This window comes from Artibeus jamaicensis, unplaced genomic scaffold (assembly GCF_021234435.1).
Source record: "Artibeus jamaicensis isolate MK-2021 breed Jamaican fruit bat unplaced genomic scaffold, CSHL_Jam_final contig_233, whole genome shotgun sequence".
In the NCBI taxonomy this organism is placed as follows: domain Eukaryota; kingdom Metazoa; phylum Chordata; class Mammalia; order Chiroptera; family Phyllostomidae; genus Artibeus; species Artibeus jamaicensis.
The window spans coordinates 23,681,593-23,753,681 of NW_026521486.1; the positions used below are offsets into that span (position 1 = coordinate 23,681,593).

The 72,089-nt window shown below is 35.6% G+C and overlaps 2 protein-coding genes across 10 annotated transcripts; both read right to left on the reverse strand.

Moving 5' to 3' along the window:
- Positions 1 to 19,905: 19,905 nt before the first annotated feature.
- On the reverse strand, positions 19,906 to 45,917 carry LOC119065743 (NKG2-D type II integral membrane protein-like). Of its 8 annotated transcripts, XM_053661449.1 has the most exons (11): positions 45,463 to 45,916; positions 45,219 to 45,384; positions 39,554 to 39,715; positions 32,690 to 32,790; positions 31,484 to 31,587; positions 30,054 to 30,161; positions 26,804 to 26,896; positions 26,316 to 26,351; positions 25,335 to 25,486; positions 24,916 to 25,019; positions 19,907 to 20,291 (listed from the first exon to the last, which is right to left on the reverse strand). In XM_053661449.1, exons 6-11 carry the CDS (start codon positions 30,157 to 30,159, stop codon positions 20,174 to 20,176), a joined length of 609 nt encoding a protein of 202 aa, XP_053517424.1. In that variant the 5' UTR covers positions 30,160 to 30,161; positions 31,484 to 31,587; positions 32,690 to 32,790; positions 39,554 to 39,715; positions 45,219 to 45,384; positions 45,463 to 45,916; the 3' UTR covers positions 19,907 to 20,173. The 8 variants fall into 8 exon arrangements, with proteins under 8 accessions (XP_053517428.1, XP_053517429.1, XP_053517430.1 ...); XM_053661453.1 differs by lacking the exon at positions 31,484 to 31,587 and having other exon boundaries at positions 19,906 to 20,291; positions 45,463 to 45,917; XM_053661454.1 differs by lacking the exons at positions 31,484 to 31,587; positions 32,690 to 32,790 and having other exon boundaries at positions 19,906 to 20,291; positions 45,463 to 45,917.
- A 12,859-nt stretch (positions 45,918 to 58,776) lies between these two features.
- Positions 58,777 to 68,799, reverse strand: LOC119065726 (NKG2-A/NKG2-B type II integral membrane protein-like). Of its 2 annotated transcripts, XM_053662087.1 has the most exons (7): positions 68,710 to 68,799; positions 66,930 to 67,007; positions 66,307 to 66,405; positions 65,526 to 65,579; positions 64,580 to 64,731; positions 59,820 to 59,923; positions 58,777 to 59,603 (listed from the first exon to the last, which is right to left on the reverse strand). In XM_053662087.1, exons 1-7 carry the CDS (start codon positions 68,732 to 68,734, stop codon positions 59,474 to 59,476), a joined length of 642 nt encoding a protein of 213 aa, XP_053518062.1. In that variant the 5' UTR covers positions 68,735 to 68,799; the 3' UTR covers positions 58,777 to 59,473. The 2 variants fall into 2 exon arrangements, with proteins under 2 accessions (XP_053518062.1, XP_037023757.2); XM_037167862.2 differs by lacking the exon at positions 59,820 to 59,923.
- Between the last annotated feature and the right edge of the window lie 3,290 nt (positions 68,800 to 72,089).

The following is a 72,089-nucleotide window of genomic DNA, read 5'->3' on the forward strand; positions in this document are numbered from 1 at the left end:
AAATCTCTGCTTTTAAATAGGGTCCTTTTCTCCTCTTTTTTTGTGAATATCACTTAATACACTACTCCCCCTTTATTATTCAAAACCATACCACAATATTTTATGTCAAAATAACAACATAATTAACTAGTGTCTTAATGTTCTGATATCTAGCTACTCACAATTTCTGTTACATTAAAAAATGATAAGGAAGCTGTCACAGCCAAGGAGCTTAAAGACACAGAATGACTAAATGTAATGGATAGGAGGATGGATAGAAAAAGGACATTAGGTGAATATTAGGAAGGTCTGAATGGAACTCATTCTTTGTTTAGCAATAGTATATCAAGACCAGTTCACCCTCTGACAAATGTACCACTTACATAACTGCTGTTACATAACTGTTAGCAATAAGGGAAACTGGACGTACAGGGCATGTGCAAACTCTGTGCCACCATTATAATTTATTGCAAATTTTAAAATATTCAGAAATGAAACATTTACTTACAAAATAGGTAGTCGGAGCTTCTTTTGAATGTTACTATGAAAATCAAGATAATAAATACACATAGCAAAAAGAAAACTCTAGAAGGAAATAGCTAAAAAAGCAGAATTACTCATATTATTTTTTAAAGATTTCATTTATTTCTTATTAGAGAGAGGGAAAAGGAGGGAGAAAGAGAGGGAGAGAAGCATTAATGTGTGGTTGTCTTTTATGCATCCCTCACTGGGGACCTGGCCCACAATGCAGGCACATGCCCCACTGGGAATCAACCTGGCAACTGTTTAGTTCCTAGGCCAGTGCTCAATCCACTGAGCCACACTAGCTGGGGCAGAATTACTCATAACAACTGTCACTAAATATGTGCACATGAAAACAAATTTAAATCAGTAAATCCTCACTTTATTTAATCAACAAGGTAATTTTGAGCAATAATCTTTAGCTAATAAAACAAATAGACACTTTATTTACTATGCATGATATGTGTGAGATAAGATTAACACAGGCTGCTTCTGCAGCTAAACTAATTTTGATGAAATCAGTAGGTTTTTTTAATTCTTGCATATGGATAACACGAGCCAAATAGTATTCACAGGGGAGATATAATGAATTTTCAAAAAATAAATTATTATAACATACAAAATCTTCTAGATGGTAGGAAGAAGAGGAATAATTTCTATTTCTTTTACTAATAATAGAATGACCTTGATGTCATTTTATATGAAAAATTTTTGAATATATAAAATTTAAAATTTATTCATAGTGAAAAAATAATACAACAGACTGGGGGAAATGCTTGTATCAAGTATAATGAAAGGTTAATATCGGTAATACCTGAAGAATTCTCTCAAACTTAATGAGGGAAAAACATCAAGATTTAGTACATACGTTGAGAGAGAATTTAAGTAGATGAGTAATAAATAGCATTACTAGAGGGTCGAAGGTCAGTGGAGCTAGTTGAGTTTCCCTTGTCAGCCAAGGGGGAAGTTCTCAGGTCCCAGGTTACAGGTGAGAACTGGGTGGGAGAAGCAGGCACATGTGCCAGAGTTGTCAAAACAGTGGCAGGGGGCAGTAATGGACTAAAGAGGTTTATCAGTCCAGCCTGTGGAGAAAAGGGACTGAAAGGGAGGTGGACCCACCAGAAGCATGCAAAAGTTTGGGAAGTTGATTGGTCATTTTGAGAAGGCACCTGGGCCATCACACACACAAGCTAATATAATCCCAGGGGAACAAAGAAACACCCTCTTCTTCTCTTCCTCATGACCTAGACTCATGTGGTGCCAGCTGCTCTCTCCATGTGGCCCATGGCCCCCAGGAAGGAATCTCTCTCCCTCTCTCTGGTTGACCTCGTGATGCCTTCACTTGTGCGCAGACATGCTCTTTCCTTGGGAGTACACAACCCTGCAGTCCTAGCAGTTGCATGGCCCAGGTGTGTGCTGGCTCCACACCCAGGTCCCAAGAAGAAGCTGGAAATGAACAGCAGAGGGGAACAAGCTACGCTACGTGGATGGGGCCTACAACTGCTGAGTAGTGCTTGTGGGTTTCAAAGGGCTCTGCTTTCAGCTGGTGCAGGAACTCTACTGCCTTTTCTTTGGATTTGCATAGGAGATGAGCTATGAGCCTGGGAGTTCTCCATTCTCCCAGATCACACAGCACCTGAATAAAACCTCTTTCCTTTCCCACCAGCATCTGCCTCACAAGTTTGGATTTTATGGTGGCAGGCAGCCAAACTTTTTGTTTGGTAACATTAGTACAAAAGTATGGAATCAAAGATACATTTTGAGTTACCATTGATTTATATCTTTTGTTATCTTGAAAAAACTGGAAATTAACTCCATATGTATAACTTTAAAAATAACTTTATGTATTTCAGGTTTGATCTCTAAAATATATAAAGAACTCACATACTCCACTCAAGGAAAACAAATAATCCAATTAAAAAATAGGCAAAGAACCTGAAGAGATACTTCTTCAAAGGGGACATACAGAGGGCCCAGACACATATGAAAGAATGCTCAGCATCACTAGCCATCTGAGAAACACAAATTAAAACCACTATGAGATACCACTTCATAGCAGTCAGAACGGCCATCATAAATCAACAAGGAGTAAGTGGTGGCAAGGTTGTGGAGAAATGGGAACCCTAGTATATCGTTGGTGGGAATGTAGGCAGGAGCAGCCACTGTGGAAAACAGTATGGAATTTCCTCAAAAAGTTAAAAATGGAACTGCTTTTTGACCTAGTAATTCCCCTGCTGGGATTATATCCTAAGAATCTTGAAACATCAATCCAAAGAACCTATGCACCACAATGTTCAGAACAGCACAATTTACAATAGCCAAGTGCTGGAAGACACCTAAGTGCTCATCAGTAAATGAGTGGATCAAATATCTATGATACATTTATGCAATGGAATACTATACAGCAGAGAGAAAGAAGGAGCTCCCACCCTTCACAACAGCATGGATGGAACTGGAGAGCATTATGCAAGTGAAATAAGCCAGGCAATGAAAGAAAAATACCATATGATCTCACCTATAAGTGGAACCTGATTAACAAAACAAACAAGCGAGCAAAATAGAACCAGAGACATTGAAATTAAGAACAAAGTGACAGTAACCAGAGGGGAAGGGTATAATGGGGGAAAGAAGGGGAAGGGCCATCAAGAAATACATATAAAGGACACATGGAGAAAGCCAAAGGAAGGTAAGATTGAGGGTGGGAGGTTGTGCCGAATGGGGTGGGGTTAAGAGGTGGTGGGAAAATGGAGACAAATGTACTCGAACAAAATAAAAAAATAAAAATAAGTAAAAGTTTATTCAATTTTCTTCTGTTTTTCCAAACAGTACCACAGCCATTTTATAATATTTTTTATATTTGATTCAGAGATTTTGTAATTTTACTACTTATTTTTCAAAACCCTGGGATGATTTCCATCACTGAATTTATCATTTTAAAGTCATAAGGTGATGTTAGGACCTACATTTATTTCATCAATTTTAAAATGTTCTGTATAGTGAAGGGGCAGAAGGAAGTATTGTGATTTGTGCGGTTTTTGTAAAGGTTTTATTTATTTATTTTTAGAGGGAGGAGAAGGGAAAGAGAAAGAGAGGGAAAGAAATATCAATGTGTGGTTGCCTCTTGCATGTCCCCTACTGGGAGCCTGGCCCACAACCCAGGCATGTGCCCTGACTGGGTATCAAACCCGTGACCCTTTGGTTCACAGCCCGTACTCAATATACTGAGCCACACCAGCCATGGCTGTGCTTTTTTTTAAAGAGGAAAATGAGATTAGATTAATGTTTGTCATTTTTTTTAAACCAGGGATCAAAGTTGATTGGGCATCTTTAGTTGCAGTTCTTAATTGGGAACTTACGACATGCCTAAATTTTTTATTAAAAAATGGGGCATTCCTAATTTCAGGGGAAAAGGGGAAGGGTTTACAGGAACAAGTACAAAGAACACATGGACAAAAACTAAGCAGGGTGGAAATGGGAGGGATGTGGGGAGCCCTGGGGGTGGGTGGGCTGGGATGGAAGTAAAAGGCAGAAAACTGTACTTAAACAACAATTAAAATAAATTAAAAAAAATAGGACATTCCTTTCCTGATCAGATGTTGGTCTCTCTTGTGTGTTTATGTTTCTAACAACTGTTCAAGAAATGATGAATTCTTGAAATTTGAACTGAAGAAATTTTCTAAAAATATTACAGAACAATATAATTCTCCTTCTTCTTGAGTGTTTGAATACAATATCTGAAGCAAGGAATGTTTATTATTTCTGAAGTTTCTTATTCATTATAGGTATTAAGATAAATTTATTAAAATCATACATTATTTATTATATTTATAATACACATTATATTATTTGTAATTATATTCAGGTGTAATTGATATATAACATCATATTAGTTTTAGGTTTATAAAACAATGAATCTATATTTGTATATATCGAGAAATGATCACCACAATAATTCTAATTAATATCCAGCTTTAAGGATTTTGAGAGAGGTGTATTCTGAGTCCATCATATTAAGTTTAAAACAATTAAAAGGAAGGGGTGTGACTTAAAATAAAACTTACTTATATAAATAAGTACTATGCACAAAGAAATCCTGATTTCTTTCTCATTGGTGAGCAGATACTCACTGAGCATCTGTCATGACATTACATCATTGAGGATTTGCAAACATTAGTGATGCTTTGGTGATATGCGAAAGTGCAAAAAAGACATGCCATTTCTGTCTGAAAACATACTTTCTAATAAAGATAATAAAAGCAACAAAATTAATTTATGTAAAAATATAATGTGACTATAAAAATACACATATGGGCCTTGTGTATAAATATTTTCTGACCTCTTAAACCCTTTCTATTCCTTCTGGAGAAAGTTATGATGTTTTGCAAACAGCCTGAATTCCAGTCATTTGAGAACCACCACCAACACCTCAAAATGACAAGGACCAGAGGGAGCAGGGGAGGGGAATAATGGGGGAAAGAAGAGGAAGGAGCGAGGCAGAGAATACACATAGAGGACTCAGTGGGAGGGCTGGCTGTGGCCGGGGTGAGGGTCAGGGGAGAGCAATGGGGAAAATGTCAGGACAGCTATAACTGAACAACAACAAAATAACTTTTAAAAAAGGAAAAGAAATTACATTTCTTAAGTGAGAATACCACCGAGGCCTAATCAACTGACCTTCTAAGCAAATAAGATAATGGGTTAACTTACACCGCTGAGCATGTGTTAAGTCCTTCCTGTGTACCCACCACAAGGGGAGAAGATGCTGAGACCACACTGCAACTTGTGGTGAGAAACAGTCTTCTTGGCAGGATGCTCACTTCGAGTGGTGACATGAAAACTAGGCAATATACCGTTTAGTTGTCTGGAAATGAAAGCATAAGATGGGTGCTTATGACAAAATTAAACTCTTGTAGCCTAGACTATTCTGTAAATGTGTTTGAATTAATAAAAGATGTGTCAAAAGACAAATTCTAAAAGTCATATGAGCAATGAAGTAAATTAAAGGCTCTGAAGGAAAAAGAGCTGAGTCTGGGTATGCATGGAACATACTGAAGCTGAAGTGACATGCTGAGCGATAAAACAGTAAAAAAAATTGCTTTTGTACTATAATAAATACGTACTACAAGAAATCACCATTTAGTCAGAACCTGAAATATTGATTCAGAACATCCAGCTAAAAGTACAGTGTGCTGGGTGAGGCACGCACAGTGCCGACTGCAGCAGCAGGATGAGCACATGAGGGAAGCCCGTGAATATGGATGTGCACCTCGTTGGGACAGGAGGAAAAGCAGGCCCCCATCCTGGCTGCTAATACTGCCTGGCACAATTTCATGAACTGGTAATGGAGAAATAATTTCTGGGCCCCCTCTCAGATGATCTTTCAGTAATTCTGAAAATAAGCAATTCCACTAAGGAGTAATTTCTTTCACAAAGAAAGGCTTTCATTATGTTAACATAGCCCATGCTGCAAGCCCGTGAATACCCATCTATCATATAATGGAACAGAAAAGTTTTTCCCTTATGGTGTTTTCTTAGAATTTGTAAAGAATCAGTCATATAAATAGTAAAATTTTTCAGAAGTGCTTTGAAGTAAATCACATGCATGACTTACTAATCAGATGACTTCAAATTTCCATTAGCATCATGGTTATTTTTCTTTGATTATTTAATTTCTTGCACTTAACCTTCTTTTTCCTATCATAAGGGTAATGCACACACTCATAAAAAGGAAATTGCCATTAACAATACCTACATCTTGCATGCAAATGGATTTTGTGTTTACTTCAGTACTTTAAATGTCAAAGAATCATAGAACATTGTAGATGTCACAGAATTTGAACCCTGCTTGTCCCAAGTGCCTATGGAGATAGACCCTGGTATCAGATAGCACTTTCCCAAAGGAAAAAGGCTCACTAGTTGCTCATCAGGATAGAACTCAGATCTCCCACCACAGCTTCCTTCAAGAAATCACCTAATAGAAGTTGGTATAATTCTAATAACTTATTATTTCTTACTTTATCACTATTACATTCATTTGTACACATGGGAATAAAAATGCGTGTTTTTTAAACTCTGCAATTCTTAAATTACCCTCTTGGAGAACAAGAGAATAACCAGTAAAAGTAAAAGTTTACAACCAGTAAAAGTTTACAATGTTTCTTCTGTGGTTTTAAACAATCTCCTGGATCCTTTCTATACTGTGCTATATTTTTCTATTTTTGTACACAGACACAACAACACCATAGCACAACAAAATATGTAAATAAATAAATATAAAATTATTGGCTTTTTTATGAAGACTGTTTCCTATCTACTCTTTGAGTTAGTAGCTATTTATGTCTGTGTGGCAAGCATATTGTTTTGCAATGGACATCATAGTTGGATAAGGATAAGGCACAATGTCTGTCATTTAATTGTTCATAATCTATTGAAGGTATAGATTTAAGCTTATGATTTTAATAAATATGTAATTTGCAGTGATACACACAATTACTGATTATCATGGAAGATAAACTCATAGATGATAATTTCACAATAGATTGCCAATGTCAACTGTAAGAAAATGGGTTTGGGGAGGGTATCCTTGATTAGGTGATTTTGGGGGAGTGTTTTAAAAATATATTAGATATCAAGGTGAGTGGGGTCAAAACAGAACAAGAACTGAAGATAGAAATGTCAAAGGCATAGAAGAAAGAAACAAGAATGTCAATAAAGACAGTTATAAGTAGACTGCTTACAGTCTACTAGTGTTGGTTTGTTAAATGGGATTATTAGGATGGAGCCTAGAACAGTCTAGAATGACAAGAAATGGGTGAGACAAGAAAAAGAAGAAAGATTAACAAACTAAGTTATGTTGCTTGAATAGTACATGTGGTTAGTAGAAACCCTTTGAGAATTTTTTTAAAAGATTTTATATATTTATCTTTAGAGGGGAAGGGAAGGAGAAAGGAAGAGAAATATCAATGTATGGTTGCCTCTCATGCATCCCCTACTGGGAACTGGTCTGCAACCCGGACATGTGCCCTGACTGGGAATTGAATTGTGATCCTTCGGTTCAGAGGCCCACATTCAATCCACTGAGCTACACCAGCCAGGGCCCTTTGAGAAGTTTTAAGCAAGGGTTGACAAGGTCAGATTTCCTCATTTTGGGTAGGCATTTTGACCAGCTCAAAGGACAATAAATTTATCTGATGTTGGGTTAATATCCAAAATTGTGAAGAACTTACAAAACTCAACACCAAAAAACAAACAAACCAATCAAAAAATGGGCAAAGGACCCAAACAGACACTTCTCCAAAGAGGACATACTGATGTTCAATAAACACATGAAAAGATGCTCAATGTCACGAATCCTATGAGAAATACAAATAAAGACCACAATGACGTGTCACCTCACACCTGTCAAAATGACTGTCTTCAATAAATCAACAAACAAGTGCTGGCGAGGACGTGGGGAAGGGGGGACCCTTCTGCACTGTTGCTGGGCATGCAGACTAGCACAGCCTCTGTGGAAAGCAGTGTGGAAGTACCTCAAAAAATTAAAAATGGATCTTCCTTTTGACTTAGCAATTCCACTTCTGGGTATATAGAGAGGAACCCAAAACATTCATTTAAAGGAACATAAGCACCCTTATATTCATTGCAGCATTATTTACAATTGCCAAAATATGGAAGCAGCCGAAATATCCATTAGTAGGAGTGATAAAACAACTATGGGACATTTACACAATGGAATAATAGTACTCAGCCACAAAAAGAAGAAAGTTTTACCTTTTGTGATGGTGTTGATGGACATGGAGAACGTTATGCAAAGTGAAATAAACCAGTCAGACAAAGACAAATACCATATGATTTCACTCATACGTGGATTCTAGTGAATAAAAGAACTAACAAGCAATATAGAGACAGACTCATAGATAGAGAGCAGAATGACATTTAATGGGGGGGATTGAGTTGGGGGAGGAGGGACTGGACAAGAAGGAGAAAGGACTCGTGGACATGGACAACAGTGTTGTGATTACATGGGTGATAAGGGTATAAGGAGAGAAAATGGGAATGGGAAAAATACAATAAAAAATACACAGCATTACAAGGCTTGTGATCTAAAAGTTTCTGAAGTCTAAAAAGAAAATATGTCCAGAGCAGTTTCCTTGTAAGCTTCAATCTGCTTTTCACTGGGTAAAACCTGTAGAAAGTTGTTTATATACTCTCATTGCTTCATGTGAAACCAGTGTGGGTTTTGCAAAATTTTCAGCAGGTGTTACAATCCTTCAGTACACTCTTCTCATTGTGTACTGAAGAAACATGACTTTAGATGTGATAAAACTTGCAATTTAAAAAAAGACACTTCTCCAAGGAGGACATACAGAAGGCCCCGAGACCTATGAAAGGATGCTCAGCATCACTAGCCATCAGAGAGATGGAAATTAAAACCACTGTGAGATACCACTGCACACTGGTCAGAATGGCCCTCATAAACAAATCAACAAACAACAAGTGTTGTAGAGGATGTGAGAAAAGGGAACCCCTAGTGCCCTAGAGACACGTGTTCATGAACTAAAGGGGGGAATGGTGGGGGAGCGGTGTTCAGGGTGGAGAGGAACGGAGGGGGGAAATAGAACAAATGTAATGGCATAATCAATAAAATAAAAAATATATATTAAAAAAAGTGTACAACTCAACACAACTTCATGTGTACACTGCTCGTGTGCCCATTGCCGCAAGCAAAGTGTTTTTCTGTTCCCATTTATCCCCCTTGCCCACCTCCACCTCCACTCCCTTTCTGTGTGGCTAACACCATACTCTTGTCTGTGTCTATGTGATATACATGTTTTTGCCTAATCCCTGCACCTCCAGTACCCATGAGGTAGGAAATCCCTGCTCTCATGGATTTGAGCAGGGATGGGAAAATTCGGAGATTGTTTAACCTACCATCACCTGTCGTCAGTATAATCAACCTCAATTTCATTTGGGGTCTAATCTTTAGATATTTGAATTTCATGTTTCTTGTTCTTCCCATCATAACAACTAATATTCACTGAATATTTGCTAAATTTTAGTCAAAAATACTATCTGTTGTAGTTATATTACTCTTATCTCCTCCATCATTCTTTCATGTTTTTTCTTTATACCATTTTAGCGCATTACCATCATTTAAAAAAGTTTTTATGAGTTAGACATGAACTCATGTTCAATATACTATGTTTAATGATAACTCCTTTTGATAATTTTTACTGTTGTTCAGATACAGTTGTCTCCATTTTCCCGCCACCACTTTACTCTGCCCCACCCATGACCACCTCCCACACTGGATCCTACTGCTTTTCTATTCAAAGTGGAAACCCTATGTCTAAATATTTCATTTTTCCTCATGGAAGAGGGCCTCTTGCAGATTTTGCTAGCCTGGCATGGGATAATATTGGTTCTGATTGCAAATCTTAGTATAGCTGAATTTTTTGGGTATATCCATTCTCTGCCAAGTGAAACATGGAAGCAGGCTTGAGATAACAAGAACTCACTAGGCACTTCCCTTATATAACACCCAAAAAGGCTAATTTCTTAAGTAAAAGGAAGCCAGTGGAGTTAGAAGAAGGTTGGGTTACAACTAACTCTTACCTGAGGAGATTCTCAACACTCTTTTTATATTTTAGTGAATTCACACAGCATCAAGAATATCATGTTCTGAATCAAAAACATACCAACTTGAATTGTGAATTCTAAGTTATAATTTCTACTTCTGTTTGGTTTCTATATCATTGTTTGACTTTGTGCTTATACTACAACATAAATAGTTACTTATATCATGCAGTTCATTTCTCATACTTTAACCATATGGCTGTGTTTTAGGCAGTCTCAGTGGTGCCACGTGCTATGATTGTGTGAAAGTGATCATTTCAATTCACTGAGTGACAGCGAGTTCTGTGGTCCTCCAAAATAGATTCTAAATATCCTGCCTGTACCACATCCTCTGCCTGTTCTGGCCAGTCTCCTCTCTGCATGAAGAAACATGAAAAGGAACACAGCTGAAAAAGCAAAAACAATACAAGAAATACTTACTTTTCACAAACTTTCTCAGAAATTTTATTTACAATTTCCACAAATCCCTCTCAAAAATTTTGTCTCCTCTTTCTCCACTTCTCTGACAGGAACTGGGTTCCCTTGAACCTTTCCCATGCCAAAGACCACTAAGCCAACATTATGAGCAACACTGAGTTCTGAGCTTTTCTGTGCCAATCACACGTCCTCCTGAACACATAAATCCAAGTTAGCCATTGAAAGGCATGTGCATACCTCTCTTTTTATTTTTAGAGTGATTTTTCTACTGTACTTATTCTTTTTACATTTTTTATAATGGACAACCTGACAATCAGACCAACAAATAAATGTATTGTCTTAAAATACAAAGCAATTATTCTACCTGTTGAGGAAAAACATGGCCTGGTTTGGTTGGAAGGTGAGGGTTAGCTTACACATTAATGAATGAAGTATTTAAAAATTAATAAAATCTTTTTCCAATTTGAATAGGTAGAGTAAAGCAAGTACAAAGAATGTAAAATCCTGTCACTTGTCATGGTTTTTGATGGATTCCACATGGAGAATTGAGGCATAGAAAAAGAGCGATATCAAGCAGGGAAAGATCAGCGATGTAAAATTGTATCCATAAGCCAGCAAGATGCCACAGACATGCTGCTAACACGACTCTTAGTGACGCTGGCGAGAGCAGCTGTACTATTAGCAGAGGCACGGTCCAAAGTGGAGGGGATGAAGGAAACAAAAATATGCAGGAATAGTGATGGGGGAAATCGACAGCTATTTTAAAATATAACTCAGTGCGTAGGGAGTGACTCGTTATTTTAGAAATATAGCACAGCAATCAGGGGACTGTTTTCACAGCCCAGGTGTTTAACAGCCCAGTGATTTGCCTTGTTTCTTCTAGCTTATCAACTACATACCAGAGATAATGAAACACTCTGCTTTCTGCTTCTGTAAATTGTCTCCTGCTTTAGTCTGAAGGACAGGCCTCCCCCGCTCTATCCACCCACTCTATAAAATAACTGCTTTCCCTTTGTTCAAGGCCCAGACTTTGGAAATTAACTCCTCTGGGTCCACGCGCATAAAATAAACTTCCACTCTGTACACCCGAAAGCGACTGAGTTGTTTTCTGTAACAATAGGAGTTAGTGAATTTATGTTATTCTTTCAAAATTTTCAAAAGGGAAGTGTGGGAAGGAAATATTTTTCTAGCTAGAAAAGAATAGCCCTGATTTCTTTCTTCAGCGTTGTGTAGTTTTCTGTATACAGGTGTTTTACCTCCTTAGTTAGGTTTATTCCCAGATATTTTATTTTTCTTTTTGCTATATAAAATGGGATTTTTTTCTTGATTTCTGCTTCTGCTGTTTCATTGTTGGTATACAAAAATGCCTTTGATTTCTGGATATTGACTTTGTATCCCACTGTTTTGCCAAATTCATTTATTAGGTCAAGCAGTTTTTTGGTAGAGTCTATAGGATTTTCCATGTACACTATCATGTCATCTACAAACAATGACAGTTTTGTTTCCTCCTTTTCGATTTGGATGCCTTTTATTTCCTTTTCTTGTCTGATCAAGGAAGACACAAATAAATGGAAACATATACCTTGTTCATGGATTGGAAGAATTAACATCATCGAAATGTTCATACTACCCAAAACAATTTACAGATTCGATGCAATACCTATTAAAGTACCAATGGCATATTTCACAGACATAGAACAAACACTTCAAAACTTTATATGGAACCATAAATGACCCCGAATAGCAGCTGCACTTTTGAGAAAGAAGAACAAAGTAGGAGGGATCACAATACCTGATACCAAACTGTATTACAAGGCCACTGTAATCAAAACAGCCTGGTACTGGCATAAAAACAGGCACATAGACTAATGGAACAGACCAGAGAGCTCAGAAATAAACCCAAGTTTCTATGGGCAATTAATATTCAACAAAGGGAGCAGTAACATAAAATAGAGTAAAAATAGCCTCTTCAACAAATGATGTTGGGAGAACTGGACAGCTACGTGCAAAAAAATGAAACTTGAGCACCAACTTACACCGTACACCAAAATAAATTCAAGGTGGATAAAAGACAAATATAAGCTGTGACACCATTAAAATCCTAGAGGAGAACATTGGCAGGAAAATCTCAGCTATTTCACACAGCAACATTTTTACTGATATGTCCCCTAGAGCAAGGGACATAAAGGAAAGAACAAATAAATGGGATCTCATCAAAATAAAAAGCTTCTGCATGGCTAAAGAAAACAGTATTAAATTAAAAAGACAACCAACTGTATGGGAAAACATATTTGCCAATGATACCTCAGACAAAGGTTTAATCTCCTAAATATACAAAGAACTCACACAACTCCACTCTAAGAAGACAAGCAACCCAATTAAAAAATGGGCAAAGGGCTAGAACAGACACTTCTCCAAGGAGGACATACAGAGGATGCAGAGACACATGAAAAGATGCTCAATATCGCTAGCTAACAGAGAGATGCAAATTAAAACCACAATGAGATACCACTTTACACCGGTCAGAATGGCCATCATAAACAAAGCAACAAACAATAAATGTTGGAGAAGTTGTGGGGAAAAGGGGACCCTAGTTCACTGTTGGTGGGATTGAGACTGGTACAACCATTATGGAAAACAGTATGGAATTTTCTAAGAAAACTAAAAATGAATATGCCTTTTGACCCAGCAATTCCACTGCTGGGGTTATATCCTAAGAACCCTGAAACACCAATCCAAAAGAACCTATGTACCCCAATGTTCATAGAAGCACAATTTATAATAGTCAAGAGTTGGAAGTAACCTAGGTGCCCATCAATAAATGAATGGATCCAAAAACTATGGTACATTTACATAATGGAATTCTATGCAGCAGAGAGAAAGAAGGAGCTACTATCCTTTGCAACAACATGAATGGAACTGGAAAGCATTATGCTGAGTGAAATAGGCCAGGCATTGAAAGACAAATACCATATGATCTCACCTTTAACAGGAAGCTAAACAATAAAACAACAAGCAAGCAAAATATAACCAAAGACTCTGAAATAGAGAACAGGCTGGTAGGGACCAGAGGGGCGAGGGGAGGGAATTTCAGGAAAAAAGGGGAAGGATTCATAGGAACAAGTATAAAGGACACATGGACAAAAACTAAGGGGGGTGAAAATGGGAGAGAGGTGGGGAGCACTGTGGGGGTGGACTGGGATGGGAGTAAAAGACAGAAAACTGTACTTGAACAATAATTAAATTTAAAAAAATTAAAAAAAAGAATACCCCTGTATAAGGAAAAGGGAGGCAGCTTATTTGTTCACTTTCTTGTCTCATTTGAATCTTTTTTAGATTAGAAAGATGTAAAATGGCTTTTACAATAAATCAAAGGGGTTAGACTAAGTAGGAGGACTAGGTAATATACTGGAACTTGAAAGAACTTTATAAATGTAATCTAAGATAAATAATAAAATACTGGTAAATTTTAGTGTTGTAAGTAAATTCCAAAATTTTAGAAATGGTTGCTTCTAGGTTGTGATGTTACTATTGATATTTTTATACGTTTTCCTATTTTTCAGAGTTTCTACAAAAGGCATTTATATATTTTTGAATAAAAAGTAAAGTTTTAAAATAGAGTAGTTTGAATTTAAACTAAGGTATTGTTTTCTCCATAATGTTTTCATAGGAATAACCTCTTTCATGGACAGGTCTAAAAAATACTTAAAATTTATATAACAAAATTTTAAAAAGAAAACAAGAAATGAAATAAATACAAGAACAGTTAAGAAGTTAATATACTGCATATATGATAGGCTCATTACAATAAATATCAACAACTGTAAGACTCCCAGTGGGTAAAACTATGTCAGCAAATTATTCACAGAAGAAATTTAGTTAGTAGGTTTATTAAGAGTTTAAATTCAAGTAGATGAAGAAAATGTAAATATATAAATTGAAACCTCTGTGAAGAATGTTTGCCTAAAAGTGTCGGACTTGACAGTAACAATTTGATGACACACTATATTGCAATATTTGTTATCAGAGAAAAATGGAAATTACCTGGTGTTTCAAGAAGAACAGGAAAAACATTGTGACATATACATGAGAGTGCACATCGTGCAGCCAACTTAAAAATGTTTATTAAGAATGTAACAACACACCTGGCTGGTGTAGCTCAGTGGATTGAGCACGGGCCTGCAAACCAGAGGATCGTGGTTTGATTCCCAGTCAGGGCACATGCCTGGGTTGCAGGCCAGTTCCCAGCAGGGGACCCATGAGAGGCAACCATACATTGATATTTCTCTCCCTCTCTCCTTCCCTTCCCCTCTAAAGATGAATTTTTAAAAAATGTAATGACACAGTAAAGGTAATAAAGCAAAATGATGAGGATGTGCTTCTGAGTGAAACCATGACTGATTGGCTTTTAATTTATAGTAAATAATTTCTTAAATTTTCAAATTTTATAATAGTATTATATGTAACTTTTAAATATTTTAATTAAAATGAGTATATTTCAATCTTGCATTTTATATTAAAATTAATATCAAGACCATTACCTCCAAAACAGCTTTATATAATTAATTGGCAGATGTGCAAAATAACTCAGCCAGGTAAGGCTTATAGGTACTTGCTGGAGTTTGATTATGAAAAACAGGACATTTTGTAAAGCCTATAATTTGCACAGTCTAACCACTCTGCTGTACACCTGAAGCTAATACAAAATAATATTAGATGTGAGCTGTGGTTGGAAAAATTTAAAAATGGCAAATAAGCACACAGAAGCTAATGTTGAACCAATTTGCTACTGACCTCTGTCTAACAGGCTGCTGTGCACCGCCACCCTCATGGAAGTTAATTTCGGTGGTTTTGTGGATCACCTGCTTGGTGCTCCTCATGCCTGTTGGAACCTTAGCCAAAAAATGTGAGTCTTTATGTAAGGAAAAGAAGTCACCTTGTGAGTTGCTGGTAGAAAGAAAGGAATCTTCAAGATCTTTCATTTGTATTTGCTAATGTCATTTCCTCAGCATCATTCAGTTGTGCAGTTGGTATTGTCTCTGTACTGGAGGACGTTTTAACAGACACATCAAGTAACTAACCACATGCTTATCGAACTTTTCTGGCTTTACCCTGAGGCTCTTTCCTACTGACTCATGCACCTGAAATAATAGGTCTTTCTTTTGTTGCCTGTTAACCTTAATCTGTTACTTAGATTTACACTAGGATTCCTTAAGAGAAATCTCCCTCAGGTTTTTTGTAATCAGAACCAATTTCCCTTAATCTGGGCTCTGATGTATATTTTGTTAGTTTTTTTGTCAGACTTGTATTATTATTAGTTTTGTCCATGTATGTCTCTCTCCAACTATACTGTGCCAATCAGATGTCATCAATAATGTAATTTTCTTATCTGTATCACGTGACAAGTGAAGTGTTCTCTGCAATAGCAAATTTGTCTTAGTGAAAAGGTGACAAACCAAACTGATATTTGTGATTTGGTCTTCAGTAAGTAACGGGGCAACATTCAGGAAATCTCACTTCCAGTCAGGAACCAGACCTGAAGGGGTTGATTTTAAACATTCCAGGTAATTTAGGAACAAAGTTCCACTTTCTAAGAGTTAGAAAAAAGCTGTGTCTGTTTATTTGTATGCATATACAATAATGAATTAATTATATTACACCCATATGCAGTGTTAGACATGCAGAAACATTTTTACTAACTATCCTTTTATATTCGAAAGTGGTTGATAATGCTGCTATATTAAGATTGTCTATTAGAGTTACAGTGTCATAAGTTACACCTTAGCCCTGCTGATACCAGTTACAGGGCGGCAATTTAAAAGGGTGAACCTACTTATCATATAATTTCTGTATGGCTTTTCAGTTCTTTTTCACAACTTGAAAACTTATTTCTGTATATAATTACATTAGTAGGAGATATTTAGACTCACTCTAATTTTTCATGTAGGTTGGAAATGTCAGCCTTGTGAAGACAACTGGAAGCACCATGGGGAAACTCGCTCTTTTGTTTCTACACAGAAGAGTCGTTGGATAGACTGTAAACCTCATTGTTCTAGTTGGGGTTCAAATTTTCTTAAATTAAATACTGACACGGAGATGGTAAAAACAAGTATTTTTAAATTTTAGTAAGTTTCTCTGGGAGTTAATTCTTGGGCTCCAGGCTTTCTCTCTTCTGAGATGACTGTTTCAGCACAGGGAAATTTATATAATACAAATTATGTTTTGCTATTTCCTTCCTTGAAACTCCCCCTCAGGACCTAGTACAGAGCCTCCCCGGGCCATAACTCATGCAAGTTTTATTCGTGTCTGACCTCTTGTCTATCTCTGCAGCCTCCTCAGTTACCATTCACGTTTTATCACTCACACTTCCTCCCCCACTAACTGTAACATACTCTCCTTATGTACTTCTTACAGCATAATTTAGTCTTCCCCTCACAACTTTACTGCCTTCTTCCTAACATTTTGTATCCTTACCCTAATAAGTGCATATTGACTTTGCTGGTTTATCCTAAAACCATAGTAATATGAAAAAGTTTATCTTGATCACCTGGTCCTATAGGAGTTCCTGACAAATATTGTCACTTTACATTGTACTCCTCCCCTTTCTGCAGCAATTGCTTACTAAATTGATTTGCATCTTTCTTAAATTCTTAGGTAATAAGTCTATCTACTGCCTTTCAAAACTCAATATGCAGTACAATGTTCAGAGTATTTTAAGGACTCCACACTGGTTGTTTGGTAAATAAGGAAATTATTGATTACTAATGAGTTGTCAAAATAACAAGAGCATTTTTATTATAGTGCTGTAACTCCAAATAGAGATACAATGTTTAACAGGTAAGTAAATGTTTAACAGGTACATAGAAGTTTTAACTTCTATGTACACAGACAACTAACCAAAAGGATCAGATTTTTTTCTGTTTTCATTCTACCCAGGATTGTGTAAAAACACTGTCAGAGATGCTAAGTTCTGAGCATCTCGAAAAGCTTTGGATCCATTTATACAACAGCAGCCAACTGAAGTGGGAGTGGCTAGAGGGCTCAGCTATTATCTTAGACAAAGGAAGTGCCTTTTTGCTATTTTAAAACACCAGCCCCAGAATAGCAATAGTAATTAATTCTCCAGTGTGCATATGAGTAGACATTAAATTCTATGATGTTAGGTCTTCTATTACATCTGATCCTGATTACTCCAACTCGGAACTCATCACATATTTAACCCTTAGACATGCATAACCATAACCTTTTTGTACAGAGGCTAATGATTTATATTGTAGTATAAACCAGGTAACTTTCTAAGTATAAACTTAATTTTCATTTCTCTGAACCATAAACATTTACTACATGATGTACAAAGACACTTTTGATATGGTGTGAAATCAAAACTATTTTTAAAGTAACATAGAAATGCGATTTTTCTCTTTTCAGTCTCCTTTTTATGAACAAATGGAAAAGTATCCCTAAAGCTTTATGATATATATCAAAACAGATTAAAGACTGAAGCAGATTAAAAAGTTTTTTCTATCATGCTGGACAATTAAAGACTTGCTAAATTATAAAGCAATGTCATTGTTGGCACTACTTCTGATTTAGAAAACATTATTCTTCTATAAACATAAAATATATTTGTATTTTTCTTATGGTTACATATAAACAAATGAATCTTCTTAAATATATCAGAATTGTTCTTAATTTGACATTTTGATAAATATACCCAAATAACAAAATTTCTTTGAGTCTTTTGGTAATTTTTAAGTGTTAAGAGGAGTGGGAACACAAGTTTTAAAAAATTCTCTGATAATAAGTACAGCACTGATTTTATTTTTTAAATGCTAATATAGAGAGGGTATTCAGTTCAACCTAGTTATTTTAAGATAAATTTAGAAAGTCCCATTTTTGTCAAGGACACATAGATAATAATCAAGACTAATTGCATTTTTAGCATGTTTATTTCATTTAGTTTTGAATAAAACAAATGCTCTCCTGCTGAAACTTAGAAGCTTTTTCCTTTATTAAACAAGCCCCTGCTGTAAGTTTTTTTTCATTAAATTCCAGATTCCTGAAAACTTTGAGTCAGTCATTTTCTGTCAGTTTTATGGTTGACTAGTGGAGCAATGTTAAGGAGTTCTTCTATTTTGCTTCTTTAACAGTTGATAGAACAAATATTTTTATTTATATACTAATAAATCTGCCAAAGAAATGTATGCTTCTTTATATTTTAATAATGCATATTGACTTTTTATAATAGAATTGATATGTGAAATAAATTTAATTTCAAGTGGAAATTCTTTCCTCTTCTGGGCTCCAAATAAAAAAGGTGACCCTTCCTCTAACCATTGCAAACAGGTACCAAATAGTCAGTTTTTTATGGTAATTGCAAAGAATGTGGTTATTGTATATGTAAGAAGACAGTATGTGGAGATGAAATAATTCATATGTGGGTTATAAAACTGAAAACAACACATGAAAAAACAAGAAAACAAATAAAAACAAAACTCATAGATGTAAACAATAGATAAATTTCTGTAAACATACAATCTCCGAAAACTGAATCAAGAAGAAACAGATCATCTGAACAGACTGAAGACAATCAATGAAACTGGAGCGGTAACCTATAAAACATCTAATGATTCACGTTTAAAGTCCACCAAATGCTTCAAAGCTTTAAATAAAGTTGAGTCACTATATGTGGCTTTACATGGAACACAGGTTCTTGATATTTCTCTGAAGTCTTTTCTCTGTTTCATTATAATAACATATGACCCACAGTAGGCAGAGAATAAATGTGACCTGGAGAGAATGAGCTTCTTCACAAATCTGGAAAGTGTGGGATTGGAAATTGTTGTAAAGATCAAGAGAATTTAAGCACTTTTCATGACTGAAGCAGTAGTCATGGGAGACTCCCCCAACTGCTGCACATATGTGGATACTATTCCAATTGCCAAGGATGCTGTTACCCCAATGACGTGCTCAAATTTCTACTCATTCTACAAGTTTTAACTCAGATCCCTTTTTGCCCCCAGAAGTCTTGGAAGGCCTCCTTAAACTCAATTCTTATTTCCTTTTTTTGCAGCAGTCAGTGCCAGGGTCTTATTATAAGGAATAACTCAATTTCTGTCAAATTTCTCATGTGCTATAGAAAATTAGTAGCGGCATTTTGAAAACTTGAGGGTGTTTTTGTTGATTTTTTAACTTTAGAAAAACTTCAAAAATAGCAAATGTAATAAACCTTCATATGCTTTTTACTTAACTTTAAGCATATTTAATTTTTAAATGCATTGTGTTTTAAAAGTTTTAAAAGCCTTGCTAGTTTAATATTTGCGAATAATAACATTATAGTTCAAAATTTAGTTCAATGGTAGGTATTATCAACAATTTATTAAACTTAAGAATGAATTTGTTCACCATTCAATTACTTGAAAATTATACAAAACATGTTATAGAAGATAAAGTCTTTAATTGTTAGACCTTATTTGCTGCTGATTAGGGTTTACGGCATGTCAGATAAAAATACATCAATATTGGTGAAATTTTCTTCTAGATGTTTTCTTCATGGTGAACACTCAGAAAATGGCATTTTTGCTTTTGAATTCTTTATATTTTATAAACAATAAAGTCTTCACACAATCCTCCGCATGCAGATGTATGTGTTTGGAGTCAAACAGTCTTCTGTGTAACCTTTAAAATTGGAGCCGTAAACCGCACAGGTTCCATTCTCCATTTTAACCAAGGTTAGTCTAGATTAGAGAGAAGGACAAATTACACTTATGACTTCATTAATGCAGAAGGATCAAAGATGAACAATATTTATTTAAATATAGGCAATGAAATAATATTATCTCAGAAGATATAAGGACTATGCTTGGACTTTCTTAATTTATAAATTAGCAAAACATGGCTAACAGATAATAAAAGTAAAAATGCATTCTATTATAAATCATGTACATTCTGATACAAATCATAATGTATTCTACTATAAATCATAAGAAATAATTTATATTTCTTACACATTGGAAATAAGTCAATTTAGAGAGTCACATAAAGACTCTATATGTGTACATGTAAGAATATCTTTATATGCATAATCACATGAAATGAAAATTTTAGAAAGTTTTTAAAACAATTAATTAGGTTAAAAATAAATTCAGAATTCATTATGTTTTGTGAAAAATATACGATATTCTTCAACTACATGCAGTTTTACTTGGTAAGAACACTTTTTAAATAAAAAATATGTATATGTGTGTGTGTTTGAGAACTATTCTGTCTGTAAAGAAACAACTAGCTAATATGAGAGAACGAAATCAAGAGATTTTTAGAAATAGCTCTAGTTGGAGTAGGATCAAGGGTGGGAAGTAGGGGTGGTTGGGGTGGGGGGTAGTGTTGGGGGAAAGTGGAGATAACTGTACATGAACTGCAATTAAAAAAGGAACTAGAGAAAGATGAATTAACCCTCAGCAAAAATATAGTAGTTAAAGAACACAGCAGAAATTGATGAAATGGAAAATTGAAAAATGAATGGTAAATAAGCACAGAAAAGATGCTCAAATCAGTAGTCATTAAGAATATGCTAATTCAAACCACAAGAAATACCACTATACACACTAGAATGGCTAAATTTAAGAGATTGATGGTAATGCACATTGAGCAAGATGTTGAGCAACTGGAAATCTCATGCACTGCTAGTGAGATTGCAAAATTGCATAGTCCTTTGGATAACAGTTTGGGAGACTCTTAAAAAGTTAAACAAATACTTATTATATGATCCATCTATTGCACTCCCTGGTATTTATGTTAGAAAAGGAGAGCTTATGTTCATTCAAAGTGTTGCACACATATATTCATGACAAGTAGCTTTTAAAAAAATCATTTTTATTTTTCAATTATGGTTGATATACACTATTATATTAGTTTCAGCTGTGCACCCCAGTGAGTAGACTTATAGAACTTGCTACATGAATCTTGATAAATCTTGTACCCTTCTGACACCATACAGTTATTAGAATATTATTGACGATATTCCCTATGCTGTGTTTTACATCCCCATGACTATTCTGTACAAACCAAACTGTATTTCTTAGTCCTCTCACCATTTTCACCTGCGCCTCCTAACCCCACTCTCATATGGTAACTCTCAATGTGTTCTGTGTACCTACGAGCCTATTTCCATTTGGCTTGTTTATTTTGTTTTTTTTTTGATGCAATTGTTGATAGATATGTATTTATTGACATTTTATTGTTCATTTTTAAATCATTTTTTGAAGAAGACCTTTATTATTTCATAAAATACTGGTGTGATGGTGATGAAGTACTTTAGCTTTTCCTTCTCTGGAAACCTCTTTATTTCTTCTTTGATTTTAATGGTAGCTGTGCTGGGTAGAGTAATCTTGGTTGTAGGTTGTTGCTTTCATCACTGTGAATATTTCTTGCCAATCCCTTCTGGCCTGCCAAGTTGCTTTTGAGAAATCTGACAGTGTTATGGGAGCTTTCCTGTAGGTAATTAACTGCTTTTTTTTCTTGCTGCTTTTAAGATTTTTCTCTTTAACAATTGGCCATTCAATTATTGTTTAGTTATGATGTATCATGGTATGAGCCTCTTTGGGTTTATCTTGTTTGGGACTCTCTGTGCTTCCTGAACTCGTATGTCTGTTTCCTTCACCAGTTTAAGGAAGTTTTCTGCCATTATTTTTTCAAATAGGTTTTCAATTTTTGCTCTCTGTCTTTTCTTTTCAGCAGAACCATGATGCAAATATTGGTACACTTGAAGTTGCCCAAGAGACTCCTTACACTATCTTCATTGTTTTTTATTCTTTTTTTTTTTTTTGCTGTTCTGATTGTTTTTTGCTTCCTTATATTCCAGATGACTTCATCTCAGCTTCATCTACACTACTGTTGATTTCCTTGTAACTTAACCTTCATTTCATTTAGCATATTTTTTATTTCTGATTCTTTTTTATGGTTTCTATGTGCTTTTTCATTCTCCTGAAGTTCTCACTAAATTACTTGAGTATCCTTATAACCATTGTTTTGAACCTTGTATCTGGTAGTTTGTTTGCCTCAAGTCCATTTAGTTTCCTTCTGAGAATTTTTCTCCCATTTGTTCTGGGGATCCATTCTCCTGCCACTGCATTTTGGCTGCTTCCTGTGTGTTTGTTTCTGTGTATTTCAGTGTATTAAGTTAGAGCTGCTATGTGTCCTTTACTTGGTAGAGTGGTACTGTGTAGTAGTAGGCTTCCCATAGAGCTTAGAGGTGCAGCCTCCCCAGTCACCTATTTGTGGGCTGTGTGCACTGTCCTTTGGTAGCTAAGACTTGATTCTCAATGGAAGGGATTGAACTCCTGGCCTATTAGCTAAGAGGATGGGCTGTGACTACAGCAGAGGAACTGTTGTGCTGGAGCCAATCTTACAGAGCAGGACTTGCTTCAGAGATGCTTATATGCTCATCAAGTTTGCCTTAAGTGTGCGGTTCATGGTGGTAGTATGGGTGTAATGCCATGTGATCAGTTTTCCAGGTGTGTACTGGCTATGGGGTCCCCCAGAAGGTGCAAGGTCAGCCACCACCTATGCCCTGCCTGGGACCACCTGCATGAGCTACAGAGGGTTCTTCAGATGGCTGATATGTGTGCTGGGCTTGAAGGAGGTCAGGGAAGTCTGTACTATGAACCAAAGCCAGCTGCTACTAGTACCAGAATTGGAGCTGCTTAGCAAGAGTCACAGGTAATGCTGAGGCCAGATGCTGCTTGTTTTAGAATTTTTGCAAAGTCCCTGAGAGATTTTAGGAAAGTCAGAAGCATGAGCCAAGACAGGCCATTCATATGGAAAAGTTACTAGAAATAGCATTGGTGGGCTCACAGGTTTGTTGGAGAGGAGTCTCAGGCAGGGAGACTCAGGAGTCTAGGGCAGGGAAAACAGCATGAGCTGTTTGATGAGGCTGATGAGGACTCAGACATGGTGCTTGGCCGCTGGCTCTGTCAGGAGAGGGCTCAGCATGAAAACAAAAGCCTCTGTCAGCACTTCTGTCTGGGAGGAAGCTGCTACCCCATGCCCTTCCTATGCCAGGCAATTCAACTCTTCTCTCTATGTATCTGGTGCTTTTCAAACTACTGACCTGGCTCTGGAACTCAGAGGGAGTGAGTCAGAATAAGTCTGTGCATGGGTCATTTAAGAGCAAAGCCTGGGAATCCAGCGGTCCTCTCTCTCACTCAGCTACAAGCTCTGCAGGCTTTTACAGCTGGAAGTTTAAGGGACTTCTCTTTCTGTTACTGGAAACTTGGGCTAGAGAGGCCTGGTGTGGATCTGGGACCCCTAGCTTCTGAGGGGGAACCTCCACAGCTGTGATATCCTTCCTGATTTTTATCTGAAACTCATAGGTGTGGGATCAGCCCATTCTGTATTCTGCCCCTCCTACCAGCCTGGATGTGGCTTCTTCTTTAAATCCCTAGTGGCATGACTTCCATTCAGACAGATTTTAGTGGTTCTGACTAATGGTTGTTCTACAATTTAGTTGTAATTTTGATTTGGTTGTTGGAGCATATGAGTACCATGTTTTACTCTGCCACCATCTTGACCAGAAGACTTCTGAAGTAGCTTTATTTTTAATAGTCCAAAATTGGGGAACTACCCAAATATCCATCAATATATGAAAGACTAAACATACTGAGCAACACCTATAAATGGAAAAGCTCTCAGGCGTAAAAAGAAATAAGCTCTTTAAACATGCTATGAAGTGGTTAATCTCAAAATAATATACTAAGGAAAAGAGCCAGACATAATAACAGTACATACTGCAGAACTCCATTTATGTTATATTCTGTAATTACAAACTAATCTATAGTGAAGAAAGCACATCCTTGACTAGAAATAGAAAGAGGCAGGTAGAAGAATGTGAAGGAGGTCTTATAAAAGTGCAAAAAGAACATTTTGAGGGTGATAAATATGTTAATTATCTTGATGGTGTTAATGGTTTTATTTGATGAATCAATTCATTTGTCAAAATTGTACACTTTAAAATGTGCACTTTATTGGATGCCAATTATATCTCGACAACTCTGGTAATCACTTCATAAAAGAATGGATGTGACACTTCTCTGCTTTAGACCCCTCATCAGTCCCATAAGTGAGGTATTAGACCAGCCTTGCACAGTACTTAGCACATAGCAGCCAACTAATGGAACTCAGTGTTATGGGTACGTGCTGCTCTGCTCCACACAGTACTGAATCTAGCCCCTCAGAGTTTTTGGCTGACTCTGTTATCATGTGGGGATGTCCTGGTATTGTGCGAAGGAAACTGTGATAGTTTCATGATCACAGCAATAGCTTAGAGACGGATCCACAAGGAGACACCTCTTAGTAGAGACTTACTGATTGGGAGAGAGAATGGAGCCATCTTCCCACTGCCAGGATCCATCTGCTGGATTTTGTACGAGTCCCATCCAATGATAGGACTTCACCAGTTTAAGGAAATCCTGTTTGAAATCACAAATAAAGTCAGTTCTCAGAATTTCACTGAAGACAAAACCATAATCATTTAATTATTTCCCCAGAACTTTGCAAAATGCATTCTGTCCTCTGGCATAATTCCAATTTAAACAACATACATATAATCCCTGAAATTTTTGTCTTTTCTTATTTTTACTGCTTTGTTGTTTTTAATGCAAAAAGATTTGGGGTTCATATATCTAATCCTGGTGTCTCTACGTGATATTTCAGGTTCATGTTCCGGAGAATTTCTAAATATGTTAGACCTACATATAGGAAGATGAATTAAAACAATACTTAACCTGTTCTTCTTTGCTATATATCTTCAGGAGACTGGAATTTTGGGACATACAAGAAGCTTGGCTCTGAAGCCAACTTTTTCTCTCACTAAAAAATTGGTAGCAGTTGTTTCTATAACATATCCAGTTTTGAGGACATGGGCCACAGTAAGTTTCTAGAAAGGAAGATTGTATTATTAATTCTCCACATGTCTGAATATTATAGTAGATTTTCTCTACACAGGCTAAATATTTTTAAAGGTTTTATTTATTTATTTTTAGAGAGAGAAGAAAGGAAAGACAAAGAGAGGGAGAGAAACATCAACCTGTAATTGCCTCTTGCGCGCCCCCTACTGGCCCACAACCCAGGCAATGTACCCTCACAGGGAATCAAATTGGCCACCCTTTGGTTTGCAAGCTAACACTCAATCCCTTGATCCACACCAGCCAGGGATAAATATCTTTTTTTATTTTAACTCTAAAATGCCAAATATTAAGCCATTATGGTCATACCTAATGACCTAACTCTACATATTTATAGATAGATAAATATGTCAAAATTGTGTTTACTTTTTGCAAGTCTCCCTTACTGTAAGAAAATTAAATTAAATTAAAAAACCTATGGTGAATTGTGGACAAGAATTATTTCCCTATATGTTTTGTTTTTAATTAAATTTATTGGGGTGACATTGGTTAATAAGATTATATAAATTTCAAGTGCACATTTCTATGACACGTGATTTGTCTTATGCACTTTTTCGGTATCAGCATTGATACCTGCTTAACTCTATGTACACAGATACATGCAATTTGTGCTTCAAGGACAGGAGGAGACTGGAAGAGATTAACCAAAGTACATACATGCATATAGGCATAGCCCATGGACACAGCAATGCTTGGGGGAGGGTTGATGGAGGAGAGTAAAGGAGGTGGGGAAATACAGGATATTTATAATAGTGTCAACACTGAAAAAATAAAATAATAATAATGTCAGAAAACTCTTACCGTTCACAAAAACTGGAGCTGCTTGATTGAATAATGCTATTAAAATAATCATAATCATTAGAAGGTTTTGTGTTGACCTAACATAGTCCAAGCAAAATTAAAAATAGTTGACAATTTTCTACACTAATTGCTAAAGTGTAGAGAAGCCTTTTTTCTTTTTCTTAAAAAAAGATTTTATTTATGTATTTTTAGAAAGGAGGGAAGGGAGGGAGAAAAGGAGGGAGAGAAACATCAAGGTGTGGTTGCATCTCATGTATCTCCTACTGGGGACTTGGACTGCAACCCAGGCATGTGCCCTGACTGGGAATCAAACTGGCAACCCTTTGGTTCGCAGGCCAGTGCTCAATCCACTGATGACACCAGCCAGGGGTAAAGTATAAAGAAACTTTTGATATTGCTAGTTTATGTTTCTGTGCATCTGAATGTTAAGCAAACTAATGCATTGCAATTGTTGGATCAACAGTGCAATCCACTCTGTTATCACTCACAGTTTATGATCATGGCACTGCATATGGTCACCATCACAATGAAACGGATTCCCATAGCTAGAGCAATGGACCGGGCAAGCAAAAATGGAGATGCTGTCAAAGAAAAAGGAGTGACAAAAATGAGAGAAAGATTAAAGGGTTCTAGAATTCTTATGTTTGATATAAATGTTAGAGTAATTTTTATGTGGAGGTGATAACAGTGCTTTTTCCTAAATTATTTTTCTCAGAATAGGTAAAATAAGTTCTTTGTAAATGATGTTAAATAAGACTATAAAAATGTAATGTTACTTCTTAATCCCTTCTACGAGTTCCCCAGTTCACCCTTAGAATAAATCATAAGTACCATTTTTTAAAATTTCCATGCAAATAAAAATAATAAATACAAATAGTTCCTCTTAAGCCCCTCTTAAAAATAAATTTTCAAAAACATATAAAATATTCTGTAATTTTTTTACTTAAGAAAATATTCTAGTGATTTTTCTCTTCACGTCTTATAAAGTTGTCAGACTTTTATACCTAGCTGCTTGAGTTGTGTTTCATTGCTATGGACAAAATCTCATTATTGACAGATTTTTATTTTTCCCAATGTATATTTAAATTGTTTCTTAGTTTTTGCTATTAATGTAATAATATAAATAACATTTTATACACAAAGGTGCATATTTTTTAGTACCTTTCTAAGAGAAATTCTCAAAAGGGCAAATAGTGAGTTGAAGAGCATTTGCTTTTAATTTTTTAAAATATATTTTATTGATTATGCCATTACAGTTGTCCTATTCCCCCCTTCATTCCCCTCCACCCTGCACACCCCTCCCCCACCATTCCCCCCTTTAGTTTATGTCCATGTGTCACAAATTCTTTAGATTCTACATTTCCCACACTACTCTTGCCCTCCCCCTATATTCTCCCCACTGTCTATGCTACTTATTCTCTGCACCTTCTCCTCCCTTCTCCTCCTCCCACTGCCCTGTTGTTAACCCTCCACGTGATCTCCATTTCTATGGTTTTGCTCCTGATCTAGCTGTCCTCTTAGTTTGCTGTTGTTTTAGGTGTGGTTCTTAATTAACTGTGAGTTTGCTGTCCTTTCACTGTTCATATTTTTTATCTTCTTTTTCTTAGGTAAGTCTCTTCAACATTTCATATAATAAGGGCTTGGTGATGATGAACTCCTTGAATTTGATCTTATCTGAGAAGCACTTTATCTGCCCTTCCATTCTAAATGAAAGTTTTGCTGGATAGAGAAATCTTGGATGTAGGTCTTTGGATTTCATGACTTGGAATACTTCTTTCCAGGTCTTTTAAAATTTTTGCAATTGAAATTTTTAGTCTGAAGAGGCTACATTAATTTATGTATTTCCAAACATAAACTTAAAAAACTTCTTGCTTATACTTCCCTCATCATTAAATATTCCTCACATTTTAAATGTATAAATCTGATGACCAATGCTATTTTTAAATTTTTAATTTTTTAAATGAATAAATAACAAAAGATTAAACATCTTTTGTTATGATTGTCATGTTTTTATTTCTTTTGAGACTTCTCTCATTTTTATTAAGTAACTGGTTTTATTCTCACTTTTTGGTTGAGAATGTTAGTATTCTTGCCCTATGTTTTGCAAAACGCATTTCAGACACCACTCTTCTCCTAACATTATAATACTGAAATGGATAATGGTTGACTTGCTCAAACCATTATGCTTTTATGATATGCATAAAACCGCTTTCACTATTTGGAGTTTATAAAATAAAGTATACCAATGTTCATCATAAGTAACACAGTTGCCTTTCTTATTTTGGTCTACCTGGTATTTGTGTGTGACTGTATGTTTATACGCGTGTAATAAGTGAGGTAGGAACTCAAATTGATAAAATTTTTCTGTTTACCAAATGGTCACTGAATTTTCCTAACATTATCTGCCAAATATATAAATCATTGTTCTCATTGATATGAGACTACCTTTAGCATATAGTATATTCTTATATGTGCTTACATTTATTTTTATATTCTTCGATGTTTTTCTGTTCAAATTATATGTAAAATATCTTTACTTTTATATGCTTGTGTACTTACCATGCCCATAATAGTTCTTTTTCTGTTATTTATGTCTAATGTTTATTAGTACAACTTTAAAGTAATACATTTATTTCCAGTATTCTTAATTTAAAAGTTTATTTCTGATTTTTGGTTTTATAAATATGGCATTTTCTTTTCATCACATTTTTCTTCTCTTTGTAGTTTTTTAGACAGTTGATTTTTACATCTTATTTTCAATCAGGTCCACACAGTGAATTTTCATATTGTTTTGCAGTTTATGGGATAAAGCTTTTGAGGGCTTAAAATATTTTAAGTCAATATATTTTTGCTAGTCATGTTAATTTCACCATTTTATTCTAGTTTCTGATCATTTGTTTTTCTTTTCTTTCCTTGGTTTTGCACATTGGCTAGTGCCAGCAAAACAGCCAATATTAATTAATAATAATGAGAATAAAGATTCTTGCCTTTTTCTAACTACAATGAATATAATGTAAGCATTTATCAATAAGCATAAGGACAGCTTTGGAACATATATTTTAAAGTAAATTTTTATATTTTAGATGCTTTGAAAATTAAGTTTTTTAAATTAAGAATTCTAATGGATTTTTAGCCAAAATCTTTTCTACATTATGCATATGATATACAATCTCGGATTATTATATTAAATACATTTTCATTTCTATAATTAACTTTTGAAAGTGAGGCTATTTGATAATCACTTATTTTTTACTATACAATAAAAACTTATAGGTGACAGTAGCCTGTCGTTTTCCTTTTTGTGTAATCTTTTTCAGGCTTCATCTTCGATCATATTTTTCTTGATACAGTCCAGACAGCGTATCCTCACCACTGCGCAGTGGCCCTTCTGTGAATCGCAGTCAAGTCACTGCCGCCATGCTGTTCAAAGACACACCACTCACGAGTGTTGTGTATTTCTCTTCTCGTCTGTCCACTCGCCCCTCCTGACAGCTGGCTGTTCAGTGAGCCCTTAGAAACTGCAGTCTCGGTTGTCATTGCTGTGATTATCTTACCTCTTTTAGGGTGTGAAAAGCTCATCAATTCAATACTTTCTTCTCACTTTGCACATATTCCAAGTGACATCAAACTTAATTTCACTTCTGCTTCTCTTATGACGGCAAAATTACACTGAAAGTTTATCCCTGATGAGCTCATAGCTTCCAATTTTCACCTGAAGATCGTGAATGTAGTACTTACGGTTTTCCCCAGATGTGTTTGTGATCAATGTAGGTCTTTTCTTTTGTCCTGGTATAGAAGTAGCATGATTTCTGAGTTTAAATTTATAATTGTGGGATTCATTCATCTCTGGAGAAACACAAATCAGGCCAGTATGAGTCATGACTTTTCTGCTTCTGCGATCATTCAGTTTTAAACTTTAACTTGCCATTTCTATTCTTTACCTTTTAAAGTATAACATTAAGTTAATTTTGTTTTCTATTATTTTGTTACTGCAATTTTTATACTTTGCAGTGTAAATAAAATTATATTTATCCTGCAGCAAAATATCTTAGCAAAATCTTATGAACTATTAACATGAGTTGATTCTAACCACAAAATTAAAACTAACAATAAAATAAAGACATTGTATAGTGAAAAGATAAAGCCTTAGATGTGTTTAAGGGAATTAGATGTGTTTAAGTTACTGAGCCACATTTACTAACTTAATAACTGCAGAAATTTTACAAAAATAAAAAAAGAGAAAGGAACAAAAGAAGGAAAAATAAGTCAATACACTGTGGCATGGCTACTCTTAAAAGTGAAATAAAATAATATGCACTTATTATCAACAACATCAGTCATTAGCAAACACGTAGTAAAGTCTAGTGTGTTTAATTTTCTTCATTGTTAAAGACAAAGAGTATGTCCTGAAAATAGCACAGTCTATAACTTTAAGAAAAAGACAAAGAATCTTCTGAACCAAACGAGTAAAAAATCATTTTGCTTTCTCTGTGAAATTATAAAAATATTAAATATGTAAAAGCCTTTTATAACTAAAATGATAATATTAATTACCTGTTATACCTAAAATTAAACATTGTACATATGATGTATAATTTAATTATTAAATATATAAAGAGGGTAGATATTAGGTTATGAAGGAAGAAATTGAATGTTAGAAGTGGCTAATATAGTATTCTTTATTTAAAATAATGTTGCCACTAAGTTATTTACAATATTTTAGTTAAGAAACTCTTTGAAATATGTGTGGTTTTATATGAATATCATAGAAATCCACTAAGATAAATGTCACCTGTTTTATAACTCTGGTTCACATAAAAATTAAAAGTTAGGTATGTAAGTGCTGTGGACTACTTCAGATCTCAGAACCAGAGACTGATGAAAGTTTGATTAAAACTCAATTTTCTGACTCCCAGTTCCGATGCTGTCACTGTTTCGGACTGCCTCGCATTGGGAGCGTTTACTGTAGGTAGTTAAGAAGGTCAAGGAGGAACAAGCTTTCAAGTTTTCAAAGACTTGAATTAAATATAACATTAACATAATGTGATGTGTACATAAAATGAACGTAAGTCAATCAAATTAAATCACTTTTTAATGTTTGTCTAAAATTCTGAGTATATTGAAATTATACACAGGCCAGAGTAGACATTTATGTGGAAAGTACTCACCCAGGTTGTGATGAGCCCACCGATCTCAGATCAACCCCATCATATAATTAGGACTTTTCATTTAGCACAGAAATGAATCTGAAGCCTTCAACTTATAAAGGTTCCTGAATAAAATAAAATAGCTAATTCTTTTTCTTGTCTTTCTTTGTGGTGAAATGATATACTTTGATTGGAAAGTGAGAATACAAAAAAATTTCTTCCAGGAATATATTTTAAAAGGAATGAATGACAAGAACAATTTATATAAATTCAGGTAAATTAAATTTTTTAATTTATCTTGGTTAAAAATAAAATATATATAATGAATTTTTAAATTTGCCTACATCAAGATAGTTAATGCCTGGCTGGTGTAGCTCAGTGGATTGAGCACGGGCCTGCGAACCAGACAATCGCGGTTCGATTCCCAGTCAGGGCACATACCGAGGTTGCAGGCCAGTTCCCAGCAGGGGACGCATGAGAGGCAACCATACGTTGATGTTTCTCTCCCTCTCTCCTTCCCTTCCCCTCTAAAGATAAATAAATAAAATGTAAAAAAAAAAAAAGATAGTTAATGGAAAAAATTTTTCATCACTGATATTGAGTAACAACACAGTTTTCTATTTATACTTGTTTATTTAATCTAGTGATGATTAGTTTCAGCATATTATTAGCAAAAATAATCTTCTATTTGTGTAGTGACATCATGCTGTGTGTAGCAGAGCTCTCAGAAAAATGGCTATTTAATAAATATGCATAGTGCTTAGGTTTTAAAATAAAATCTGTTTCAGATTTAAACATGATAGTTAAAAGCAACAGAAATAATTTGTTTTATTATGGTAATAAAGTTGTGTATTACATAAAGTAAGTGCCTTGCATAAGAGCACTAAATTCATAAAAGTGAGACTTCAAATTGAAACTCAATTTTTTATTCCTAAATGTAAAGATTCATTCTTGTAGTTTTGTTTAGAGACAAGACATGATCTTATAGCGACATCATAACTTCTGACTCTTTAATAAGTTTATCCAAATTATTTATCACTGAATAAAGTGAGAAAGAGTACACTTCAGAAGTAATAAGCATCCTTCAGTAATTCTATTCAAATACTCAAGAAACAGAATTACCTTGTTGCGTAAGTATTTTTAGAAACTTTCTTGAGGTCAGACCTCAAGAATTCCTCATTTCTTGAGTAATAGTTTTTAGAAACACTGAAACACAGAGAGACACACCTGGTCAGAGAAGGAACGTCCTGCTTCATGTGAAAATTTTAGGCATGTCTTGAGCTCCCAATTTAAAACTGAGACAAGAAACGTCCAATCAATTTCGACCTCTGAGAAAAATATGAGAAACGTTATTTTAATCTCATTTTCCTGTTGAAAAGAAACAGCACAAGCCACAGTACTTCCTTCTGCCTTTTCACTACACGGAACATTTTGCTAAGTGGTAAAATAAACATTAGGTCCTAACATCATCTTCTGACTTAAAAATGATTAATTTGGTGTTAAAATGTGTACCAGAGTTTTGAGAAACAAATAGTGAAATACATAATCTCTTTCTGAATCAAACGTAAAGAAGTTTAGCATAACCCATCCCCATTTTCTTATTTTTTTTTTAATTTTATTTAGTTATTTTTCAAGTACAGTTTTTTGTCTATTTTTTCTTATTGAATGACATTGAGATCCTGCCTGGTGATCGGTGCTTGTCTTTGTCATTTAATAGGGTAAGTGCTAGTAGTATTAAGACCTGGACACATTTAATACTCTTATTATATAAAGTTTTTCTATGCTCACTTCAGGAGCATCCTGGGAAAAGAACCTGTAGAACAACGGTTTTGAATAGCACTATACAGGTCAGTATAACAGTTCAAAGGGATCATTTCTTACAGAGATGTTGGGTGAACAACATGATTAGCAACAAATGTATAACAAAGCAACAACAAAATGGTCGTAAGTACTGTGTGAAAAAAGAGGAGAAAAATCAAATCAACTTTTAAATCATCCTGTGTACATGCTACTATAAGGTTGAGTGGCATCCAGTAAGGTGTATCATGTAGGTTGAAACACAGAGAAATATTTTATGTTTATGAACATGCATATATAAGCACACATAGAGACATATATGCATGTTTATAATGTAGTCATATACAATCTTTCAACTACAAAAAATAAAGTACTAAATAAAAATTGCATGATAAGTCATGATACGCTTAGCTTAAAAAATGATAAAGTGCCCTGGCTGGTATAGCTCAGTGGATAGAGTGTGGGTCTGAGAACAAAAAGATCGTGGTTCAATTCCCAGTCAGGGCACATGCCTGGGTTGCAGGCCAGTTCCTAGCAGGGGCCAGTCCCCAGCAGGGGACACATGAGAGGCAACCATACATCGATATTTCTCTCCCTCTCTCTTTCCCTTCTCTTCTAGGGATAAATTAATAAAAATTTTAAAAAATGATAAAGTTATGGCCTATATTATTTCATTTTTTAGATATGTGGGTGTCTCAGATCAATCAGTCTTTAATCTTAAATAGGGTACTTTTCTCCTTTTTTCTTGTGGACTTTACTTAATTTATTACTCCTCCTTCATTAGCAAAACCACACCACCAAATTTTGTCAGAATAACAACATAATCAACCAATGTCTTAATGTTCTGATTTCTAGCTACTCACAATTTTTGTTATATTAAAAAATGACAAACTATCTGTTGCAGCCAAAGGAGCCTTAACATATATAAGGACTAAAAGTAATGAATAGGATAATGGACAGAAATCAGGCATTAGGTAAAAATTAAGAAGATCTGACTATAATGCCTTCTTTATTTAATAATAGTGTATCAATATCAGTTCACTCTCTGACAAGTGTGCCACTTTACATGACTGTGAGCCGTAAGCGAAACTGGATATACAGGGTGTGTGCGAACACTCAGTGCCACGTTTACAATTTTTTGTAACTTTAAAATTACTCAGAACTAGTTTATTTACAAAATAAGCGTTTGGAGCTTCTTCTGTATGTTACTGTAACAAATAATGAAATACATACACATAAGTCACTTTGAGGAACAAAATAAAGAAAAACCCTAGAGCAGCAGCATTCTACCCACGGCTGCGCACGCAGCCCAGGATGGCTATGGGCGTGGCTCAAAAGAAAATCACAAATTTACTTAAAACCTTTTTTTTCTCATCTGTCTTTGCTACTGTTTGTGTATTTAAATCTGTTCCCACATCGACGCTTCTTCCTCCATGTGGCCCCGAGACGCTAGCAGGCTGAACACCCCTGTTAGAAGGAAACGGCTGAAGAAGCGGTCACTCACACTAACTCTCACTAAATGTGCACGTGAAAACAAAACTTCCATCAGTAACTCCACACTTCATTTAATCAATGAGGCATTTTAGGCAATAATCTTTAGCCCGTAAAACAGACAGACACTATATTTACTGTGTATGATATGAGTGAGATGAAATTTACACAGGCTCAAGTTGCTTTGGCAAAGCTTGATAAATCTAGAGTAATTTTTATGAGATCATTTGGTTGTTCAATATTTTTCCATATGAATAACATGAAAGCCAAATCATATTCCCAGGAGATGTGTAATGATTTTTCAAAACAGGGATCGTTATAACTCATACAAACTCTTCTAGACAGTAAGGGTGGAAATAGAATAGCTCCTATTTCTTTCACTAAACTAGAATTACCTTGATACCCATTTTATTTTCAAAATTTTAAATATATAACATTTTAGCTTTATTCATAATGAAAAATAATGTAATAGACTGGGGGAAAGCTTGTATCAAGTTTATCTAAGGGTTAATAACTGTATTACTTGCACAGTTCTCTCAAATTTAATGAGGAAAAATATCAAGATTTAATACATACATCGACAGAGAATTTACGTAGATGAGTAATAAATAGCATTAGTGTTACTGGTGGTAGGTCATTTGGAGCCAGCTGAGTTTGCCCCTCAGCTAAGATTGTGACAGGGGAAGTTCTTACACTGAGAACCTTCAAGGCCAGTAAGATACTTGGATACAGGAAAAAGTCCCCATGGGGCCTTGCATCCCAGGTTGTGGGTGGGAACTGGGGGAAGCAGGCACATGTGCCATAAAGGTCAAATGGTGGCAGGGGGAGGTGATGGCCCTAAGAGGTTTGTCAGTCTAGCCTGAAGAGATAAAGGATTGAAGGGGAGGTGGACCCGTCAGCAGCATGCAAAAGCTTGGGAAGTTTATTGGTCATTTTGAAAAACCACATGGTCCATCATACACACAAGCTAATACAATCCCAGGGAAGAAAGAAACACCCTCTTCTTCTCTTCCTTGTGACCTAGACTCACGTGGTGCCGGCTGCTCTCTCCCTGTGGCTCATGGCCCCCAGGAAGGAATCTCTCTCCCTGTCTCTGGCTGACCTTGTGCTGCCTTCACCTGTGCGCAGACTTGCTCTTTCCTGGGAGTACACAACCCTACAGTCCTAGCGGCTTGCATGGCCCACGCCCACGGCTGTGCAGGCGCCACACGAAGCTCCAGGAGGGAGTCAGAAAGGAACAAGCTATGCTGTGTGGATGGGCCCTATACTGCTGAGTAGTTGCGTTTAGCTTTCAAAACACTCTGTTCTAAAATAGAGCAGGAACTCTAAACACTGCCCCCCTTTTTTGGATTTGTGTAGGAGATGATCATTGAGACCAGCAGTCATCCATTCTCCCAGGTCACATAGCACCTGAGTAAAACCTCTTCCCTTTTGCACCAGCATCTGCCTCACAGATTTTTTTCTTTTTCTTTTTCAGTTTATTGTTGTTCAAGTCTAGTTTTCTGCCTTCCTCCCCCCTCTCTGATCTATATAAACATCATTTTTTCTTAGAGTATGTTTTACTTTATTTTATTTTAAAATTAATGTTATTGAAGTGATATTAGTTAATGAGATTTTATAGTTTTCAAGTGTACAGTTCTATGATACTTGATCTGCATTTTGTGCCCATCTCTCAAAGTCAAGTCAACTTCCATCACCATATATTTGACCCCCTTCATGCTTTATCACCCCTGCTCTCCATTCCTCCTGCACGCGAGGGTATGCCATAAGAATTATATGTTTATTAGACTTTGTCTGACTTATTTTGCTTTACATAATATTCTTAAGGTCCATTGATGTTGTCCCAAATGGTTGCATTGCCCATCTTTCCTTATGACTGAGTAGTATTCTATTGTACATATGCACCACATCTTCTTTACCTGATCATCTATTGAAGAGAACTTGGTTGTTAACCTTGTTTTGTCCACCACGATAAATGCTGCAAATGGTGACATCATTCTTAACTTCAAAATATTAATGGTCTTTTAGAAAATCCTGAAGGCAGAGTAATCACTAATATCACTTCTCTTCAACAGCTTTGTGGAGGTCCTTTAGCACATTTAAGACAATCACAGGAAATTAAAGGCATAAGAACTTAAATTCTTTTGCTGATGATATGTTTCTCTACATAAATAATAAAAAGCAATTTAATGGTCACTTAATAGAAATAATATCAGTGTAATTAATGTAGCATTAATTTTTAAACACTGTTATATTGAAGGTCAATAATAAACAGAAACAAATTTTATATCACTGTAAAGTAATTCTGAGCCACAGATGTAGTTTATTCTATTTTGTAAGCGAAGTTGTGGATCACATACTTGTAAGTGCCTTGCATAAGAGCATAAAACTCATAAGGGCAAAAATTCTACTTGAAACTCTGTTTTTAATTTACACATATAAAAATCAGTCTTCTAACTTTATTAACATCTATGTGGAACTCATTATGTAATTTTATAAAAGTATTTTAAAAAACAATTAAATTTTGATAGGACTACTTAAGCTAATAACAGTTCAATGATCCTAAAATATTTTAGAAAGTCAATTCAATTCCAAATAATATAGCAAGTTTTGTTATGAACCTTACAAAGAACAACCCTAAATGTTCATTAAACGGCAAGAAGCCAAGAGTAGCCTATAACTATTGAAGAAAAAGAAAAGGTGGAGGCCTTGTCCAGCTAGACATTAAGAACTTGCTAAAACTTTGTTAATTAAGACAAAATGATATGAGAACATAGACAAATTAACAAATTGAAAAAGAGAAAATATAAAGACATGAGAAAGTCACATGCATGCATGAAAATAATATATGAGGTAGCACTGCAGATAAAGTAGAAAATGAGACACTATTAAATTCTTAGACTTGGAAAATTTTTTGTACCAACATAAAAAATAAAAATAGACCTATACATACACACATCATATGTAGAAATATTAGAGACCTCAATACACACCCTGGTGTGCATAAAAACTAAGCAAATAAATGAGAGTTAATACCACTTAAAAAGACTAGTTTGGTAGACATCTTATCAATATTCATTTACTCTAACATTGACTCAGAAGATAATAAAATGCTATACAATTTAAGGAAAATAAAGTTAAACTAAAAATTTTAATATATCCCAAGAAAGGAAATAAAGACAATTTTGTGTGGTAGTTTGTTTCAACTTGGACAATAAACAAGCTTATTCAACAAATATTTTAGTGACCACCAATTGCTATGTACTTTTCTAGACCTTGAGAATGTCAAAGTAAACAATCCAGACAAAAGATCATGCATTGACACATATGTATACATACATATAGGCCTTTATGCTTGTGTGCATATATATGTATGTTCATATAGAGGAAAAATATCTCTCTATATTTTTAACCTACATGATACACAGCATACTTGATTCCATCAAATTTATAATGGCATGTGCACAAGATGATTTAAAAATTTAATTTTCTTGTTTTTTTTACACAATACTTGCAACCAACCATACATACTTACAGCCAACCAAAACTTTTACATTTTTAGAAAACTTTTGATTCAGAAAGAGATTATGTAATTTTAACACTTATTTCTCAAAACCCTGGGATGATTTTCATCAGTGAATTAATCATTTTAAAGCCATGAGATGATGTTAGAACCCAACATTTATTTGATCAATTAGCAAAAAGTTCTGTATGCTGAAGGGCTAGAAGGAAGTCCTGTGATTTGTGCTGTTTTTTTTCCAGAGGAAAATGAGATTAGATTAATGTTTCTCATATTCCTATTGGGCATCAAAATTGGCTGAACATCTTTCATTTCAGTTTTAAATCGAGAACTCAAGACTTGCTTAAATTTTTTACAAAAGGTAAGATATTCCCTTTCTGATCAGAAGTGTGTCTCTGTGTATTTGTGTTTCTAACAACTATTATTAAAGACATGAGGAATTCTTCAAGTTTGAACCTCAAGAAAGTTTCTGAAAATATTACACAACAAGATAAATTTCATTTTTCTTGAGTGGTTAAATAGAATATGTGAAAGTAAGGAATGTTTATTACTTGTGAAGTGCATTCTTTCTTATTTTATTCAGTAATAGATAATTAAAATAAATGTATCAAAATCAAAGGTAACTTATACTTTATTGAGGCATGATTGCAATATAACATCATATTAGTTTGAGGTTTAGAAAAAATGAATCTGTATTTGTATGTATTGGAAATGATCATCACAATAATTCTAATTCATACCCAGCTTTAAGGATTTTGAGAGGCATATTCTGAGTTCAGGATGTTGAGTTAAAAAAATTAAAAAGGAGTGGTAGAATTCAAAACAAATGTTACTCATATAAATAAATACTTTTATAAAGAAATTTAATTTCATGCTCATTGGTGAGCATATTCTCACTCTGTATCTGTCATCATGTAATAACTATTGAAGATTTGCTGAACATTACTGATGCTTCAGTGATATTTGAAATTGCAAAAAATGACATGACAGTTCTCTCTGAAAACATACTTTCTAATAAAGACAATAAAACCAACAAAATTAATGTGGAAAAAATAACGTGACTACAAAAAAGACACATAAAAGCCTCATGTATAAGTATTTTCTGACCTCTTATGCCACTGGAGAAAGAAAGTTATGATGTTTTGCAAACATCCTAGGTCAAGTCATTTGAGAACCACCACCAACACCTCAGTGAAATATTTAGAAATTACATTTCTTAAGTGAGAATACCACCGAGGCCTAATCAACTGACCTTCTATCAAACAAAATATGGGTTAACTTACACGGCTGAGCGTGTGTTAAGTCCTTCCTGTGTACCCACCACAAGGGGAGAAGATGCTGAGACCACACTGCAACTTGTGGTGAGAAACAGTCTTCTTGGCAGGATGCTCACTTCGAGTTGTGACTTGAAACTATGTGGTTAGAAGTGTTTACCAGAGAGTTGTCTGGAAATAAAATCATAAGATGGGTGGTTATGACAAAATTAAACTGTTGTAGCCTAGACTATTCTATAAATGTGTTTGAATTAATAAAAGTATCAAAAGACAAATTCTAAAAGTCATATGAGCAATGAAGTAAATTAAAGGCTCTGAAGGAAAGAGAGCTGAGTCTGGGTATGCATGAACATACTGAAGCTGAAGTGAAATGCTGAGCAATAAAACAGTAAAAAAATTGCTTGTGTACTATAAGAAATATGTATTTAGGACCCATTTAGTCATAACCTGAAATATTGATTCAGAACATCCAGCTAAAAGTACGATGTGCTGGGTGAGGCACGCACAGTGCCGACTGCAGCAACAGGATGAGCACACGAGGGAAGCCCGTGAATCTGGATGTGCACCTCGTTGGGACAGGAGGAAGAGCAGGCCCCCATCCTGGCTGCTAACTAATACTGCCTGGCACAATTTCACAAACTGGTCATGAATTTCTGGGCCCCACCTCAGATGATCTTTCAGTAATTCTGAAAATAAGCAATTCCATTAAGGAGTCATTTCTTTCACAAAGAAAGGACTTCATTATACCAACATAGCCCATGCTGCAAGCCTGTATTTTTTGTTTTTAAATACCAATCTCTATCATGTAATGGAAAAGAAAAGTTTTTCCCCTATGGTATTTTCTTAGAATTTGTAAAGAATCAGTCGTATAAATAGTAATTTTTTTCAAAAGTGTTTTGAAGTAAATCACATGCATGACTTACTAATCAGATGACTTCAAATTTCCATTAGCATCATGGTTATTTTTCTCTGATTATTTAATTTTTTGCACTTAACCTTCTCTTCCCTACCATAAGGGTAATGCACACACTCATGAAAGGAAATTGCCATTAACAATACCTACATCTTGCATGCAAATGGATTTTGTGTTTACTTCAGTACTTTAAATGTCAAAGAATCATAGAACGTTGTAGATGTCACAGAATTTGAACCCTGCTTGTCCCAAGTGCCTATGGAGATAGACCCTGGTATGAGATAGCACTTTCCCAAAGGAAAAAGGCTCACTAGTTGCTGATCAGGGTAGAACTCAGATCTCCCACCACAGCTTCCTTTAAGAAATCACCTAATAGAAGTTGGTATAATTCTAATGACTTATTATTTCTTACTTTATCACTATTACATTCATTTGTATACATGGGAATAAAAATGTGTGTTCTTTAAACTGCAATTCTTAAATTACCCTCCTGGAGAACAAGAGAATAACCAGTAAAAGTAAAAGTTTACAATGTTTCTTCTGTGGTTTTGATCAATCTCCTGGATCCTTTCTATACTGTATTATATTTTTCTATTTTTGTACCCAGACACAATGACACTGTGGCACAAATTATGTAAATAAATAAATATAAAATTATTGATATTTTTATGAAGACTGTTTTCTATCTACTCTTTGAGTTAGTAGCTATTTATAATGTCTGTGTGGCAAACATATTTTTTTGCAATGGACATCATAGTTGGATAAGAATAAAACACAATGTTTATCATTTAATTGTTCATAATCTATTGAAGGTATAGATATAAGCTTATGACTTTAAATAAATATGTAATTTAAAGTGGTACACACAATTATTGGTCATCATGGAACATAAACTCATAGATGATAATTTCACAATGGATTGCTAATACCAACTATAAGAAAATGGGGTTGGGGAGAGTTTCCTTGATTAGGTGATTTTGGGGGAGTGTTTTAAAAATATGTTAGATATCAAGGTGAGTGGGGTTAAAACAAAGCAAAAACTGAAGGTAGAAATGTTAAAGACATAGAAGAAAGAAACAAGAATGTCAATAAAGACAGTTTAAGCAGTCTACTAGTGTTGGTTTGTTAAGTGGGGTTATGAGGATGGAGCCTAGAACAGTCTAGAATGACAAGAAATGGGTGTGGGTTAGAAGAAGAAAGATTAACAAACTATGTTGATTGAACAGTACATGTTGTCACTAGAAACCCTTTGAGAAGTTTTAAGCAGGAGTTGACAAGGTCAGATTCTGTGTTTTGGGTGGGCACTTTGACCTGTTCAAAGGACAACTGATTCATCTGATAATGGGTTAACATCCAAAATTTATAAAGAACTTATAAAACTCAACACCAAAAACCCAAACAACCCAATTAAAAAATGGGCAAAGGACCTGAATAGATACTTCTCCAAGGAGGGAATACAAATGGTTAATAAACATATGGAAGTTGCTCAACATCAGCAGCCATCAGAGGGATGCAAATTAAAACCACAGTGACATATCCCCTCACACCTGTCAGAATGGCCATCACCAATACATCAACAAACAGAAAGTGCTGGTGAGGGTGTGGAGTAGGGGAACCCATTTTTCCTGTGGGTGGACATGCAGATTGGGGCAGCTACTGTGGAAAGTGGTATACCTCAAAAAATTAAAAATGGATCTTCTTTTTTGTCTCTGTAATCCTCCTTTCTGGGAATGTATCAGAAAGAACACAAAATAACTCACTTGAAAGAATACAAGCACCTGTCTTCATTATAGCATTATTTATCATTGCCAAGATATAGAAACAGTCCAAGTGTTCATCAACAGATGAGTGGATAAAACAACTATGGGATATTTACACAATGGAATACTACTCGGCTGCAAAAAAACAAAGTTTTATCTTTTGCAGCGGTATGGATGGGCCTGGAGAATATTATACTAAGTGAAATAAGCCAGTCAGGGGAAAAAAATCCCATAAGATTTCACTCACATGTGGAATCTAATGAACAGATTGAACTAACCAGTGAAACAGACAGACTCATAGACGGAAAACAAGCTGACAGCTTGGTGTATCTGCAGGGGTGGGGGGAGTGTAAGACGACTAAATGGTAATAGAAAAAACACAATAAAAAAGAACAAACAAGAACCATACTTATGGACAGTAGAAGTAAAGTTTTTACTCAGAACTGTGATGTTAGGAATAGTGAAGTTGACATTAATTAGGAGAGTGAACTGACATAGTCAGTAAAATCAAACCTGACATTAAGTGAAGGAAAGAATGGGGTGTGGGAAAGCATAAGAGGGAATATGTTTCCAGTTTTGCTGAATGAAATGCTAGTGGCACCACTGGTACAGAGGATGCTGGTGCAACCAGCTTAAAGAGGCGATGAAGACTTCACGTGTGTACGTAACAAGGTGGAAGTCCAGTGGGTATTTTAGTAGGTTTTTATTTAAAATTCAAGTGGACTCTATGGACTTCAGTTTTTTATTTAAAACACAAAAGTTCAGTTTCTAAATATCTTTAATTTTAGATATTTATTTAAAGAACACTCTATTGTTGGCAGATATTTTTCTTAGAAATGTCCAGAAGATGAGTTAAAAAGAAATTTTAAAAGTGTTCTTAAAATTAACATTAAGAAGTGTTTAAGTGCTGGTTCCTAAATGTGATTTAAAAAGTAGAAGTCCAGATATTTTTCTGTAATTAGATGTAGTTTTAGATTATTAAAGACATATGTTTGAATCTTTTATAGCAGTGACTCACATTCATAGTCCGAGGGTGATGCAGTGAAACAATGCAAACTGTCTGAAAACACCTTTCAAAATCGGTGCATATTTTCTGTTTTTCTAATATTCTGAAATGGCCAAATAGTCAATAACAATATTTCTTCTCTCTTGACCCCCTTTCTCTCTTTCTAGCCTCTTTTAATTATAGTTCCTTAGTAAAACTATTTATTTGTAATTAAAGACCTCTGTTTTCATTACTCATTCTCATTTCCTCAATAGATGCATTATTTTCTACAAATTCTGTTTAAATATTTTTTAAAGTTGTTTTCCTGAATACACTGTTATCTGTTTTAGTATGTCATTTATCTTATTTTAGTTCATTTTACTTGCATTTATCCTACCATGTTTATTTTGTTTTTTTATACTTCTTTCTTATCAGAACGTAGACCCTGAGAGAACAGGAGGTTTGTCTTGTTCACTCACGTATCTGTGGCACAGAGAATGATGTGTGCTACGTAGTGTAGAACAAATGTTAGTATGAGTTTTTTGTATTTTTAATGATCTATTTGATGTATAGTCTGTTCTTGAATATAGTATAATATTCTACCTACTTTTTATCTAAGGGTATTTTAGATTCTTCTATTATTTTTATTTTTGCTATTACTCTGTCTTAGGTATTCTTTAATACCTCTCCTTAATCACATGAACAGGAGAGTTTCTCAAGAGTAAGTACTTAGAAGTGTGTTTTTGTGTACTGTATAGATATATTCAAAACATCTTAAAAATTGACAAGTTCCTCTCTAGAATTTTTGTATTACTGTTACCACAAGAAGAACTATATAAGATCTTGTATTTTTCCACATAATTCCCATGATTTGAAATCTACAATCTTAATTTTCCTAATATCATGGCTACCAAATTGTCTCAGAGTTTTTTAGTTTGCCTTCCCATATTATTATTACTCATATTTAACTTTTATAATAATATATGGATGGAGTGTACTAAGCTACTTTTCTGTAAATTCTCTCTACATATTTTCTCACTTTACATTTAGTTATTTGATTTTTAAAATTAAATTGATTATAATTTGCCTATTCCAGATAGAATCTATTCTCAAGTATACCCAGGGTAGGTCAGTAAATGTTTACTAACCAGCTTTCTGGTGAAGGAAGAATTTATTTGCAGTCTTTGCCAATTTTAATTGGGTAGATACTCTGACCAGAGTGAATTAAAAGCAACTAACATTTTATCAGTGAATACAGAACTGGGGAAGGGAGAGATCTGCAGTATCACACCAGTACGTAATGTTTCCATGACTCAGGCATAAAAGATGCAAATGACTTCATAAGTATAGTCAATATAACAAAGTAACTAAAAAGTAATGAGTTTAGAGTATTTATTTCTCTTATTATTAATACAATTTATAATAATTTATGCTTATACAATTGATTTTTAATAATGACTGTGTTAAACAACTGGTCCCCCCAAATTCCTGAACATTGAACGTGACAATCTCTTTTGATCATCTGTGAGTGTGGTCTGGCACTCCGTCCTCTGCCTGCTAACCTGTGCTGGTCTAGGTGCAGCTCTCCAGTTTTAACGATGCCTTCTCTTGTTCGGAAAATAAAGGTGCTTATTGAATTATTCCTTTATAGCATTATTTTCACTTAAAATTGGGTTATTTGGGAATTTGATTGAGAAATATATCCTTAACTAAAGGTCTTGAAGCACTTTACTATATTTTCTATTCACCTCGTGAGGACTTCTTTCATAATTAGATCTTTGACAGTCAACATTTTTCCACAGGGTAATGATTTTTTCCCTGTCACCTTCACTGAATGACCCGTTCTTTTCTCAGGGTCTGTAATGCCACCTCTGCAGCCACATATTTATTGTCCAATATATCTGTAGGCATTCTTTTTTTCAAAATCAAAACTCCATTCAGTTCCTTGAACTAATACCAAAATACTCTATCATATGCCTCATCAACATTGTTTTCACTATTCTTGGTGTTTCTCACCTATAATTTGAAATTGAGAACTCAGTCCCAGTTGTTGCCTGTGACCTAGCTTCAGCCCCTCTCCACAGCGATCAGGGAGCCTTTGAAAACCCTGTGGTAGGCAATCTCTCATGGACCAGACGGCCCACGTGGAAGTCCAGATCTCCAGATAAGTTCCAACACACCGCTGGAGGAAGAAAAAAAAATGGCTTAAGATGCATTAGAGAGGGTAATAAAAGGAGCAGTTTGATTTTATCCACATTACCTTTCTCCCAAAGTAACGCTCCTACTGGCCAGAGGGATTTTCACCACCCATGATTTCTCTCACTGGGAAAAGTTAAGAGCGTGAGCAAGCACCCTGCACGTAGCATGCTGCCAAAAAAAGAGACTCATTTCTCATCCCATCCAGACTCCTCAATCGTGAGGTGCCTAAATGGGGGGCGCGCAGAGGCTGAGAAAGCAACAGATAGGACTCTCAGAGGCCATTAAGGGATGCAAATCTTACTGCCTGTGCCCTGAACTCCATCAGAACGCGTGCTCCTGAGCTGCTGGCAGCGTGTCACTTGGGGATCAACTCGACCAGGGTGTGGGCACCGCCAGTCCCCAACGCACCTCACTTCAACAGATCCACATCCTGCAGCCACCTCCCTGGTGGCGCTCCAACTGCAGTGAAGAGAGAGAGCTCTAACAGATGGCGGGTGAGCGAGTGCAGAAACCCTGGCTGACTCTGCAAACTAGGGAGAAGCCACAAACTTGATCTGTAGTTCGACATTTGGGAAAACGAAAGACAGTCAGTCTTTCAGCACCCAGCCCAGTGCACTGCAGGATTGAGATAAGGTAAACAAGCTTAAAAGTTCTGCCACAAGAGGGAGCAAGAAGTGTGCAGTAGGCACACTCATAGAAGGTCCTAGAAAGAAAGCCTCACGATCACTAGCAGTGTTACCAAACGCAGGTTCAGCTGCTTGCCACAGCAATAGCCAATACTTGCAAGACAAGACCTGACAAAAAGGAAAGATGTTTATTCAGGTGCTGGTGACCCAAGACAATGGTGGACTCTTGTCTTAAAAACCACCTTGACATCTGTGGTCAAGCTGGGTGGCTTTTATAAGAAGAGGGAAAGGAAATGGGGACGTGTAGGCAGTGATCTGTGTGGTTCCAATCAGGGTCTTGCTGTTGAATCCTTCTGCATCAGCTGAATTCCTGTGATGGGCAGCTTCTATCTGGATGGAAACTAGAACTGCTGATCCCTGGAATGTACTACAATAGAGGCTAAAAGAGGTTAAGAAAAAATCTGGTTCCTGTTTTTGTTCCAATAGACTTGTTAGTTTCTTAGTATGTTTAATTCTGGTTAGTACAATATTGTGAAAAGATGATATGCTTTTCATTCTCTGTTACAGCAGGGCTGATGGAAGAGAATTCTCTCCCAAAAGTGTCTAGTAAAGACTAGAAGAGCTCTTCTGGCCCCAGAAGCTTTGGGGGCTGCTGGCTTCAGTACAGATATGGTCAAATCAAAGAACCACAACACACATAACCAGTTCCAAAAATGGGAAACTGCACCAAGAAACCCTGATCTTAAGGGGATATACTCCAAGTTCCTGAGGAACATGCACTTTGCCAAAAAGCACAACAAGAAAGAAGCACAAGGAAGATGCAGATCAGCAATGCCAAGGCTGTAAGTGCATATGCCAAGGCTATCAAGACCTTACCAAAACCCAGGTCAAGTCCAAGGTCCCAAAGGGTGGCAGCTGCAAGCTCAATCGACTTGCCTACAATGCTCACCCCAAGCATAGGAAATGGTGCTCCTGCCTGCATCACCAAGGGTCTCAGGCTCTGCCAGCCACAGTCCAACCAAGGTCAAGGCTCAAACCCAGGCCCAGGTTGTGGCTGCAGCTGCAGCCATATCTGAGGCTCAGGCTGGGGTTTAAGGTCAGGCTCAGGTTCCCAAATGTGCCCAGGTCCCCACAAATTTTTCACAGTAGAGATCCCTATCTGCCAATGCGAGGGTGGAAAGACCACTGTGACGCCTGGGCTGCTGTCTGGAGCTGGTGTACTGTGCTTTTGTGCAAATAAACTTGAGGCAAAATATGTAAGAAAAAGACTGGAGGGGATGATTGCTACTTCAAATACAAAAATACAAAAGAGCAACAACACAAACTTCAAGAGCATGAAATATGACACCACCAAGAATCACAGTAGTTTCCAGTAACCCTACCCCAAAACATGGAAACTAGTGTTTTAACCAGTAAAGAATTCAAAATAGCTGTTTTAAGGAAGCTCAGGGAACTATAAGAAAAAAGATTTCTGCTAATTCAACACAATAAAAAAATACATACTTGAACTATACATTAGGCCAAACAAATATAACAGATTATTAACATACACACACACATAAAGAAACTGGGAATTATCTTCTGCAGGGTGGGACCCTTGTAGTACAAGCTTCTCCTACTAGGTGAATGTTTTAAGAATCCATCTGTATCAGTGGACCAGCTGGTGTTGTTATGAGAGGCTATGTTCAGCTCCAGTGAATTGTTTTGAAGACTCTTTCAACACATTTGCCAATTTCATGATGGGTGATTTACAAGTGTACCTGCCCACACCACACTGAGTGTTCAGCAGTTTTTGACCAAAAAAGGCATGACCCCCATCTCACCCCGAGAGACTTATTTTTGTTTTCCTGAATGAAAAATTTCTTCAAATAGAAACCCTTTGCTGATGTGGAAGAGGTGAAACAAACATGGCAGAAGCACTAAAAGCCATCAAAATTGGTGAGTTGAAAGCTGTTTTAAACAGTGGAAAAAAATGTCTTGATAGTGAATTCTACCAAATATTTCAAGATGAATTAATACCAATCCTTTTCAAATGCTCCCAAAAATTGAAGAGGAGAAAACATTTCTGAAATTATTTTATGAGGCTAACATTACCCTGATGCCAAAGCCAGGGAAGCCTTACAAGAAAAGAAAATTACAGGCCAATATCCCTGATAAAAATAAATGCAAAATCCTCAACAAAATATTAGCAAAATAGTCAACAGTACTACAAAAGCATTATATACCATAATCAAGTCACATTTATCTCTGGGATGCAAGGATGGCTCAACATCTAAAAAGCAATAAATGTGATGCACTATATTAATAAAATAAAGGATAAAAATCATATAGCGTTATCAGTTGAGTGGATAAGACACAATGGAGTACTACTTGGCCACAGAAAAGAAACCAATTTTACCTTTTGACAATATGCATCTAGAGAACATTATGTTACATGAGATAAGCCCATCAGAGAAAGACAAATACCATATAATTCACTCATATGTGGAATCTAATGAAGATGCTGAACTAAGAAGCGAAATATAGACAGACTCATAGATAGAGAACAGGATGACAGAATAGGGGGTAGGCAGAAGGTGGGAGAATTAAGCAAAAAGGAAAAAAGGACTCATGGACATGGACAGCAGTAGCAGTTTTTGGGGGTAGAGTAGAAGGGGACTAAATAGAAATGGAAAAATGCAATAAACAATAAAGATAAAAAATTACAAACAATAATTTTTACTAAAAAAATCATATGAACATCATACTCAGCTGTGTAAAGTTGAAAGTTTTTCCTCTGAGATTAGAAACAAGACAAAAATGCTCAATCTTACATCCTCAGTCTCTGCTAGTTCCATCTCACTCAGGAGTGCAGCTCCTAGTTACATCCTCCTGAGTCCCAGCTACTCTCCCTCTCGAGTCCCCAAGCTACTCTCACTCAGGAGTGCAGACCTTGATTACATCCTCCTGAGTCCCCCTAGCTCCTTCTCAGTCCGGAGAGCAGCCCTTAGTTACATCCTGAGTCCAAACCCTCCTCACTCAGGAGAACAGCTCATAGATCCCATCTTGAGTCTCAGCTACTACCTTCTCATTCAGGAGAGCAGACCTTGATTACATCTTGAGTCCCTGCTAGTTCCTTCTTCCTGGCTCCCAACTTGGCCACTGCTATTTAACATATCTATGAAACCAGTTAAAGGTTATAGATATGTTAAACAACTCGTCCTCAAAATGAAATCGCTCACGCTGCTCCTTCACCCTCCCCCCCCGGGGGGGGGGGGAGCTTTCCACATTATATTATTAACACATCTTCTTCGTTGGGCGGGAAGTTACCACTTTTATTCAACATACTACTGGAAGTCCTACACAGAGCAATGAGGTAAGAAGAAGAAATAAAAAGGCACCCAGACTGGAAAATAAGTAAAATAGTTATATTTGCAGATGACATGGTATTGTGTATTGTGAACCTTGGGAAAGGAGACACCTGCTAAGAAGGGTTTCTGGTGGCTAACTGCGCTAAATTAAAAAATAAAATAGAGCCTAACAGCGTTTCTACACGGGAGTCTCTCATGCAAACTGCACTTCAGGAAGAAGCCTGCTCATTTCCTTATCTTTGCCTGCACTGTGTTTCCATCATCCGAGTCAGCCCTTATAAAGGCAGTCCTGCCATCCTGTGTCAACCAATAGAACTGAAGCTCTCGCTTTCTTTATCCATCAGAGCTGTGCAGCTTCAAATAACCAGAGTGAGTCTTTTCAGACCAGCTGAAACATTGCCTCTTGGATCAAATTTCAGGGATATAGAGTCCTCATTTACATGAGGACAGATCAGTCAGGGACCAGGGGCAGGGACTTCTATCCACATTAGACGGCTCCCCACTGGCTCTGAGATCACACCTTCCCTTTTCACTGAAACCTGGAAACTGCATGTCCCTGGCTGACCTGAAACACCTTAGGTGTCTCTCCATGTCTTTCTGGAACAGAACAGAGCAGATTAGCACAGGCCAGGGCAGACTGGCACAGAGCAAAGCAGACCCAGCAGCACAATGCGGACCAGCACAGAGCACAGCCAAGTGCACTAGCGAGGAGCAGAGCTGTCTAACTGACAGGGATGGGGCTGTAGGCTGTCTGGCCCCAGGGTCACCTAACAGCTATGGTTTGTTTTTTACTTGTTTCACTCAAGTGCAGTATCACAATTGGGTTAGTTTGCATTGAATAAAGTTTCCTTCTTTACCCTACCCCAAACAGGGGAATTCTGTTGGTATTGAATTGGTGACAATGACCACTGGCTGGAAGTATAGAAATCCCTAAAGTCTCCCCACTCCACACACACACACACACACACACACACGCATACACACACACACACACAAACCTGTTAGTACAATACTAAACAAAGAGTTAAATATAGTTGCATCATACAGAATCAGTACACAAAAATCAGTTGCATTTCCCTACACAAACGACAAACTATCAGAAAAGGAAATTAAGAAAACAATCTCATTTACAATTGTGTCAAAAAGAATAAAATACTTTAGGAATAAATTTAACCAAGAAGATGAAAAATGTATATGTTGAAAACTACAAGGCATTAATGAAAAAATTTAGAAGTCACAAATAAAAGAAAAGGTGTTCTGTCCTCATGGATAGAAATAATAATACTGTGAAAACACCTACTCTACCCAAAGCAATCTATAGCTTCAATGCAATTCCTATCAAAATCCGAATGGTACTTTTCACATCAGCAAAACAAACAAATCCGTATGGAAACACAAAAGACTTGAATAACCAAAGCAATCTTGGGAAAGAATATGTTGGGGGCACCACTCTTTCTGATCTCAAGCTATATTATAAAGCACTAGCAATTAAAACATTTCGGTACTGCCATAACAGGGACAGAGATTAATGGAACAAAATGGAGAGACAAGATATAACCCCCTGCATACACGCTCAAGCAATTTTCAATGAAGGACTCAAGATCTGTCAGGGGGAAAGGACAGTGTCTTCTTTAATTGTGCTGGGAAAACTGCATGGTCACATACAAAAGAATAAAATGAACCCTTATCTTATATTGTATACAAAAATAAAATCAAAATGGATTGAACACTTGAACATAAGAAGTGAAACCATAAAAATCCTAAAAGATAACATAGGGTTTAAGCTCCTTGCCATTGACACTGGTGATGGTGGTTTTTTTTTAATTTGACACCACAAGCAAAGGCAACAACAAAAACAAGCAAGTGGAACTGCATCAAACTGAAAAGCCTCTGTTTAGCCCTTTCACCTTTTCTCCCAGCCTCCCAACCGTCTCCTCTCTGAAAACTGTCCGTCTGTTCTCTATATCTGTGAGCATTTCTCTTTTGTTTGGTAGTTTATTGTATTCATTAGATCCCACATTTGAGTGAAATCATATGGCATTTGTTTTTCTCTGACTGGCTTATTTCATTCAGCATAATGTTCGCCAGAGTCATCCAAGTTGTCTCAAGAGGTAAGATTTCCTTCTTTTTTTTACAGCTGAGTAAATGTACCACAGTTTTTCATCCACTCATCTACTGAAGGAATTTTTTTAAATGGAGGGAATTAAATACCAAGTGACTTTAACTAAAGGAAATATTTAAGGATCTTCTAAGATGAAAATTCTAGCTTATTCTAATTGAAAATCTGATTTTGAAGAAAGGAAAGAAAAGAAAATTATGTAGATAAATCTAAATAGATATAGAATGGATAAAATGTTAATGGTAAAGTTTCAAAATTTAACATGTATTTGTATTAGAATTCAAGGGAACAAATATGGCATAAGTAGTCAATAAAAGGAGATATTAGGTCTCTGCACTGTTTGAGAAAAAGTAAAACTACCAATTTGTTAGATTTTACCGAGTAAAGAATACATGCTGTAAAATGCAGGAATTTACAAAATATTTAAAGCATGTTCTATTAAGAAGTTCCTAAAAAGAAAGCTGAAATAAACGTATTTATTGCGAAAGATAAGAAAACAATGAAAAAGTAGATTTCAAAGACATGGTAGTGTTCATCATAAATTAAATAACTGCATTATATTTAATAACTAATTACAATAATAAATCAACACAGGTAAAAATAAATAATACTACATCACATAGTAATTTAATAACTATATGAAGCAGAAACAGGATATTTTTTTAATTTTGAAGAATGTTTATATCTAAAATAACTGCTACCTTCAATGGGCACTCCCTAACAGAAGCACACCCGATGACTCCACGTGTGAAGCACACTCCTGTGTAGAGTGTGCACCCACGTTGTTGGCCCACACCTTCAGGGAAAAAATCTGATGTCTTCATTTTTAAATTTAATTTTGTACTTATTTATACTTAGAAACAAAACTGATTATTGTATTCCAGGGTGTTATTTTGCATACAGATATGTTATTGTTTTCTAGAATGACACTTTTGACCCATAAACATAAAAAAATAATTTAAAACATTTATATAGATACAGAATTAGTACTACCTGTTTATGTGTGCATCCTTATAATTCCCTCAAAAATCTGGACAAAAATTGTGCCTCATGCATAAGAAAATATGGTGAATATCACAGTAAAAATGAAAGAAAATGTACCATGCAGCACAAACAAGTAGAAAATGGCTGTAGTTAATGTGCTGTCACAGTATAATAGCCATGCTAAAAATGATGAAACATGCTTCATAACGGCAGATTGACTATCCAAAACATTAGCGAAGTTATTTTATTATACTTCATTGATTATACTATTATAGTTGTCCTGATTTTCCCCTTTGCCCCTCCCCCCCAGCATCCCCTACTTCTTCAGGCAATCCCCCCACCCTTGTTCATGTCCATGGGTCAGGTATGTAAGTTATTTGGCTTTTCCCTTTCCTGCACTGTACTTTATATCCCCGTGGCTATTCTGCAACTATTTATTTGTACTTCTTAAGCCTCTCACCTCTCACCCATTCTCCCACTCCCCTCATCTTTATCTTTAACCTTTGGCATTGTAATTACAGTGCGGCTTAAGATGGGACTTTTTGTGTCCATCTTGTTTGGGACTCTGTATGCTTCCTGGCCTTGCATGTTTATTTCCTTCACCAAATTAGGGAAGATTTCTTTCATTATTTTTTTCAAATAGAGTTTCAATTTCTTGTTCTTTATCTTCTTCATCTGGCACCACTATGAATCGAATATTGGATTGCTTAAAGTTGTTCCACAGGCTACTTACACTGTCTGTTTTTTGTTTTTGGATTATTTTTTTCTTCTTCTTGTTCTGATTGGTTGTTTTTTGATTCCTTATGTTCCAAATCATTGATTTGATTTTCTGCTTCATCCACTCTACCATTTTTCCTGTAAATTGTTCTTTATTTCAATTAGTGTATCCTTTGTTTTTTTTTATGTTGTTAAGGTCCTCACTAAGTTCCTTGAGCATCCTTATAACTATTTTTTTGAACTCTGCATCTCATAGGTTGCTCATCTCCATTTCATTTAACTCTTTTTATGGAGTTTTGATTTGTTCTTTCATTTGGGCCTTGTTTCTTTGTCTCCTCATTTTGGCAGCCTCCCTGCGTTTGTTTCTATATATTAGAACTGCTTTGACTCTGTGTCTTGGTAGTGTGGACTAATGCAGTAGGTGTCTCATAGGGTCCAATGGCACAGCCTCCCCTATTACACAAGCTGGGTACTCAAGGTGTGCCCTTCTTGTGGGCCAAGTATATCCTCCTCTTGTAGTTGAGCCTTGGTTGCTGTTGGCAGATCAATAGGAGAAGTTTACCCAGGCCAGTCAGCTTCAAGGACTGGCTGTGACCATTTACGACCACCCTCCACCCTCCATGAGGGATCAGCTGTTCAGGGGCAGGATGGTAGTCCTCTGAAGTGGGTGTACTGGCCCCTGAAGTGTCCCAGGTGGTATAGGCCAAGGTCAGCCCTTGCCTGTGTTTAGCCTGGGGACACCCTGTCTGAGTTATAAAGCAATCTGAGTTGGCTGCTACTTGTGCTGGGCTTGAAGATTTCCGGGTGAAGTCAGGCTATAAATCTAGGCTGCTAGTTTCTGGCCTGAGGCTCAGTGAGGCCAGTTGCTCCTTGTTTGAGAGGATGAAGGAATTGTGGAGCATGAACCAAGCCCACTCATTAATATGGAAAAATGGCTGTGGTGGGCCAGTAAATTGGTTGGGGCAGAGGCTCTGGGTATATCCAAGGTGGGTCAGACTTGTTAGCCAGGTTGGTGGAACCTTAGAAATGGCACAAGTAGGCCTGCTCTGTGGGAGGAGTGCCTGGAAAAGGTACAGTGGCCCCTGCTTACTTTCATGCCAGAACTTCAGCCTCCCCGTACACACCACTGGTGTCCCTCAAGCTCCCACCCTGACTCTGGAGCTCAGAGGAAGTGAGTCTGACATGAATTCGTGGGTGGGTTCTTTAAGAGGAATTGCTTGGGGCTCCTGAAGTTTCTTCCACCAGCTCAATCACCACTGATTTTAAAGCCAGAAGTTGTGGTGACTTATCCTCCCGGTACTGGAACACTGAGTCAGGGGTCCTAGTGTGGGTCTGGAACTCCTCATTACCAAGACATCCCTCCAGAATTTTTATCCACCACACATGGATGTGGGACCAGCCCATTCTCCATCTGTGTCCCTCTTACCAGTCTGGATGGATGTGATTTCTTTAATTCCATAGTGTCAGACTTCCATTCAATTTGATTTCTGTCAGTTCTGAGTGATGGTTGTTCTATATTTTAGTTATAATTTTGTTTTGGTTGTGAGAAGAGGCAAACCATATCTACCTATGCTGCCATCTTGATTGGAAGTGTCCAAAATATACTATATACTCATATTTTCAAGTATATAAATAGAAATGTAGTGTAACTACAGCAGACACCAAGCAAGTTTGGCAAATGAGCACTTGAAGTATGACTCTTCAATTTTAATGTTTAATTAATTAAAAATTTAAAAAAATAACATTGGTTCCTCAGTTATGTTAGGCATGTTTAAGCAGAGATATAGAGCATTTCCAGCTTCACAGAAAATTCTGTGACTTCAGTTGACCTATAGTAAAAGTCAATAACCAAAAATTTGAAAATATTTGTATGGTTTTGAATTTAGTGTAAATTTCTTTAGCTCTGCAGAAGCTTTTTATTTCGATGAGGTCCCATTTTTATTTGTTCCTTTATATCTCTTGCTCTAGGGGACATATTGGTAAAAAAAAATTCCTGCATGTAATATTTGAGATTTTCCTACCTATGTTCTACTCTAGGACTTTTATGGTGTTGTGACTTATATTTAAGTCTTTTATCCACCTTGAGTTTATTTTTGTGTGTGCATGGCTAAAGAAACTGGCATTAAAATGAAAAGATAACCAATTGTACAGAAAAACATATTTACCAATGACATATTTACTTGGACAAGGGTTTGATCTCCAAAATATATAAAGAACTCACAGGACTCTAGTCCAGGATCATAAAGAACCCAATTAAAAATGGTCATGGGACTTGAATAGACACTTCTCCAAGGAGGACATATGATGGGCCCAGAGACACATGAAAAGAACCTCAACATCGCTAGCATCAGAGAGATGAAAATTAAAACCACAATGAGATAGCACTTCACACCAATCAAAATGGCCATCATAAACAAATCAACAAGCAAGTGCTGGCAATGTTGTGGAGAAAAGAAACCCCTAGTACACTCTTGGTGGGAAAGCAGATTGGTGCAGCCACTGTGGAAAACAGTATGGAATTTCCTCAGAAAATTAAACATGGAACTACCTTCTGACCCAGCAATTCCACTGCTGGGATTATACCCTCAGAATCTTGAAAAGCCGATTCAAAAAAATTTATGCACCCCAGTGTTCATAGCAGTATAATTTATGATAGCCAAGTGCTGGAAGCAACCTAAGTGCCCATCAGTAAATGAATGGATTAAAAAACTATGATACATTTACACAATGGAATTCTACATAACAGAAAGAAAGAAGGAGCTCCTACCCATCACAACAGCATGGATGGAGCTGGTGAGCATTGTCCTAAGTGAAATAAGCCAGGCAGTGAAAGATAAATACCATATAATCTCACCTATAAGTGGAACCTAACCAACAAAACAAACAAACAAGCAAAATATAACCAGAGACATTGAAATTAAGAACAAACTGATGGTAACCAGAAGGGAGGTAGGAGGAGATAATGGGGGAAAATAAGGGGAAGGGTTTTCAGGAACATGTATAAAGGACACATGGACAAAACCAATGGGGGGTAGGATCACGGGTGGGAAGTGGTGATGGCTGGTGTGGTGGGGAGTGGTAGGGGAAAACTGAGACAACTGTACTTTAACAACAATAAAAAATGTGGAAAAAAAAGAAAAGAGGAAATGTTTATCCATCATTGGTAAGTTATACTTGAAAGTACCATATGGTCCAGCAATCCCACTTCTGGGTACATATCCAAAAAAAATGACACGATTATTTTGAAGAGATGTCTGTACTCTGAGGATCATTGAATCATTATTCACCACAATTAATATATGAAAGCAAACTAAGGGTTTTCAATGGATAAATTGATTTTACAGAGTATTATACACACACAATGAATTAACATTCAACCATAAAAAATACATTTTTGTTCACCAGCCCGGATTGGCTGGGGGAACAGAACCCTCCCAGAATGTATAGAATTTTGAGCAGGGAGATTTAAATGGAGGGAATGGAAGATGCACATAACCCCCTGTCCATCTCGCTCACCCTGAAGGCCAGAGCATTTGCAGCACAGACTTGCTGGCTCTGGAAGCTGTGTGTCCAGGCAGCAGGTTCTGAGCCACCTGCACAGGAAGTGGCTGTGGCATTTCAGCCCAGGCCACCCACACACAAACTCCTGGGAGAAGCCTGAGGTGGGAACAAGCTAAGCTACCTCATTCATCTCAGCAGTAGCAGCAGCAGCAGCAGCCTCCTGCAATTTTCCCAAGCATGGTATCTTTACCCTTGGATGAGGGAACTCCCAGCCCAGCCTTGGACTGGCGTGGCAAAGTAGCAGAGTCATTTTTCTCTGGGTTTTGTAAGGAAGGGGTTGTGAGGCAGAAGCCTGCCATTCTTTCTAAATTGTGTAGCTTTTGAATAAATGACCTCTTCCTCTTCCACCAAACCTCTGCTTCTGGAGTTTGTCCGTGGTGGCAGGCCGCAGAACCACACTTCCGAAAGTGGGTTGTCTGTAACAGAACATCAGCACGTAGATACAGCTAAAATATACATATAATATGAACTTAATTTTGAATACCTACACATTTCTCTATATGAATATTAGGAATATATGCAGAAAATAAAGATGATGTCTACATTCAAAAAGGTAATTATGTAGAAACTATTAATTTATTTTGCAAATAATAAGTGGGTATAGGATCTCTCTCATTTGTAAATGAATTACAGTAAAATTATCTCAGAGTGATTGTCAAATTACAAAAGTTCATTTCACATTCTGTCAATAACTAACTTTGTTTCACATGGATGTGTTATCCTTTAATTTTTCTTGCTTATTTAACACTTTCGTTTTCTCATCAAAGTATGCTTCTAAGCACAGTTATTAGGAGTGTTGAGAGGGAGAGACAGTATTTAGTAAAACAATGTACCCTCAAAAATATCCGAAATCCAGGAGAGGAAAAAAACAGACATATAAACAAATCCCAAAGGACACTGGTTATTACTCAGTATAACCACCAGTCTCTACCAGAAATGATTCTAATCTTTGAAAATGATGCACCAAAATAGATTCAGAAGATATTTGTGTTCGACCAAGCAAGGGATAGTCACATGGCTTTTCTACAGAATCCTTGGGGTTGTTGCATAGTAACAGTGAGTGCCAATTACGAATTCAGTTCTCTCTGCTCCAAATTTATACATATTGCCCTTTCTGAGATAATGGCACCAGATCCTACAACCTCCTCTCCAGTCAGCTCACTTGACATTTCGTCAGGAGAGGGCACTGGGAGAAAGGACTCCTCTTCCTGGTTTCAGGCTGTTTTCTCTCCTTTGGCTGCAGTGCTGTGGCTGACATCTGCCTGCATGCAGGAAGTTCTTGTGGTGTTCACCCTGCAGCAAGTTTTGGGACCAGTCACAGCCATAGCTCCCCTTCTCTACCCTGGGAGGCTGACACTTCATCAGAGAGGTCGTCCTACTTGCCAGTCACACTGTGAGATCCACCCTCACCCACATCAGCCTGCAGACTGGGCACTGCCCTCTGCTAGAGCAGCTGAGTGAACGTGTCTGCCACAAAGTTTTCTCTAGTGACACTGTCTGCCAGAAAGTCTGAGACCCACTGCTGAGGAGGGAGACCTGGCTCCCACACGGTTCTTCCTTTTGCTAATCTTCTTTAATTAACCCTATGGCACATTTTGTAATTTTCTTCTGCCCCTCTCTGTAGGCTATCCCTGAAAAATAGTTAATAAATCTTTAAATCCATCTTTCTCTCCACTGACTCCACTGACTTTTTCACTGTGACACCATGAAATGTTCAGTCTTCATTTGCAACACTCAAGGCCAGGACAAATCAGTTAATTTGAAAATGTGTGTGAAATTATTCATGTTATTATGTACTTAGAAATAACAAATTCTTGATATTATAATTAATCATTTTTTAAAATTTTATTTAGTTATTTTTCAAGTACAGTTTTTTTGTCTATTTCTCCCATCCCAGCCTCCCCCACCCCTTGCTCCCCACCTCCCTCCCATTTCCACCCCCCTTAGTTCTCGTCCCTGTGTCCTTCCTATTTGTTTCTCCAAATCCCTCCCCCTTTTTCCCCTTAACTTCCCTTCCCTCTCCCCTCTGGTCACTGTCCCCTGTTCTCTATTTCAGTATATTTGTTTTTATTCTGCTTGCTTGTTTGTTTTGTTGTTTAGCTTCCTGTTAGAGGTGAGATCATATGGTATTTGTCTTTCAGCACCTGGCCTATTTCACTCAGCATAATGCTTTCCAGTTCCATCCAAGCAAGGAATATAAAGGAAAGAATAAACAAATGGGATCTCATCAAAATAAAAAGCTTCTGGGTGGCTAAAGAAAACAGTATTAAATTAGCAAGACAACCAACTGTATGGGAAAACATATTTGCCAATGATACCTCAGACAAAGGTTTAATCTTCAAAATATGATTTTAAATGTATAATACATACCTGGATATATATTTTTAAAAAATTAACATGAATATAGGTTTGAAATAACTCTCCAATACCAAGGATGAAGCATCAGATAAAGTATGGACTTCAGGTGACTGCGATGTGTCAGCACAGACTCACTCTCAGTAACCAAGGTCCCATCTGCTCAGTGATGCTGATAAAGGGGATGCTCTGTGTGCAGGAGATCATGGGAAATGTCAGTACCTGCCTCTTCACTTCTTCATGAAACTAAAACTGGTCCCAAAATAATTTCTTTAAAAAGTAGTACAAAATAATTGCAGCATTCTTGAAGAAACTAGAAATGAGTTCTTGAGCAACAGTGAGAGTGACATTGGACCAGATTTAGGTCAGCCACAGGGCCTGGCGCTTACAAACATAGCGTTTTTCTTCTAAACATGATTCCATGTGGAGCTTTTGTCCTTTAAAATTCCCAAGCACACAACTCTTGTCCAACTCTGAGGTTTTTGAAAATCTGAAATACAGAGATAATAATTCATTAATCTGAAAATATATATGTTAATACTTTAATAATGAACAGTGTATTTAGAATAACAGTTATATCCTAATACTGAATATTTCTTAAAATTTTCCCACAGAAACAGTTCACACACTGCTTTTTACTTCTAAGATTAATACCTGATTGAGAAAGCATGAATGAATGCAATATGTGCATTCTCACAAAACTTACATTTTGGAAAAGAAAACTGAGCCATTTTTCCACAAGCAAGAATTGTTATTGTTTTTTGGGGAGACTCCAATCCATATAAGTGTATTGAAAATATGCATAAAACTCTATGAGAAAACAAATTTTATGAGAAATTAAGTAAATGTTAGTATACTAATTTGAATTTGTAAAAACAATTGCAGTTGGCTGCACAGGAGGAGGAGAAGGAAGCTGAGACTCTAGCGTGATGGCTAAGTAAACTGCACAGCCCACCAACATCTGACAAAACAAGTGAATAAGCAAATCAACCCCCTTCTGCACTCCAGGAACTGAAGGTGACCCCACCCAGCGGACCCAGCAGACCCATCAGTAGATCACGCAATGTTCTGTGCAAATACAGATGACTCTGAAGGAACTTGGAACAACTCAAGTTTCTCCAAAATTTAGGCAGAAGCAACAGTATCCTGCCAACTGGCCAAAGAAACAGGGAAGTCCACTAAACAGTTTGAACCTGTGTCCACCACCCGCAGCGAACTGTGTCAAAGGAAAATACAGTTGCATCAACCCAAGCGTGTGCCCTGACTGGTTATCAAACCAGTGACCTTTCACTTTGCAGAATGACAACCAGCTGAGTGAGCCACAACAGTCAGGGCCACCTTTACATTTTAAATGTGGATTATTATTTTACTGGTTTTCATTTGTATGTTGACATTTGGATGAAGTTTTTGTTACTACTAGACAATGAGAATGATTTTGGAAACAAATAAATTTGCCTTAGGAAAAAAATGCCACATTGATATTTTCAGAGAACTCATTTTGAAGAGCAACTTTAAAAAAATGTTTTTTGGTTACTGTTGACATTCAGTATCATTTTGGTTTTGGGAATACAATGTATTGATTGGATATTTGTATACCTTGCTAGATGATCACCCCAAAGGGTTTGGTGCCCAATTGTTACAATGCATGGTTATTAGAATATTGTTGACTATATATACTTTATGTTGAGCTTTGCATTGTTGTGACTATTTCTGAAGTTGGCAATTTAAAGAGCGACAAGTTTCCAAATGTATAAGTCTAAAGCTGTTCTTCATTTTCATACAAAGGTGGCTATTACTTAAGATTCTTCATTAAAAAAAGGAATTAGATGTTTGCTGATTAACTCACTTACCTTTTTAAATCAATGCTGTTATTTTCCTTTGTTTTGTACTTTATTTTATTGATTTTGGAAGAGAAAGAGACATCATTTTGTTGTTCTACTTATTTATGCATTTACTGGTTGCTTCTTGTATTTGTCCTTACAGGAAATCAAACCCACAACTTTAGTGAATTTCGACAATGCTCTAACCAGCTAACCTACTTGTCCTGGACATATGTCAATGTTGTTTTAATGTACCAATATGAATACTGTAAAGAGGATTACATTAGTTTATAATTTGTACTTTATAATGTTCTTATATAGCAGTTTGATGATAAAGGCAAGGTTTTATATGGCTAGCTATGATACTTCAAATAAAAACAAATTAAATAAATAAATAAATAAGATATTAAGAAACTGAGTAAATTGTATATTTCCCACCAAAATAAATATGATCTCACAAATGAAAAAAACAAATAAAGTTGATTTCTTCTAATTGTAATCTTTCAAATTATAATATATTGTTACACATTGGACACATTAAGAACATGCATTAGTATGATTAAGTGAAGAAGGCAATGGGACAATTATAACATCACAGCTCTGAAAGTTGATCAAAGACTAATAATTGCACGAGTACTTATTATTGGGAAAAGCTGCTAGAGATTAAAGTAAAAACAGAGCAAATTTGCAGCCCTTCAAATTAGGACTGCTTCCAAACAAACCCCCATCTTCGTCTCAGCTCAGTGAGTAAGAATTGTAATTTATAAAATTTGTAGAATGCTGCAAATATCATTGGTGTTGTTGCCATAAAGGCAGACTTGATTAGCAGTGGAAGGGGTTGCTCAATTTCCCACTGCTTTTTCAGCTCCAAGTGTTGAATTTACTAGGTTCCAAAAGAGGCAAACCATTCTTTTACTAGCCCAAGTTTAAGCTCTCAATTGTGTCAAACACAGTGCCCACCACAAATATAACATAAAGGTGTTAAAAAATAGTAGCATGATAGAAGAGATGATAGCAACTCTCTACATGTGTTTGGTTAATGGAGAAAAAAGGTGTACATGGGCAGAAGAAACAAAGAGGATCCAGTAAAAAGAAACAGCCAAAGGGGACTTGAGAACTGCTTTCAAAGTTATGAGCAATCCCCTAAACACACACACACACACACACACACACACACACACACACACACACACTGAAGTACAAGGGAAAGAGGAAGCCACAATGACTTGAATTTTTTCATACATTTTTAAAATCAATGGTGGTAGTCAACTAAGCTTTATACACACAAGGGGAATCCCTAATAATCCAGGCTAAAAATAAAAATAAATAATGAGAATTTTAAACACTGAGTGAGCACACTTCCAAACAGAAGATTTTACAATAAGAGTTTACTCAAAATACAACAATATAAACCTAAGAAAGAAGAAGGAGAATCCATTTTTTTTATGCTATTCCATCAACAATGTGTATTTACAAAAATTAGAACACATGCAAAGAACCGACAAATGTCTTCCATATTCATGGGAAAAATCAGTGGATAAAAACTAATTTTTACGTGTATAAGATGTTGAATTCATTAGAAAAATATTTTATAGTAATTATTATAAATATATATTTATATAAACTATTAAAAACCTATGTTCAAATAACTATAGGAAAATATAATGGCAGAGAAAGAACAATGAATAAATAAAAAATATATGAATGAACAAATAAAAATTCTGAGCTAAAAAATGAATTACCATCATTAAAAGCTTTGGTACATTTGCATAAATTTTAAGATGCGGAAGAAAGAACTGATGAAATTAAAGATGGATTAATAGAAATTGTTAATTGCTGAGGCTACAGAGGGAAAGAGAGAAGAATTAATAGAGCCTAATAGATTAACAGATCTAAAGATCCTTAGAACTTTATCAAGAAAACCAAAATAGGTATAAAATTGCCTGAATAAATATAGACAGAAGGCAGAAAATAATTTTTGAGACACAATAAATAAACTTTTAAAATTTCATGTTAAATATATAAATATATATTAAGTTATTTATGAAGAAAATATCAATTTTCATATCATGCTTAATCAATTAGATAATGATGTAGAAAAGTATAAACTTTACTCCTACCACACAACATCATGAGCTGAGCACAGCATCACGAAAATATAAATTCTCAAATTATTATAGACCTAAATGTAAAAGTTAATTCATAAAGAAAACAGATAAACCTTAAAAAGTAATGTAGCAGATATCTTTATGAATTTTGATTAACTTCTGATACATGTGCAAAATAATCACTAACACCCAAAATGAGATATTGGACTGTGGTAACATTAACAAATCCTGGTTATTACAAGACTCCAATATGAGAAGAAAAATGTAAGGAACAGTTAAGAAGCCATTTGAATCTTAAAATTTCAAGAAAGAGTCATATCCAAATTATAACAATTGCTAGGAAGGAAAATAACAGGCAAGATATAAGAGAAATGGTCAAGAAACATGAACAGGCACTTCTCATTTTCACAACAGAGAATTTCATAAAGAATAGTGCTCCAAAAAATGTGTTTGTTCTACCAGTAATCAGAAAAATGGCTATTAATGTTATAATAATACTTTCATATAATGATTAGAAATGATGACATTAAAATTCCTAGCTGTACTAAGTTTTGGATCATGAAACTATTGGATAAAATGTGTATTTACACAATAAGCTAGAAAATGCTGAGATAATCGAATAAACTTGGCATATACATAGATTTATGACACTGTAATTTCATTCTGACGCAAACAGGATAATACATCATAATAAAACACATATACAATGATAATAATATATCTATAAATTATTGTTTTATTATTAATATATTTACTGAATATAAATTTATATTATGTAAAACATTTATATATAATAAATTATTCAACACAATATATTCGTAAGAAGGACAAATATATTAGAAGAAAAATATTTTTATAAAATAATTCTTCATAATATCCACATATTAAAAAACAACTATATTCTGATTAGAATAGATTTAAAATGTCATGTAGATATAATACAGCAATGCAAATTAACCAACTGTAGGTACATGAAATAATAGGGATATATTGTGAAAATATCATGTGGGAATTAAAAGAGGCATATAACACATATGATGAATGATTCCCATTATATAAAGTTCAAAATTAAGCAAAGGTCATTTGTAATATAGAATAACAGAATAGCACCTAAGTGAGGAGGAAGGAGAGGTTATGAGAGAGTGCATTGGAGTAGACTGGCAACATTTATTTTATGATCTAATTTGTAATTACCTGAGATGCTTCAGTTTGTAATAAGCACAAACATGGTATCTTCAGTTTTCATAATACATGGTAAAATTAAGTAGCAAGGTTTACTTTAGAAAAAAGCATTCATAGAAGCATGGTTGTCAATGAAAGGCAAGAACTAGAAATTATCAAATGTGCATTAATGGCAGAAAATATAAATAATAATAAATATAAATATAAATAATATAAATAAACTATTATAGATTCAAACAATAAAAGATTAACAGCCTTTAAAATAAATAAACTAAAAATGCATACAAATGAATGAATTCTACAGACACAAGCTAAATGTTTTTTATATAAACTGTTGGAAACATTGGAATTCTTACCATTTCTTCTTTATCATCTATATAGAGTAGGCTAGAGTTCTGAGAAGCACAAGCCATCAAACTCTCATTCCATGTTTTTTGTTCAGTGCTGATGTAATAGCAGTTGTTGGAATATATTAACCACTCTGGTGGACATTGACCACAATGATATCCTGAAGAGAGATTATGAAATTTTAAACCAAAGACAATTTGAATTAAAAAAATAACTTACATGTATGTCATATATGCATAAGTATATACATATATGTGCATACTACATGCACACTCACAGGCTCAAGATAGAAAACAAAACACCCACTCATGTGCACACTGAAGGAGAAGGGTCACCTCTCATCCCCTAATTTATGTGCCCATATAAAAACACACACATAAACAAAAATATCCACTTTCTATGCCTAGGAAGTCAATGATTGAAACCACTTTTTTTTTTTTGGAATAGCAATGTTATTTGTCTCATCATATTAGAGCAGTAGGACATTGGAGCCTATTGGCAACAATGGGGATGGTGATTTTATTTTATTCATGTATTTTGAACCTAACCCAAGTATATGCTTATTGATTTAAGAAGAGAGGAAAAGAGAGAGGGAAACATGATATGATAAACATCAAATGGTTGCCTCCCATACATGCTCTGAAAGGGGATTGAACCCGAAACCTAGGTAAGTGCCTTCACTGGGGATTGAATCTGCAACATTTTGGTGTACAGGACTACATTCCAATAGACTGAGCCACCAAGCCAGGGCGGGGCATGGCAATTTTAATATATAGTTCTTCATATCGTTGCATAACAAGAAACACTCTTCTACCATTGTTATTTGTAGACATTTACTGTCATATTCTATAGTTTATGTTCTCCTCCTAAAAATAAAATTATATTCTTACCTTCCCTAAAATAGAGAAAAATATAAGCTGTACTAATGAGAGAACTTTGAAGATCATATTGTACCTTTCTCCAACATTGTTAGTGCAGACAGATTGCTCCGCTCCAGTTCTATAGTACCTAGAAAGATTTACAGTGATTCTTATAACAAAATTAATATTGATAAAAATAAATCATCATAAATTTTGTTTCTTTTTAATTATATTATATTTATGTATTCTTATAGAACAGGGAAGGGAAGGAGAATGAAAGGGAGAGAAACATCAATGTGTGAGAGATACATCGGCTGGTGGCCTCCCTTACATGCTCCTACTGGGGAACGGTCCTCAACCCTGGTATGTGCCCTGACTGGAAATCGAACTGGCAACTTTTCCTTTGCAAAATGATGCCCAACCAACTAAGCTACCCCGGTCAAAGCATAGTTTTAGTTTGAAATCTGGTGTACCATTTAGGAGCAGAAAAATCTGAAATAAAATTGATTTAACCAAGGAAAAGTAATGAAATAATGAAGACTCGGGGAAAGAATATTTCAAAAGATTGTAGGGTCACACTTTATCATTTATTATAATATCGGTCTAAACAATCTCAAGAATTAATTTGTATTTCTCAGGAAGGTCTTTTAATGTCCTACAGCATGCTTTTAAGTTGTGACATCACAATGTATAAATATATGTAAGGTGCTCCCGACAATCATTCTGTTATGCATTTGACAAATTCAGAATAACATTCGCAGTTATCTAAATGCTTACGTTAAAATGAGAGTTCTATTCTGTAATATTATAAAATGTTTAGAAGGAGTGAGTTTTGTTAAGGTGACAAATTCTCTTAAAATATTTCAAAAACTTACAGGGAATAAAATGTACCATTCTTAGTACAGTGTACATCAGGATAAGGCAGATGACTCCCAGGATGCCAGCAATGAGCCTGTCTGGAGGTGATGGCAAATCTGCAGCCAGAAAAAAGAAAAATGGAGATATTGTTCAGACAATATCCTGCTGTTGAGATAATGAATCTCCTATTTCATACAGGAGAACCCACATGCACAGGAATTTATACAAATAAACTTGAACCTCCTCAAAAAGCATGTCTACCGCTGTAGTCTTCCCCTCAGAAAATGCCATTGCATTCTCAGGAAATAACTGCTCCATGAGTTGTTGGTCAAAGACTACACCTTACAACGATGTCTGAATGAATCAGTCCTCAGATTTCATGTTAGAATACTGTATTGAAGCATTAAGCTCGGATCCTCACAAGGGGGAAATATGTGAGTTAGTTCCCTACCCCATGCCCCACACTTCTGCATGCCGCTGTACATCCTAGAACAGTTACACTGTGTGTCTATTAAATGTGCCACCTTTGCAGTGGTCTGACTTATCATTCCATTGAAGATCTTCAGAAGCATTTGAAATTTTATTTCCACAGAGGACATTTGCTGTTCTATTTGTAAAATAGAGTTTTTCATGCCCTTACCTTCCCTTTGCTGTCTCCTGGGGTCCTCAGCCGCATTTGGTTCTGAGTCGTTTTCTCGTTGGAGATCCATCTCTGCAGCTGAGAAATGTCAGGGGTGGTGCCAATGATGACAGTGCTTCAGTGTTAATATGTGATTTGAATAACAACAAGATCCCTCTGAGAGTCAATGTGGGTGGAGAGTGAGATAAGAAACAGTACTCACTTTGCATTTGACCAATGTGAAGTCTTATTCTAATTGACCTAGGCACTTAAACGTTTCATAATAGAATAATGGTTCTGAAAATTTTATTCTTTTGTTGACATGATATTATTGGTTGAATTAATGAAAAGTAGTATTGTTAGTGGAGAATAAAGTAGTTCAGAATAATATCTTTATTAAAGTCAGATTCCACTGAAACAAGAATAACTGTGAAAATTAAAATATTGTATGAAAAAAACACTGCATCAATTATTTATGGCAATTTTTAAATCCACTAATGTTTAAAGACTGAGCGTTCTAAAGTTGGGGGACTAGTAGTGTTTACATATATGGCAATTAACTGCAATTATTTTATTTAATTTAGTCACAATTATTTAGTAAAAGGACAGATGAGGGGCCATCAAATAACATTTTATTTTGAATAATTGTAGAGTTCCAAGAAATCATTTAAATTTTAATGAAATACATCACCTATTAAAAATGTTGCACGACACACTAAAGTTATCCAAAGCTTAATAAATAACAAAAGCAATAAAGCATAAACAATTTTTAACATTCTTTACACAAGTAACTTACAGTTTATTTAACGGTGAAGATATGAAACCATGACATGATCAATAAATGTGTTGTAGACCATTTACTGAGGAACACTGTTGGTGCAAAAGTGCAGGAAGGTCCTGCAGCTGTCACAGTCTGTGAAGGCAGCTTCAGTGCGCTGGCAAATGTAACACAGACATTGGGCTCTGCAGTCGGTGAGATCTGGATTAAACACGCTTTGAAATTGACAACGTCTGACTTTTAAAAATAGTGTCTTCCCACTCAGTTTACTACTTAAATTGGGAATAAAATGTGCAAGATACAATGCATGGAAAACATAATGTTCAATCTGACATCCATAAACTTTCAACATATTACTCCTTTTAACTAAGAAAACACAATAGACATATTACCATTTTTATTTATATCAGACATGTAATGTAATTCAAATGTCAGGAGTCTCTTTTCAGTGCACCGTGGTTTTTGCACTGTTTTGTTCAATTTCTAAAAATCTTTAGATCATTTATAGTTTAGATTATTTTAAGCATTTTACAGAGGCTACTAAACCCTAATTTTTATGACAAGTCAAACTGCTTTTATTTAATCAAAGTGCATGTTTGAGAAATTATGTTTGACCTCTATGATATGATGAATTTACTGTAAGAATTCACTTCTATTTTTACAGTCTATAGTAAATATAAAGCAATATACATATATAATTATATCTATTAATTACAAAATCCAAAGTTACCAGTTCCTTGTATTGATGCTCACTGCTTTTCATTTAAGTTAAAATGACTTTCAAACCCAAATATGCATGTGTGTATGTTCATTAGTAATTTTTCACAGGCAAAAATTTGAGTATTTTAAAATACTCTCCAAAGTCTTTCATATTTTACTCTTCTTACCTTAAATTATACAGGAAAGCATACCAATGTTTTCTTTTATGATTGCGTACTAGTTGTAGTTCAGCTGCATCACATGTAGCATTTGTAATTTCCCATTAAATGAATTAGTTCAGTAGAGAGCATGAGAGTCACATACCTCTGGAAGACAGAAAGTCGTGCATCCTTTATGGGAGACCAGGTTACTCCTGGAAAGAAACGATGTCTGTGGTCCTCACACACTGCCCCCTGAGGACTGAGAATGAAGCAAAACTAGAAAAATGTAGATTTCTCATCAGTGTGTCACTCAAAGGCTGAGCAGGAAATTCTTACACTTGGGCAGTTTTAAAAATGGTTCATCTCATCACACACCTCCAGAATCTAGGAGACTGTGCGCTTGTAGAGTTTCATTTAGTTTGTCCATTGATAAGTTCCTCTGAGAAATTGTGTTCATATTAAAAGATTTGTGGGGCCAAATACTTGACCACCCACACTGTTAACTTACCTCCATCTTAAAAATCACAAACACTGAAAATTTAGGCCTTGTTAAGAGTGTCTTAGATGTTAAAGTTCTACTCTAAGACAAGGTTGCTAAATATTGGCATTGCCTAATTTTATTTTTGTATAGTGAAAAAAATGTAAAATCATAATTTCATTATCAATAGGTACTTAATGATATTTGCCACTAGCACTGTGAAGAATGTCTACATTTTCCATTTATGGTGACTATTTCAAATTTTAATCCCAAATTTATCTTCTCAATCTCTCTGCTTTTGTTTTATAATTGATGCATTTAATTATAAGTGATTTGTATTTCCCTTAATAAAAAATGCCTCTGTGAAGAAGAAAATAGTAAACAACATTGTACTATACCATAATAGATTAAAATATTAAATTACTACTTTTTGTATTATTCATCAATTCATTCTCCAATTATAATTAGATGTCAGTATTTTCATAGAAATATATGCTGTAAATGACAAAAGCCCTATTATTATTCAACCTTGCTAAGTATAAGTTATTAAAGAAAATTGTATAAATTGGTAGTTACAAAATTGTCATGGGTGTGTAAAGCATAGATAATATGGTCTATAATATTGAAATAACTATATATACTACCACATAGGTACTAAACTTGGGGATATTTATAAGTTACAAAATTTCTAATCACTATGCTGCACACTTGAAACTAATAACACTACATATCGACTCTAAATGAAAAATAAAAACATAAAATAAAATTGCATTTATGAAAGTTAAAAAAGAAATTCTATAATATGGTTTTATTACATGTTCCAAGTGCAACTTTTTTTTTACTAACTAGATTACAGTTTATTGATCCTCTTTATTAATGTTTCCTATACAATCTATCCTCAAAACATAAATATCTGGTAGAAATAGTTTCTAAATAAAATCTCAGAAATCCTACTTTTCAAATTGTTCAGTTACAGTGGTCCCCCCATCTTTCCCATTACTCTCCCCTACCCCATCCCACCCACTCCCACAGTCAATCCCCACCCTATTGTTTGTGCCCATGTGTCCTCTATTGCTGTTCCTTGACTTGCCTATTTACCTTCTTCCCCCCGTTATCCTCCTCCTCCCCTCCCCTCTGGTCACTGTCAGTTTGTTCTTTATTTCCATGTCTCTTGTTCTATGTTGCTCACTTGTTTGCTTGGTTGATTAATGTCTAATTATAGGTGAGATCATATGGTACTTGTCTTTTACCACCTGGTTTATTTTAGTTAGCATAATGCTCTCCAGTTCCATCCACATCGTCACAAAAGGTAAGAGATCCTTCTTTCTTTCTGTTGCATAGAATTCCATTGTGCAAATGTACCACAGTTTTTTAATCCATTCATTTACTGATAGGTACTTAGGTTGCTTCCAGCACTTGGCTATTGTAAATTTTGCTGCTATGAACATTAGGGGGCATAGGTTCTTTTGAATTGATGTCTCAGGATTCTTAAAGTATAATCCCAGGTACAGAATTGTTGCATCGAAAGGCAGTTGCATTTTTAGTTTTTTGAGGAAATTCCATACTGTTTTCCACAGTGGCTGCACCAGTCTGCATTCCCACCAACAGTGCACTAGGATTCCCTCTTCTTCACAACTTCACCAGCATGTGGTGTTATGTTGATTTGTTTATGAGGGCCATTCTGACTGGTGTGAAGTGGTATCTCATTGTAGTTTTAATTTGCACCTCTCTGATGGCTAGTGATGCTCAGCATCTTTTCATATGTTTTTGAGCCCTCTGTGTGTCCTCCCTGGTGAAGTGTCTGTTTAGGTCCTTTGACTATTTTTAAATTGGATTGTTTGTTTTACTGGTGTGTAGTTGTGTGAGTTCTTTATATATATTTGGAGATCAAACCCTTGTCCTAGGTATCATTGGGAAATATGTTTACCCATATGGTCAGTTTCCAAGTGCAACTTTTGAAAGTCCTGTGAGCAATCTTCTTACTCATTACCTATTATATTCTTAGAAGCATAACTGAGTTTAGAAAATTAAGGAATGAAAGTATAGTCTTAAAAACAAGCATTTCATTAGGAGAAAAGAATAAAAATCTACCACAAACAACTTTCCTTAAGAATGTGACATGCCTGTCCATTGAGGAGGAAAAGGTTAACAGATGTTTTCTTATTTTGAGAGAAAAAGGATAAGCTATTTAAAGTTTTGAGGTTAATTTTTAAGCCATCAGTTCTTAATTATCTTAACAAATAAAATAAAGAAATGTATTTATGGTATCAAGGAGATTATTTTTATTACAGCGTTGAAGATAGAAACAATAATCTGATTGATGTTTTTATTTTGTAAGCAATTGGCTTAACTGTATGAATTAACCTAAAATGAGTGGTCATGGAAATATTCACTCAAAATAGTATCTAGTCACAGGTATCAGGTATGCTGCCATTCCTTGTGTAGTTATCTTCCTCTCTGTTTTTTCACACTTTTCTTAAACTGTCAGAATAAGTAAATATTATAGGATAGTGGAAACAAGGCCTTTTAAACTCTGAAGCATAAATAGACAAAGAATCACCATTCCGTTTGAAAAAGAATCTTTTAAACAAACTTTATTGACAGGTGCTCATGTTATAAAGAAACTATAAAAAGAGCAGTTCATTTTAAGCAAGTAATAAAACAAACACATTGTAAACTATATAAATTGTAAGTCTGCATCTTTGAACTATAAGGTAGGTGCATTAAAGACAGATTTGCCTCTATTTCAAATTGAAATTTTGACATTTCTTGACATGAGATCAACTCATATTAAGGAAATTACAGCCTACTTAAGTAATTTATACAGCAATCTTCTGTATTATCCAGAAAATGCTGGGTAACCTACATGCAGATGAGATCCTGTAATTTTACATCATCAGACAGCTTGCGGGTGTTTGCACATCTTGTGGGTTTTCTTCTGCTCTATGGTAGAAATTCTAGTTCATTGGTCTCTATTACCATCCACCTTTTGTGATACTTTTATATATTGGTTTCTGTCATTCAAATTTTATAGAATGTGTCTTATCAGCCCATGAAAGAATAAA

Bases quoted from the DNA above. Each gene is read 5' to 3' on its own strand.
- LOC119065726 (XM_053662087.1), bottom strand. From the start codon at position 68,734: ATGCACGACTTTCTGTCTTCCAGAG. The intron at 66,406-66,929 runs GTAAGGGCATGA...TTCTGGCTGCAG, and splicing joins CAGGAGACAGCAAAGGGAAG to ATTTGCCATCACCTCCAGAC. The intron at 64,732-65,525 runs GTACAATATGAT...ATCTCTCTTCAG, and splicing joins ACTAACAATGTTGGAGAAAG to GATATCATTGTGGTCAATGT.
- LOC119065743 (XM_053661454.1), bottom strand. From the start codon at position 30,159: ATGAATGAATCCCACAATTATAAATTTAAACTCAGAAATCATGCTACT. The intron at 25,487-26,315 runs GTAAGAGTTTTC...CTTCCTTTCTAG, and splicing joins AGCTCCAGTTTTTGTGAACG to AAACTTACTGTGGCCCATGT. The intron at 20,292-24,915 runs GTAAGTCTCTAC...TCTCTAATCTAG, and splicing joins TCCATTCTCTCTCCCAATCA to ACTAACCTTGGTTAAAATGG.